This window comes from Lissotriton vulgaris, unplaced genomic scaffold (assembly GCF_964263255.1).
Source record: "Lissotriton vulgaris unplaced genomic scaffold, aLisVul1.2 SCAFFOLD_1034, whole genome shotgun sequence".
NCBI lineage: Eukaryota > Metazoa > Chordata > Amphibia > Caudata > Salamandridae > Lissotriton > Lissotriton vulgaris.
In genome coordinates this window covers 706,228-778,316 of record NW_028251847.1, presented here as the reverse complement: position 1 = coordinate 778,316, position 72,089 = coordinate 706,228, and the positions used below count along the sequence as shown (strand labels likewise).

At 45.7% G+C, this 72,089-nt stretch overlaps 1 protein-coding gene and 1 pseudogene across 1 annotated transcript; one reads left to right on the top strand and one right to left on the bottom strand.

The window, feature by feature from the left end:
* Nucleotides 1–36,076: 36,076 nt before the first annotated feature.
* LOC147662750 (zinc finger BED domain-containing protein 6-like) lies at nt 36,077–37,354 on the bottom strand (annotated as a pseudogene).
* Nucleotides 37,355–58,503: 21,149 nt separating this feature from the next.
* On the top strand, nt 58,504–60,029 carry LOC147662749 (uncharacterized). The gene has a single exon (XM_086950929.1). It carries the CDS (start codon nt 58,685–58,687, stop codon nt 60,026–60,028), a length of 1,344 nt encoding a protein of 447 aa, XP_086807055.1. The 5' UTR covers nt 58,504–58,684; the 3' UTR covers nt 60,029.
* Nucleotides 60,030–72,089: the final 12,060 nt, after the last annotated feature.

Here is a 72,089-nt window from a genome sequence, read left to right as displayed (position 1 = left end):
ACAATCACTCATTGGTAAATTACCTGCAAAAAGGGAACAAATTCCATTCTAGATAGCTCAAAAGATTACTCAAATAGAGGTGGTATTTCCTGATAGTGGAGGAGTGTGGCTCACTGATTAGCGCGGCAGACCCTGATGCAGAGGTCTGGCCCGGGACCAGGGTTCAATTCCCGACACGGCAGGGTCTGAGCTCAAAATGTCCACGGACTCGATAATTCTTGCCTCGGTGCCTATTCTAATCATGGGGTCCCACGCTGCAACTCTGGGCAATAGTTGCTTAATCTCCACTACAAAAACAACAAGTGATGGACTGAATGTGGATCAATGTCACACACTCCCCCAGTCAAAAGATCTGGGCCCAAATCCATTGTTTCTTTGCACTCCACACCACCCTGGGTTATACAATGGCGATATGCAAATCAGCTCTGACCCTGTTGCCCCATGGGAACAGTCCAATCCGAACTACAAAAGCCATGTCCTTCCCAGAACGGAATCAAGCATCCGAGGACCGGACCGGTTTCGAGGTAACACCTCTCATCAGCCCGGCTAGCTTGACTCCAAGTGGTGTGGAGTGCCTGGGACCCACGTCTGGGCATCCCCAGCACACTTAGGGCGGCAATTGCAAAAACAACAAGTGATGGACTGAATGTGGATCAATGTCACACACTCCCCCAGTCAAAAGATCTGGGCCCAAATCCATCGTTTTTTTGCACTCCACACCACCCTGGGTTAGACAATGGCGATATGCAAATCAGCTCTGACCCTGTTGCCCCATGGGAACAGTCCAGTCCGAACTACAAAAGCCATGTCCTTCCCAAAACGGAATCAAGCATCCGAGGACCGGACCGGTTTCGAGGTAACACCTCTCATCAGCCCGGCTAGCTTGACTCCAAGTGGTGTGGAGTGCCTGGGACCCACGTCTGGGAATCCCCAGCGCACTTAGGGCGGCAATTGCAAAAACAACAATTGATGGACTGAATGTGGATCAATGTCACACACTCCCCCAGTCAAAAGATCTGGGCCCAAATCCATCGTTTTTTTTGCACTCCACACCACCCTGGGTTAGACAATGGCGATATGCAAATCAGCTCTGACAATGATCTACATTCTGTCCATCAAATTGTTTTTTGTAATTTTCTCCCTGAGTGTACTGGGGTAGCTCAGACGTGGGTCCCAGAGCCTCCACACCACTGGAGTCAAGCTAGCCGGGCTGATGAGAGGTGTTACCTCGAAACCGGTCCGGTCCTCGGATGCTTGATTCCGGTCTGGGAAAGATATGGCTGTGTAGTTCGGACTGGACGGTTCCCATGGGGCACAGGGTCAGAGCTGATTTGCATAAAGCCATTATCTGACCCAGGGTGGTGTGGAGTGCAAAAAACGATGGATTTAGGCCCAGATCATTGTACTGGGGTGAATGTAAGACATTGATCTACATTCTGTCCATCAAATTGTTTTTTGTAATAATCTCCACTACGGCGGCCCACCCGCTGCGGGATGCCTGGCTTTCACCCTGGGGATGCCCAGTAGGGGTTATCTCACAGGGAAAAGCCAGGACGGGTTCTCAAGGCAAGCGCCTTGATGCCTTCGGGTGATACGTGCGCTATATAAGTCGCAATGCATACATACATACATACATAGTACACCTCATGAGAAACACAGAATTCTAACAATATGTTTACCAATGGGGATCGCACCACACCTGGAGGACTGTGACACTTGGGGTACAGTCTTTGCTGCAATCTACACTAAACAAATGGTGTTTCCGTCTATGGCGGTAATACCAGACGTCCTGAAACAGAATCAAAATGAATACGGGACAGACCCTGCTTTAAATTTAGGTATGAAATTACCCAAAGATTTCAAACAGGTCTCAACAATAATATTAGCTAATATTAAAGCTGAAGCAGCATCCGTGGCAATCCGCCAAAAGTTAAGGGAATTTGATGTAAAAGAGCAACCACAAGAACTGGCCAGAATAATTGAAAAATCCTATGAAGAACTAGGTAGAGACAGTTTGGGTGGTAAACCAGTGAAACCCCAACTGACAAAGTCCTGGAAAGCATGGGCGAATTTTGCGAATCTGGCGTTCGCGAATTTGCGTATTCGCGAATTCGCAATCCGCAAAATCCGCGAACTCTCGTGAATTTGCGGATTTTTTTTTGTGTTCGCAAGGGTTTCTGCCAGTTCGCAAGGGTTTTGTACCAGTTCACAATTGCGAACTTACTTGTCAGCTAGCATCGGTCGCGACTATGTTGTTTCTATGTCTGGTTCATCATCACAGGTTCACAGCAGCACCCTCTGTTTCACCAGTGCCACCCTCTGGTTCACCCATGATGCCACCCTCTGGTACATCACTGCCACCTGTAGAATATGGGGGGGGGAAAGCAAGCACGCCTGCCCTGCTTCAACTGACATGAATTAATTTGGGGTTGATTTATTAATGTGTCACTGAATTTAAACTTCCAGTCTGGCACCTGCTTCCTTATCTGTAATTTGCTTTCTGTTACAGTGCAATTTTTTTCCCCAGGACCTTTGTGGCCTACTTTTAGCTATTCTATGAGCCTGCTGTGAGGGTCAGAGCAGGGTCATAGAATAGTTGCAAGTAGGCAACTGAACTCTGACCCTCACAGCAGGCTCATAGAATAGCTATTCGTGCGAATAAGCGCTTTGTTTTTTTGTGGCATGTTAGTTCGCAAGGTTTTGTGCGTTTTAGCGAGCCGCTTGTAGCGCAACGGTGCAAAGTTACCCTCATGGTCGTTCACGGGCGCGGCCATCTTGTTTGCATGACTTATTTCCGTTTCCGAGCGCGATGTGTAATTTCGCAAAGTGTGCGGCTCGCTAGTACAATTTCGCGTGTGATCGTGAGGAAAATCTCGCGCGAACTTACCCACGTGGTCGTGAACGGGCGCGGCCATCTTGTTTCTCATTCATTGCTATGGTTCTGGGCATGCTTTCTGTATCCTCTATGAATCTCTGCCATCCTTTGCTTGTTTGAAGTTTTTTTTAATCTATTTTACTTATTATCTATCCCTCTATTTTTCTAGCTCTATATTTTTGTGTTTTCTGCTACTTTTGGTTAATTTTAAACTACTTTTTTAAACTCTTTTCTTTTCTTCTTCCCTATTCTATTTCTTCTTTATTATTTAGCTTCATTTCTGCCCAGACCATGGTAAAGGGAGCCGGGAAGCATCCTGAGAAGGGGAAGGGTCTCGCACCCCGTGCCCGCACCCCGTGCCCGCACCCCGTGCGGGCGTTTGAGGGGGGAGCAGGTCACAGCCCGGGAGACATTCAGCGTGGAGAAGGTGGCCGCACTAGTTTTTTATGTTCAGCGCCGCCTCCCCAGGACCATCATGGCAGGCGGCAAGATCGCTAGCGGGTACGGGATCCGGGAGCGGCGGAAGCGGTGGGAGAAGGTGTGCTGGGCCATGTACCAACACTCTCGGGTCCGGCGCACCTACAACCAGGCCACCCACCGTTGGACGGATCTCCTGGACGAGGAACGCGATCTGCTCGACCTGCTCGGCCTTGAGATCCCCGGGCTTGGTGAGTAGTAGTAGCTATTTCTTTACTACGCTGTTTTCTCCTGCTCAGTGTGTTATTATCTTGCAAATTTTTGTTTTTTACCCAGAGCAATAATGCTGCTGATTACATTGTAGGTAAATTATATTTCAAAATCTTCTGTGCATTTCAGGTGCACTGCTCTCCTTCTCAGTAGCGCTGCTACTATGCTTATTTGTTTTCGATTTTGTGTTCATTTCATTGGCCTGTGAAATTATGCATGAGTGTAGTTTAAAGAACTGCGTAATGCTAGACAGTAGGGGTCAGATTTTTTAATTACCGGCGCATCCCTGCAAAGTAGCTCACTTTGCCACTGGATTCAAGCAAGCTGGGCTGAAGACGGCTGTAATGCCAGAAACCGGTCCTTGGAAGCTTGTTTCCGGTCCAGGGAAGGCATGGCTTGGCAGTTTGGGCTGGACTGTTCCCATGAGGCACAGGGTCAGACTGATTTGCATATAGCCATGTCTGAACTGGGGTGGCAGAGTGGGCTAAAGAACGGTGATGGATCAAACCCAGATCTTTTGACTGGGTGTGAGTGTGTAGGAAGGTGGATATCTGACTATGGTTACCCCCAAACTTTTTGCCTGGTGTTTAGCTGGTTTTTGACTTAGTTGGCCTGGGATCCTGCTATTCAGGGCCCCAGGCTGATTGCTCTCTCCTTAAAATGGACTCCATGTACCTTAGGTGCATAACACAATTGGAATTGGTTCACCTTATAGGCCCCTGTAACAGTGTACCATAGGTGCCCAGGGCATAGGTGTATCCAAGGCCTACCAGGGGCTGCAGCACGTATTGTGCCACCCCTGGCCTGGCCTCCATCTTTGACACAACTGGCTGATCACTCAGCTGGGGTAAGTCGGTGTAACCACCTCTTACTTAGGTACAGTATGTCTGTGCCTAACCCTAAACTGGACACATATGTTCCTATCAGCCACTCCTATGGAAGGCCTCATCAATCCTGGAGGCAGAGTGCTTGGAAATATGTGAGATGGTGCTCTGGCATGAGCTGAGCCTGTCTGCAGCTGTCGGGAACAACTCCCTAAGCTGTTCCGGGATATTGCCATACCATATACTCTTAAGTGGATTATAATCCTCGCGGTTAAATGCTATCTTTGGTTTGGCTTTATCAAAACATGTCGAGTAAGGTGTCATACGAATTGGAATACTATCCCCTCGCCAATTCTGGCGACGGGGATAGCATTCCACCCTTCTAGAGGGACACGACATGTGTGTAGCCTTAACCCCGGTTAAAGTTAAACAGAGCCTCAGCTTCACAAAATGGACGCTGCCACCACAGACACAAGTCTGGCCTCCTGCTGCTGACCGAAACTCGGCAGATGGTGGCCTGGACAAAGGGTTTCCTGCCTTGGGAGGTGCGAGCACCACCCCAGACAGGATTTTGTGTATTAGGTAGGACAGGGCTGAAAAGAATCAGACATGCCCGGGGCACACAAGGTGTCCCCGTGCATAGGCCAGTCCAAACCGGTTCTGGGGCCTTCCAGCCCCAGTCCTGGCGCGGAGCTGGACAAAGGAAAGGGGGTGTAACCGCCCCCCTTCCTGGTTCCTCCCAGAGGAGGGACCTAGTAGGTGATCCACCCCCAGTTTGGGAATAAGAGGGGGAGCAGTGCCATTGCACAGCAGATCATCCCGAAATCAACTTAAAACTAAGAAGAAGACTGGACTTCGACATTCTGCTGCACAGAAGACTGAAGAAGAATCTCCCTTGTGGCCAAGGAGTGACCACCCTGTGAACACAGGTACCAACCAGCGACTCGACGCCTGCTTTGCCGCCGCCTCCCGCCGGAGACCGAGCCCAGAGCCCGACAAGAACCAGACTCCCAGACCTCTCAGAGCCCGATCCACAGTCCCTGCGAAGAAGGGACCCGTGGAGGCACCGAGTGACGTGGGACCGGACCTCTTGGAAGACACTCGACAAGCTGACTGCGCAGCTTCTGAGGTATCCTCGACGTTGTGCTTTGGGGATTGAGAACCCCCACCACCGAGCAGCCCTTGCACCGAAGATCAGCCCTCCAGCATCTCCACGATCTGCGTGGGGCCCTTTTGCATTGTGCCACTCGACGCGCCATCCCGGCCACTAGCCACGCGGCCAGCGGCCATCTTGGCGACGAACCCGAAGATTTAAACAGCTGGTCTGGTTGCTCCAGACCTACCCAAGCTCCTGTGAAAAGGAGCACCCGCTCTGACCTTGCTGGTCCGAGTGAACAGCATCTTTCAACTTCTGCGTGGCTTGCATTTGCCAAGGCCTGTTTGCTCCGATCAGGTCGCCGACACCGCCAACAGCGAGAAGCCTACGTGGGACAGCTCGTGACCGACTCCTGGACGTCCTCGACCCCGGGTATCCACGTGGCTGCAGAAAGAAGCTACCCGACAACGCCTGTTTGCACCCGACATCGCCTGGTTCCAATCTGGTTCCACGGTAGTCACTGGCTAGTGACTTTGAACACTGTCCCCTCTGCTTTCAGGTCTTCAACTCTTCTGATCCACCCTTGGATCCACCGGAACTCTTCTCATCGAGCCGCCTGCAGCATCTTCAGCTCCAAGCACCATCGACCAGCGTGACGAAACCCGACACATCTTCGACCCTGTGCACCCGCTTCCTGTGGGTGAGGTAACTCAGCTCCGCCGGTGCTCCTGCACTGGTACACATCCCAAGGGCCTGTGTTTTAAGTTTCAGCTCCGTAGGTCACTCGGAAGGTTCCTAACTTTCTAACTTTGTGCTTTTTACGCACCATAGACTTTGTATTGAGAAGTGCGTGCACTTTGAACACTGCACCCGAGTCCCGTGGGCCTTTCCCGACTTAGTTAACGCCAGTCTCGAATAGCTCCAGCGATTCCCAAGGCCCTAGGCCTCTTCACTTTCCTCTAGGTATCTCTTATACCACTTTCTTAGTATATGGTTTAGGTGACCCCTAGGGCTCATCCATATTGTGCAACTTTTGTGTATTTTAAACTGTCTTGTGATTTAACGCTTGTGCTTCTGTGCTCATAAAGAGTCCAGGGGATTTTAATAGTTAATAAATCAATATATATTTTCAATATATATCTGTGTGGTGTCCCTTTCATTTGGTATTCAAGGGGGTTGTGTATGGTATAACAGCTGGCTTCACATGCCTTTCAGAGTTTAGCCTAAGACTGCTTTGTCCACGTTACCACTAGGATAACTGGTCTACAAGGTTGAATTACAACCATCATCATAAGGGTTGCTTGGCATGGTACAAAGTGATCACTAGAATTAGTGAGCATTATATACCAGGCCAACTTCTCACATTGGTGAGCAGCGGATTGGGATCTGAGCTTGCTGTTGTTTTACCATTACAATCTTTGAGATTATCATTTGAAAGATCATACAGGTACCTGCTAGGTACATATAAAACAAGACTAGTATACATAAGTTCTACTGAACTTAGTTGTTGTAGAGCAAAGGGAGTAGCACACCCTAGCTACAACTACTAGATAGGTTTAGTAGGTAAACACCAGTGTAGGTAGATTGCAACACATCCACCCACACTAGAGCAATGTCTGGAGCAGAGGGGTCCAGTGGACTTACTCCTGTTGAGAGTGACCCTCCAAGGGCACCATCCAAATTTGCTATTTTTCCCTTTAAGGAATTAAGACAGCTTTGTGTCTTAAGGGGTCTGAAGACAGGGCCTTCCCCTACTACAGACCACCTAAGAGAGCTCTTGGATCAGTCTGAGGCTCTAAAGACCTCTAAAGCAAACCCCACAGGGGATGCTGAAGGAGGCCATCCTTCAGAGGATGACACTGTAGACACCCCTGCCCCTATCATCCTGGTAGATGAGGAAGCCTCCACCACTGGAGCTCCTCAGGTAGATGTAGAGGAAGAAGAAGAGGAGAAGGAGGTGGAAAGCAGTGAGTCAGATGATGACAGAGATAGTCAGGTGCTGGTCAGTAGACTGAACCAGGCTAACTTAAGTCAACTTGGGAATGAATCAGGTAACAACCCATTCAGACCCCCAGGTGGACTTAACCAGGGCCATAGGAGGAGGAGGCATCACTCAGGTGAATCCAATACCTCCCATGTCTCTAGAGGCTCTCATGGTCACTCCAGAAAGGAGATGACTAGCCCTCAGAGAAGGGAACATGAGGCCAAGATGAGAGAGGCTGAGCTTAGGATCCAGAGGCAAGAGTTAGAGGTTGCCCTGGCCAAGGAGAAACTTGCTAGAGCAAGACAGCCTAGAGAGAGTGGATTAGGATCCACTGGTGGCAGCAATATCCAGAAGGATAAAGACAGGTCCTTTGATACAAGAAACCTGAGTAAGATTGTGCCCCCCTACAAAGCTGGGGATGATATCCACAAATGGATGACTGCACTTGAGAGAGCCTGCATGGTACAGCAGATCCCTCAGGAGCAGTGGGCAGCAATCTTGTGGCTCTCCTTTGAAGGTAGAGGCAGAGACAGACTCCTCACAGTTAGTGATGAGGATTCTAGAAACTACATGGTCCTGAAGAGTGCTCTGATTGATGGGTTAGGCTTAACCACTGAACAGTACAGGTTAATGTTCAGAGATACCCAGAAGACACAGACTCAGGACTGGTCTGAATTTGTTGAGTGTGCCACTAAGGCTCTGGAGGGCTGGTTGCTGGGAAGTAAGGTTACTGACTATACAGGATTGTATAATTTAATTATGAGAGAGCAAATCTTAAGTAATTGTCAAAATCAGCTTCTACATCAGCACCTGGTTGACTCTGATCTGACCTCCCCACAAGAATTGGGTAGGAGGGCAGACAAATGGGTCAGAACCAGGATCAGGCCTAAGAACCAGGGTGGTGACCAAAAGAAAGAGACTACCAAGCCTCAAGAGAAGGGTGGGGATAAAAGTAAGGAAAAGACTTCCCCAGGGCCCCAAAACTCCAAGAATGGGGGTGGGTCCCAAGACACTTCTACATCCCAGAAAAAGCCTTATTGTCATACCTGTAAACAGGTGGGGCATTACAAAACAGATAGCTGTTGTCCCAAGAATGGCAATAAGGAGAATATACCTCCTGGTAAGGCTCCAACACCTCCTGTCACTGTTAGCAGTGGTCCCCCAGGTGGTGGGAGCACCCCCAAGAATTTGGGTGGGTTTACTTTTGGAGGACAGGTGGACTCTGGCCTATCCAGGTCCCCTAACTCAGATACTCTTGTCTATGAGACTGGCATGGGGTTTGCCAATTTCACAGCTTGCCCAAACACTTTGAGCAAGTATAGACAGGAGCCCCTCATCAATGGTTTGAAAGTTGAGGCCTTCAGAGACACAGGGGCTAGCATCACCATGGTGGCTGAATGTCTAGTCCCCTCAAGGCAACTTTTACCTGATGCCAGATATCAGGTGACAAACATTGATGGCATAGAAACCAATCATCCCATGGCAGTAGTCAATCTTAGCTGGGGAGGTGTCACTGGCCCAAAGAGAGTGGCAGTGTCAGCAAACTTGCCTGTAGATTGCCTACTGGGTAATGATTTGGAAATCTCAGCCTGGGCTGAGGTTGAACAGCAAACCCATTCTAGAATGGTAAATCTCCATGGAAAGGTTAGTGGGGCTGTAATGGCTACAGCCCCAATTCAAGATGTCCTTCCTGAAAAGGTTGGGAGGGCTGAGCAAACCTCAGCCCCATCTTTAGATAACTTCCCTCCTGGAAAGAGTAGCAGGGCTGTACTGGTAACAGCCCATACCCAAACTGAGTCTCCTCCTGAAAAGGTTGGAGGGGCTGTGATGGCCACAGCCCAAACTCAAACAGATACATGGGTAGTGAAGCCTGAAATGATGGATCACTCCACCCAAACAGAGAGCATGGAGGAGGAAGAGAAATCTCCCCCTCACCAGACTTTAGGAAAGGATCAGCCTCCTCAGGGAACTGATCTTACCCCTGATGAAGGAACTGTCCCAGAGGTTGTTAGGCCTGGCCTGACAGAACCTCTGATGGCAGTGGACCCTTCTCAGGAGGGACTCAGTCTGGAGCAGGTAACCTGCCCCTCTCTACCTTGCCTTACTCAGCCCAGGGCTGCAGAGGACAAGAAGGACAGTGAGACCCAAAGGGCCCCCTGTCAAATAAAGCACCCCCATCAACAGATTAGGGGCACCGAAACTAGTAGCCCTAGTGAGGTGAAAACTTTAAAAACTCCTGAGGGATCCCCCTTAAAAGTAGTTAGGGACCTCCCCCAGATGGATATTGTTGGGCACAGCCAAACCTGGGACCAAAAGGCCCCAAACCTGACCTGTCCCTCCAGTAAGCCAAACAGAGGGACCCAGCCTCCAGCTTTAGGTAGCCAGAGGTTGACCCTGAGAGCACAGTGCAACTCAGTCAGAGAAAGAAAGGCACACATGGTGGAGAGTGATTGGAGGAAGCTGAGCCCTACAGAGGAAACTCACTTCAGTACTCCATCCCAACACCAGCCTTTGACTTTGCAAAGACACACCACAGGTAGAGATTCCCTATGGTGGAGACCCTCAGATGCCCTTAGGGTGAGGGATTGCTTAGTGGACCATGAGACAGGGGGTTACCAAGCCAGAGCTGGTACTTCCTTATATGGCCACTTAGGCAATATAGGCTTACCTGGTCAAGGATAGCCTTATCTCCTTTCGTTTGGGGGGGGGTTATGTAGGAAGGTGGATATCTGACTATGGTTACCCCCAAACTTTTTGCCTGGTGTTTAGCTGGTTTTTGACTTAGTTGGCCTGGGATCCTGCTATTCAGGGCCCCAGGCTGATTGCTCTCTCCTTAAAATGGACTCCATGTACCTTAGGTGCATAACACAATTGGAATTGGTTCACCTTATAGGCCCCTGTAACAGTGTACCATAGGTGCCCAGGGCATAGGTGTATCCAAGGCCTACCAGGGGCTGCAGCACGTATTGTGCCACCCCTGGCCTGGCCTCCATCTTTGACACAACTGGCTGATCACTCAGCTGGGGTAAGTCGGTGTAACCACCTCTTACTTAGGTACAGTATGTCTGTGCCTAACCCTAAACTGGACACATATGTTCCTATCAGCCACTCCTATGGAAGGCCTCATCAATCCTGGAGGCAGAGTGCTTGGAAATATGTGAGATGGTGCTCTGGCATGAGCTGAGCCTGTCTGCAGCTGTCGGGAACAACTCCCTAAGCTGTTCCGGGATATTGCCATACCATATACTCTTAAGTGGATTATAATCCTCGCGGTTAAATGCTATCTTTGGTTTGGCTTTATCAAAACATGTCGAGTAAGGTGTCATACGAATTGGAATACTATCCCCTCGCCAATTCTGGCGACGGGGATAGCATTCCACCCTTCTAGAGGGACACGACATGTGTGTAGCCTTAACCCCGGTTAAAGTTAAACAGAGCCTCAGCTTCACAAAATGGACGCTGCCACCACAGACACAAGTCTGGCCTCCTGCTGCTGACCGAAACTCGGCAGATGGTGGCCTGGACAAAGGGTTTCCTGCCTTGGGAGGTGCGAGCACCACCCCAGACAGGATTTTGTGTATTAGGTAGGACAGGGCTGAAAAGAATCAGACATGCCCGGGGCACACAAGGTGTCCCCGTGCATAGGCCAGTCCAAACCGGTTCTGGGGCCTTCCAGCCCCAGTCCTGGCGCGGAGCTGGACAAAGGAAAGGGGGTGTAACCGCCCCCCTTCCTGGTTCCTCCCAGAGGAGGGACCTAGTAGGTGATCCACCCCCAGTTTGGGAATAAGAGGGGGAGCAGTGCCATTGCACAGCAGATCATCCCGAAATCAACTTAAAACTAAGAAGAAGACTGGACTTCGACATTCTGCTGCACAGAAGACTGAAGAAGAATCTCCCTTGTGGCCAAGGAGTGACCACCCTGTGAACACAGGTACCAACCAGCGACTCGACGCCTGCTTTGCCGCCGCCTCCCGCCGGAGACCGAGCCCAGAGCCCGACAAGAACCAGACTCCCAGACCTCTCAGAGCCCGATCCACAGTCCCTGCGAAGAAGGGACCCGTGGAGGCACCGAGTGACGTGGGACCGGACCTCTTGGAAGACACTCGACAAGCTGACTGCGCAGCTTCTGAGGTATCCTCGACGTTGTGCTTTGGGGATTGAGAACCCCCACCACCGAGCAGCCCTTGCACCGAAGATCAGCCCTCCAGCATCTCCACGATCTGCGTGGGGCCCTTTTGCATTGTGCCACTCGACGCGCCATCCCGGCCACTAGCCACGCGGCCAGCGGCCATCTTGGCGACGAACCCGAAGATTTAAACAGCTGGTCTGGTTGCTCCAGACCTACCCAAGCTCCTGTGAAAAGGAGCACCCGCTCTGACCTTGCTGGTCCGAGTGAACAGCATCTTTCAACTTCTGCGTGGCTTGCATTTGCCAAGGCCTGTTTGCTCCGATCAGGTCGCCGACACCGCCAACAGCGAGAAGCCTACGTGGGACAGCTCGTGACCGACTCCTGGACGTCCTCGACCCCGGGTATCCACGTGGCTGCAGAAAGAAGCTACCCGACAACGCCTGTTTGCACCCGACATCGCCTGGTTCCAATCTGGTTCCACGGTAGTCACTGGCTAGTGACTTTGAACACTGTCCCCTCTGCTTTCAGGTCTTCAACTCTTCTGATCCACCCTTGGATCCACCGGAACTCTTCTCATCGAGCCGCCTGCAGCATCTTCAGCTCCAAGCACCATCGACCAGCGTGACGAAACCCGACACATCTTCGACCCTGTGCACCCGCTTCCTGTGGGTGAGGTAACTCAGCTCCGCCGGTGCTCCTGCACTGGTACACATCCCAAGGGCCTGTGTTTTAAGTTTCAGCTCCGTAGGTCACTCGGAAGGTTCCTAACTTTCTAACTTTGTGCTTTTTACGCACCATAGACTTTGTATTGAGAAGTGCGTGCACTTTGAACACTGCACCCGAGTCCCGTGGGCCTTTCCCGACTTAGTTAACGCCAGTCTCGAATAGCTCCAGCGATTCCCAAGGCCCTAGGCCTCTTCACTTTCCTCTAGGTATCTCTTATACCACTTTCTTAGTATATGGTTTAGGTGACCCCTAGGGCTCATCCATATTGTGCAACTTTTGTGTATTTTAAACTGTCTTGTGATTTAACGCTTGTGCTTCTGTGCTCATAAAGAGTCCAGGGGATTTTAATAGTTAATAAATCAATATATATTTTCAATATATATCTGTGTGGTGTCCCTTTCATTTGGTATTCAAGGGGGTTGTGTATGGTATAACAGCTGGCTTCACATGCCTTTCAGAGTTTAGCCTAAGACTGCTTTGTCCACGTTACCACTAGGATAACTGGTCTACAAGGTTGAATTACAACCATCATCATAAGGGTTGCTTGGCATGGTACAAAGTGATCACTAGAATTAGTGAGCATTATATACCAGGCCAACTTCTCACAGAGTGTTTGATTGGTTCAGATGCTCTGTCCATCACCACCCCCTTTTGTACCGCTTTTGGCCACCATAAGTGTGGCAGGGTATGCTCAGACGTGAGTCCCTTGCTCACTTTGATACTGGATTCAAGCAAGCTGGGCTGAAGACGGCTGTAATGCCAGAAACCGGTCCTTGGAAGCTTGTTTCCGGTCCAGGGAAGGCATGGCTTGGCAGTTCGGGCTGGACTGTTCCCATGAGGCACATGGTCAGACTGATTTGCATATAGACATGTCCGAGCTGGGGTGGCAGAGTGGGCTAAAGAACGGTGATGAATCAAACCCAGATCTTTTGACTGGGTGTGAGTGTTCGATTGGTTCAGATGCTCCGTCTATCACCACCCCCTTTTGTACCGCTTTTGGCCACCATAAGTGTGGCAGGGTATGCTCAGACGTGAGTCCCTTACTCACTTTGCCACTGGATTCAAGCAAGCTGGGCTGAAGACGGCTGTAATGCCAGAAACCGGTCCTTGGAAGCTTGTTTCCGGTCCAGGGAAAGCATGGCTTGGCAGTTCGGGCTGGACTGTTCCCATGAGGCACAGGGTCAGACTGATTTGCATATAGTCATGTCTGAACTGGGGTGGCAGAGTGGGCTAAAGAACGGTGATGGATCAAACCCAGATCTTTTGACTGGGTGTGAGTGTTTGATTGGTTCAGATGCTCCGTCCATCACCACCCCCTTTTGTACAGCTTTTGGCCACCATAAGTGTGGCAGGGTATGCTCAGACGTGAGTCCCTTGCTCACTTTGCCACTGGATTCAAGCAAGCTGGGCTGAAGACGGCTGTAATGCCAGAAACCGGTCCTTGGAAGCTTGTTTCCGGTCCAGGGAAGGCATGGCTTGGCAGTTCGGGCTGGACTGTTCCTATGAGGCAGAGGGTCACTGATTTGCATATAGCCATGTCTGAACTGGGGTGGCAGAGTGGGCTAAAGAACGGTGATGGATCAAACCCAGATCTTTTGACTGGGTGTGAGTGTTTGATTGGTTCAGATGCTCCGTCCATCACCACCCCCTTTTGTACCGCTTTTGGCCACCATAAGTGTGGCAGGGTATGCTCAGACGTGAGTCCCTTGCTCACTTTGCCACTGGATTCAAGCATGCTGGGCTGAAGACGGCTATAATGCCAGAAACCGGTCCTTGGAAGCTTGTTTCCGGTCCAGGGAAGGCATGGCTTGGCAGTTCGGGCTAGACTGTTCCCATGAGGCACAGGGTCAGACTGATTTGCATATAGCCATGTCTGAACTGGGGTGGCAGAGTGGGATAAAGAACGGTGATGGATCAAACCCAGATCTTTTGACTGGGTGTGAGTGTTTGATTGGTTCAGATGCTCCGTCCATCACCACCCCCTTTTGTACCGCTTTTGGCCACCATAAGTGTGGCAGGGTATGCTCAGACGTGAGTCCCTTGCTCACTTTGTTACTGGATTCAAGCAAGCTGGGCTGAAGACAGCTGTAATGCCAGAAACCGGTCCTTGGAAGCTTGTTTCCGGTCCAGGGAAGGCATGGCTTGGCAGTTCGGGCTGGACTGTTCCCATGAGGCACAGGGTCAGACTGATTTGCATATAGCCATGTCTGAACTGGGGTGGCAGAGTGGGCTAAAGAACGGTGATGGATCAAACCCAGATCTTTTGACTGGGTGTGAGTGTTTGATTGGTTCAGATGCTCCGTCCATCACCACCCCCTTTCGTACTGCTTTTGGCCACTATAAGTGTGGCAGGGTATGCTCAGACATGAGTCCCTTGCTCACTTTGCCACTGGATTCAAGCAAGCTGGGCTGAAGACGGCTGTAATGACAGAAACCGGTCCTTGGAAGCTTGTTTCCGGTCCAGGGAAGGCATGGCTTGGCAATTCGGGCTGGACTGTTCCCATGAGGCACAGGGTCAGACTGATTTGCATATAGCCATGTCTGAACTGGGGTGGCAGAGTGGGCTAAAGAACGGTGATGGATCAAACCCAGATCTTTTGACTGGGTGTGAGTGTTTGATTGGTTTAGATGCTCCGTCCATCACCACCCCCTTTTGTACCGCTTTTGGCCACCATAAGTATGGCTTGGTATGCTCAGACGTGAGTCCCTTGCTCACTTTGCCACTGGATTCAAGCAAGCTGGGCTGAAGTTGGCTTTAATGCCAGAAACCGGTCCTTGGAATCTTGCTTCCGGTCCAGGGAAGGCATGGCTTGGCAGTTCGGGCTGGACTGTTGGAGTTCTGGACTTTTTGGTTCCGTCCAGAGGTGTCAGGGAACAACACCCGAAGACCCCGGAGTTCCACCTGTCTTGGTGCACAAATAAACAGAAACACGGGCTTCTCGATGGTGGCGTCAAAGACCAAAGGTTTATTACTGCAGGGACACAGAAGTCACAGAAACTACGCATGGGCAGTATCTAGGAGCCTGTTCGATTTGTACAAAGAGGGCTGCTCCTTATATACTGAAAATTGGGCTTCGGGCAAATTCTTCACATGTTACTACATTCCCAAACCTTTGTGTCCTAAACAATAAATATTTGGCGTTGCACAGGAATCGTCGACAATATCTGATGACACAACATTACGAATGAGAGGTTCCCACTTTTCCATCATAATCTCATGTCAACTTTTCATTCAGGACCCGGACCGCCTCATCGTAAATTTCGTTACCTCCCCCTAATAAAGGCCCAGAAGGAAAGGAGCAGAGCCAGGTGCAGAAGATAGAAAAGCAGGATAAGAGATGTTTGTGGGTTGTAAATGGGCAAGGCTACCAGCTTCGGCCGCCTAATCGTGATCAGGCCAACGGACACGAGAACCAGTTCAGCAGGGCTGGCCTCGGGCAGAGGAGGCAGCCTTTGTCGAGTCATGCAGCTACAGCGTGTTCTGGTCTAAGGTGCACGTGTCACTAGAGAGGTGAATCTCCGGCTAAGGCTACGTGTCCTTAATTGAAATGAAGTGATCAGAGGTTATTGCGTATGTGAGGGCAAGAAACACAAAATGGCTGCCATGATCTAAGATGGATGCCATGGGTAGATCAGAAATGTGTCTGTTACAGGAGTACTCTTGCTCGTAGCGTAGCGAAAACACCAGGATATGCTAAATGGATCATTTGCGGTTCGCTGATACCAATATTATGTATTTCCGACAATATTGAAAACACGGGTTCAAATCGTCACGGAACCTCAGACCCTCCTTTTGCCCTTACATAGGCAATTACTCAGTCTATGTCAGAGTCTAATTCTATGCTCATCAGGTCAGTGACATGTTGTTGTATCATCATCCTTTCTCGCGCCTTTTCTCCAAACGCAGTTGGTTTTCTAAAACAGGTTGCAGCACAGAGACTACACAAAGCAGGACCACACTGGATAATCAGGCAGCATGAGAATAGGAATACTAAGATGACACCAATGACCATCAGAACCTTCCATCCCCACGCTGAGATCAGAGTCCAAAACCACTCCATGAAGGACCAGTTTCCCTTGTCTACGTGTATAGAGTCGGAAATCTTGTGTAGCTTAGAGATCGCCTCATAGACTGTTGGAGCATTATTGGGAATAAAGACACAGCAGCTCGATTGGATCATTCTGCATACCCCACCTCGATCTGCAAGTATTACGTCTAGAACCATACGGTTCTGCAACGTCATGAGTCTATCCGCCTGAAGCTCAGCTGTCAAATTGTTAAGGGCACCAGCAGTTTCGGTAATAGTAGATTCAACTACCCGTGTTAGCTGACGTATGTTTCTACTATTGGCCATAGGCCCCCAGAACGGAAGGAAACCTTTGAAGAAGTCTCCAGCTTCCTGACCAGCGGTATCTTCCTTGCTGAAGACACCTCTTGCTACTCTGGTCTTGTGATAATCAGATGAAGCAGTGTATGTTGGAGTTAATAATCGAGCAATATAACATGATCCTGAAAAGTCAGCAGGCAACCATGTATATGCCCTGTCTCGACAGATGAAGTAGGTACCCCTAGCAGTAAGAAAAGCAGGGGAAGAGTTAGACGGAAACACGTAAGTCTCTACGCACTCACTCCTCCCTAGCTGAGCTCTCGGATTTCTCCCATTTCCTTGCAAACAGACCTGACCCTGGTGAGGTACGACCCAGATTGGAGTTGAGCTTTTACGCTTGCTTTCTCCCAAACTAAGGCGATACTCTGAAGAATTCCAACTCAAATATACTCGCAATTCGTCTCTAGGGTAGGATGGTGTATTATTGACGTCCTTGATCATGTCAATAATTCCCTGGACTAAAGCTTTGTTGGCAGAGTTATATTTAGTGGAACGTGGTGGACGTGGAGGATAGGTTTCAAGGGCATAAGCAAAGATGGTTTGAAGGGACTGAAATGATCCATTATAGCTGAAAGGCAAAACCAGATAAGGAATACCTTTATCCATAGTGTGGGGTATCAAGCCACACACCCAGCAGTCTGTAGTGTTAACTACTAGTTGGTGTTGGTGTAAGAGCTGTACAAAAGTGTTATTGATGAATTCAGAGCGTCGAGCTTGCTCATGTTCAGGAAACGAGTGAAAAGAGTGTATGGAAGAAACAGTAGAAGTAGCAGGATCAAGGGGAGGTACTGTAGTTACTGGTACAAAAATCAAACCCATACCAAAGACGATTCCACCCACCAACGTTATCAAAACAATCAAAAATGTAATGGCACATTGTATCAAAAAGCATTTGCTGTGAAGAATTCTGTAAAGTCTGTTTCTGCGAACATAAATCACATTTTCTCGTTGCAGCGCAGGAAGCTCCATCTTCTACAATCCGCTCGCGACCACTGATGATGTGTGCGTAGATGAAAATGCCTCTATCAGCCCTGGGAGTTCCCAGAACCAACAGAAAGATCGACCTTGTGTCAGACCCCCGCAGATTCAACTAGGCACACAGCCACGACCCTACGGCTACCCAGACGGCAAGGCAATTTTAAAAAACAATAAAACAATAGCAAACTTCCTGGCTGAAGGCAAAAGTTCAAAATTTCAAAATATCACAATAGGCAGTTGCCTGCTTTATTTGTCCATATTAAGAGGTCGTAGGTTGTATCTTTGTTTTGCAGGAACTGTTTGATCGGCAAATAACGTATCACTAGTAGCTGTTGCAGTGTTCAGGTTCGCAGATGGCAGAGTTTTTTCTGATGCAGAGGACAAATGTTCAGAGTTCAAAGGAGTCTTTTCAGGAGGAGAGTCAGAGTTCGGAGTGTCGGTAATCAATTCGGCATCGCTGAAAGGGATGAACTTTGGCGTTTGTTCAAATTCGGAGGCACCAATTCACTTCTTCACCCAGTCGTCGTAAGGAAGTGGCAAAGGTACACGTTTGACATGAGACGCATGTACCCAGTGCTTGCGACCAGCTAGACGAACAGCGGTTCTTGTCGCAAGCAACACTTGGAAGGGGCCAACGAATCTTTGTTGAAGGTTCTTCGTCCTCGCGAAGTTTCTGACCACAACGTGGTCGCCGGGTTTCAGCTGATGCCCTGGACTCTCCGGAGGCTTTGGCAATGCATCGAAAACCTGTTGGTGAATAAGACTCAATTTAGCAGTCAAGTCGTAAAGGTAATCGATCAACATAGGATATTCCAGAGAACAAAACTCCTTTGGCCTAGGCACACCCCAAACATTTGCCGGGCGGCCAAAAACAATTTCGTAGGGACTAAGCCCTACTCTAGAATGTACAGTTGCTCTTGTTGATAACAAAGCCAAGGGTAGTGCGTCTGGCCAGGATAAACCCGTGGATGCCTGTATTTTAGCTAGTTTTAATTTGAGGGTGCCATTGTAACCCTCAACTAAACCAGCAGACTGGGGATGGTTTGCACTGTGGAACTTCTGTTTAATGCCCAAACCGACACACACACTCTGCATAACTTTCCCTATAAACTCACTTCCGTTATCTGACCATACAATCCGCGGCATTCCAAACCTAGGGAAATATTCTTTGAGAAGAATTTTGGCAGTTGATAGGGCAGTATTGTCCTTTAGTGGATATGCTTCGATCCATCTGGAAAATGCACAGACTACCACCAGGACGTATTTTAAATTATTACAGCGATCCATGTGTATGAAATCTAACTGAATCACTTCAAAGGGGCAGGAAGGAGGAGCGAAGTGACCAGCAGGAGTTGGGGTTCCCTTGCCAGGATTATGCATCAGGCATACCATACAATTTTTCACCACTCTCTCTGCACATTTACTGATCCCATCATTCTTCCAGACCGGAGCCAACATCTTACAGATTCCTTTAGTACTTATATGCGCTACTCCATGCACCATTGTCACCACTGCAAGCACATACGCATCAGGCAACATCCAACGCTGTTGCTCTGACAAATCAATCCAACACCCACTCGAATCCAACTTGCCCGTACTTTCTTTCCATGCGCGTTTTTCCTCTTCAGTTGCCTCTTTCTGAATCTCTTTCACACTTTCCACTGTATCCTCACACATTCCAGACTCGGAAATCCATCTTGCAGACGTAGCAACATACATTCTACTCATCATGTCTCTAGCTGTTTGTTTAGCGGTCTCATCAGCAAAAGCATTCCCACGACCAACATCATCCGTGATTGCTTTATGAGCACTGCACTTCACAATCGCAACTTCAGTCGGCAAGGTTAGAGATTCCAACAAGTCATTAACTAGCTGACCATGTTGAATCTTAGTCCCATGGGACGTAATGAAACCTCTTTCTTTCCACAAACGGCCAAAACTATGGGCCACACCAAACGCGTACTGACTATCTGTAAACACATTCACTCTCTTTCCCTTAGCTAAAACACACGCTCTTGTTAGAGCTATTAATTCTGCAGCTTGGGCAGAATTCTGACTCACTCTTGCAGTCTCCACAATCGTACTCAAAGTCGTTACCGCATAGGCAGCAGTCACATCACCATTCTCCAATTTAAAGCATGACCCATCAACATACAACGTGCCATCTAGATCTGACAACGGAGTGTCTTTTAAATCAATTCGTCCTTTTGTCTCTTCCTCGGTTCTAAAACAACAATCATGGGGCTCGGAATCACTCGACTCTTGATTAGTCGGCAACAATGTTGCTGGATTCAATACATTGCATCTTTTAATCTGAATATGACTTGCTAGCAGTGTCAGCTCGTAGCCAGATAATCTCGCACTGGTAAGGTGTTGTGTCTTGGTTCGGTTCATGAGTGTATCCACTGCATGAGGAACCATGACCTCTAGCATGTTGTTCATCACCAATCCAGCAGATTGTCGGATGGAAGCCGCAGCTGCCGCTGTAGCTCTCAAACAACTAGGTAATGCTCTGGCTACCGGATCTAATGTTGATGAAAAATACGCGCAAGGGCGTTGTTTATCACCAAATTTCTGTGTCAGAACACTCAACGCGCAACCTTCTCTCCCGTGAACATAGAGCGTGAATGGCTTACTGTAATCAGGTGTGCCCAATACAGGAGCTGAACACAATGCTTTTCGTAACTCAGAAAAACTCTCCTGACATTCATCAGACCATGGCACCGTACTCGGAACATTTTTCCCAGTCAACGCTACCAACGGTTTTGCTAAAAGAGAAAAATTTGGGATCCACTGCCTACAGTAAGAGGTAATACCTAAAAAGGCACGCACTTCTCTCTGCGTGCGAGGAACACTCATCTGCGTAATTGCTTTTATTCTCTCTGGGGTCAACTTCCTTCCCTCCTTTGACAAGAGATGACCTAGGTAGGTCACTTCTTGGCAGCAGTATTGCATTTTCGAAGGTGACACCTTATGATTCAAATTGGACAAATGATGCAATAACGAAATCGTAGTTGCTTTGCAAGTTTCCTTGTCATCGGCAGCCACTAGAAGATCGTCTACATACTGCACTAGAGCCGAACCTTGAGGAAGTACAAAAGAATCTAACTGACTTTTTAATGCCTGACTGTATATAGATGGACTCTCACAATAGCCTTGTGGAGCGCGTTTGAACCTGAAGCTTCGACCTCCTAGACAGAAGCCGAAAATATCTCTGCTTTCTTCGGCTATCGGAATGCTGAAAAAGGCATTCTTCAAGTCGATGACTGAAAACCATGTGGCTGTAGCAGGAATCAATGTTAACAAGGCAGTAATGTCTGGAACCACAGGAAACTCCGGGACCACAATCTTATTAACTTCTCTTAGGTCAATGACAAACTTATACACTGGAGGCTTTGTAGGATCAGTTTGTTTCAAAATCGGTAATACAGGACTGTTACAGACATTTCCTCTAGTTTCTTCAACTACACCCTTCTTAATCAAATCTTGTACAATCAATAAAAGTGCACGTTCACCTTCACTAGATATTTTGTATTGAGGAATTCGTGGAAATTTTACATTTGCTTTCAAAGTGACTACATATGGTGGTATTTCCAAAAGGCCTACATCATTAGGACCAGTCGCCCAAAGAGTATCAGGGAGTGAACGCAGCTCTGGCGGGAGTGCATCCATTGACAAGTACATCGGAGAGGTGATTCTTTTGCCCAATGTAAGCTGTACTCCTTCCGGAGAACAGTACAGTGTCGCATATAGTCGTTTTAACAAGTCTAAACCAAGCAGATTTTCATTACAACCTGTAGTCAAAATCAGGGGTGCTTTCAATTGACACGGTCCAACAGAAATAGACAAAGGACCAGATATGGGGTTGTAAACAGGGGCGCCTGAAAAACCTACAGAAACATTTGTTGAGCCGGACAAAGGTGCACCAGGGAGTTTCGCATGAATGATAGAACTTTTTGCTGCACCAGTATCCAACAGAAACGGTTCGACTACACCTGATGTTGCTACTGCGACATAAGGCCCACTCTGATCCACTGGAACTGATACTACTCCCTCTCTCTGTCCATGGCTGTCCTCGTACCCATTTTGCTGAAATCCCTCATCCACTTCACAATAGTCTTCAACATGATACTGTTGAGATCTATTTTGCTGGGCAGACTGTCCATTTCGTTGATCAAAGTGATTGGAAGGGCGATCATTCGTCCGTGGAGGCATAGCACCTCGTCCTCGACCTCTAGAATTCTGCACAAAACCACCACGACCTCTCTGAGCTGCTGCTGCATTATTTTGCGCTAAAACTGGACACTCATTCTTGTAGTGACCCTCTTTCTTACAGTACGCACACTGGTTCCACTGATATTGAGGTCTCGGTGAACTATAATCTGTCCTTTGATATGACCCTTGTTGCGTATTAGTCTGATTCATGCGAGGCGGATACGCCTGTTGCAAGAGAACTTTAGTCTTTAAATCTTTCGTTTTCTTATCTGATTTCTCTTTCTCCTCTTTATCCCTACTTTCATAATACTGTGCAGTTGCAAGTATTTGCGCAGTTGTAGAGACAGCCCACGCACTCTCGGAATCCTTTAATTTATTGCATAACTCAGGTAACAAATTATGTACAAATTTATCGACAAACAGTCTCTGTCCTCCTTCTGTGCTCATATCCTGACCACTATGATCTACAAAAGTCTCTTCGAACCTCGTGAAAAAGTCGGAGACACTTTCGTCTTTCTTCTGTCTGCATGCGGACAACTTGTCCCAATTAACACGCAATGCGGGCATCAGAGTCTTCATTAAGTCAATTATCCTACTTGGAAGATTAGCAATTAGAGGTTCGGGTTTGGAACCACCTATTTGCTGACCATCCGCTGCAATAATAGCTGCCCAATCACCACCTAGGGCAACTGGATGATTCTCTTTACGAATTTTAGCCCAAATTGGTTGCGGAACTACATTCCCGAATAACATGTCGATGTCCGCTAAGTTCATTACACAGGCCTCAACTGTTTGCGCTAGTTCCTTATAGTACCCAGCAGGATTTTTACGCAGATCTGGCAAGGCCTGCTTCACTGCTAACACTTTGGCTCGCTTCCACGGAATGTGTATCCACACTCTTTGGAATTGGGCCGGAGCGGCAAGAATACCATTCGGCACATCAGCTTGCACAGCTTCGCGCCAAATTGGAGGAACCTCCCTCATTGGATATTGGCGAGTCCGCTTCGTACTACCTTTCTCTAAGTCTCTCGGTGAACGAAGTGATGGATCATTTCTGTAACTTAAAATCAGTTCCATTGCTTCTTTTATATTTTGACCTACTATCATTCCTGCAGCAAACTCTTTCTGAACCTTAATTAAGTCTTCTAAATTCGATTCAGAGTCATCTTCTTCTAACTCATCACGTAAAAGAGAGCACATCTCATCAAAAACATATCGTTGCGTTGGTTCATTCCACTGCATAAATGTATCTAGTACATCTCTCGTGCTATATCTCCTAATCTTCGAAATCCATCTGAGAGCCGTGGAATCTAATATTCCCCGTTCCTCAGTACTCGGAAGCTGACTACGTCTTTGTACAGAGTCAGAAGTAGGAGTCTTAATTAAAGTTTTATAGAGGGGAGACAGAATGCTAGAGACAGAATCAGTGATTCTTCGACGAACAGAGAGCGGAGTCAACATACTGGCAGATGCAGAGAACACAGTAGCAGTTGGAATAGATAGCGGAACAGTAGGAGTATCGAGGAAGATAGCTTGTGGAACAGTAGGTGTAAGCTATACAGGTACAGGTATAGAAGTCGGCAACCCAGGAAGAGGAGGTGCCGTAGGAACATTCACATTGACCACAGGGGGTACAGGAGCTTGATTCTGAGGGGCAGGAGCAGGAATACCAGGTTGTCCAGCAACCGGCAATTGAACATTCGGTATAGGTGGAGCCGTAGCACCTTGTGCATACGGTGGAGGTGACCGTAACAAGTAAGACAACAGAGGATCGTTTTCGGGGTCCTCCAGTATCTTAGTTGTTTTCGATGGCAAGGCAGGATAGCACTTGTCAATCGCTAAATTATGCTCCCTAATGGCCACCTCTATGGCCTTCTCAGACTCATTAACTTGCAGCTGTTTAGCCGCTTGTTCTAAAGTCAACTCTTCTTGCTCTTTCTGTTCTTTCTTCAATCTTTTAATTTCTCTCTGTTTAGATTCTTTTCGCCAGTAACGGAAAGAATCAAACATTGCCGGCCGGGCTTTCTTCCTAAACAATTTTGCTTCTAAATTATCAAGGATTTCGGGTTCAAAACTACCATGTAGTGGCCAACTAAGGACACCATCCTTTTCCGTATAGCGGACCCACACCTCATTATAAGATATCGGACCCACACCATGCTTACAGTACAAATCATATAACGGAGTCCCAATCGGTGGAACCAGACATGAGTCCTCCAATCGTGAATCACTGTTGCAACCAAAACAAGACAACATACAATTTCTCCGACTTACCATTTTGCAATCCGGAACACAGAACAAACCAAACAAAAAAACAGATATGTGCACCTGAACCAAGAACTTAGGCCTACCAAAAACGAACTGATGTATCGATACCCAAACTAAACCAAATAGATTATCGTAACCAGAACAACCAGTGATAATCTTACGAAACCAAACCAAACCAAGAACCAAAAAGGATTTTAACAACCCTTACGAAGTAACCAGCTAGCAACCACTAAATACTTAACTGAGGCACTGAAGACGTCAACAAGGAGAAACCCGTCTCGTTTCGCCGTACTAAGGACTGCACCTCGGGTCCAAGACAGGGCGACGGTCAAGGCAACGGACCACTGCAGCCGTCCTGAACGGGAACCCTCGTGGAAGAGAACTTCGGGCCACTTTTGCGATATGCCGGGATCGATGAAGTGGGGCGCCTCCCTCAGGAATCTTCACACGAAGCTTCTCGAACTCTTCAGGCTTTTGGACCGGTACCGAATGACGTCGCCCCACGTTGGGCGCCAATTGGAGTTCTGGACTTTTTGGTTCCGTCCAGAGGTGTCAGAGAACAACACCCGAAGACCCCGGAGTTCCACCTGTCTTGGTGCACAAATAAACAGAAACACGGGCTTCTCGATGGTGGCGTCAAAGACCAAAGGTTTATTACTGCAGGGACACAGAAGTCACAGAAACTATGCATGGGCAGTATCTAGGAGCCTGTTCGATTTGTACAAAGAGGGCTGCTCCTTATATACTGAAAATTGGGCTTCGGGCAAATTCTTCACATGTTACTACATTCCCAAACCTTTGTGTCCTAAACAATAAATATTTGGCGTTGCACAGGAATCGTCGACAATATCTGATGACACAACATTACGAATGAGAGGTTCCCACTTTTCCATCATAATCTCATGTCAACTTTTCATTCAGGACCCGGACCGCCTCATCGTAAATTTCGTTACCTCCCCCTAATAAAGGCCCAGAAGGAAAGGAGCAGAGCCAGGTGCAGAAGATAGAAAAGCAGGATAAGAGATGTTTGTGGGTTGTAAATGGGCAAGGCTACCAGCTTCGGCCGCCTAATCGTGATCAGGCCAACGGACACGAGAACCAGTTCAGCAGGGCTGGCCTCGGGCAGAGCAGGCAGCCTTTGTCGAGTCATGCAGCTACAGCGTGTTCTGGTCTAAGGTGCACGTGTCACTAGAGAGGTGAATCTCCGGCTAAGGCTACGTTTCCTTAATTGAAATGAAGTGATCAGAGGTTATTGCGTATGTGAGGGCAAGAAACACAAAATGGCTGCCATGATCTAAGATGGATGCCATGGGTAGATCAGAAATGTGTCTGTTACAGGAGTACTCTTGCTCGTAGCGTAGCGAAAACACCAGGATATGCTAAATGGATCATTTGCGGTTCGCTGATACCAATATTATGTATTTCCGACAATATTGAAAACACGGGTTCAAATCGTCACGGAACCTCACTGTTCCCATGAGGCACAGGGTCAGACTGATTTGCATATAGCCATGTCTGAACTGGGGTGGCAGAGTAGGCTAAAGAACAGTGATGGATCAAACCCAGATCTTTTGACTGGGTGTGAGTGTTTGATTGGTTCAGATGCTCCGTCCATCACCATCCCCTTTTGTACCGCTTTTGGCCACCATAAGTGTGGCAGGGTATGCTCAGACGTGAGTCCCTTGCTCACTTTGCCACTGGATTCAAGCAAGCTGGGCTGAAGACGGCTGTAATGCCAGAAACCGGTCCTTGGAAGCTTGTTTCCGGTCCAGGGAAGGCATGGCTTCGCAGTTCGGGCTGGACTGTTCCCATGAGGCACAGGGTCAGACTGATTTGCATATAGCCATGTCTGAACTGGGGTGGCAGAGTGGGCTAAAGAACGGTGATGGATCAAACCCAGATCTTTTGACTGGGTGTGAGTGTTTGATTGGTTCAGATGCTCCGTCCATCACCACCCCCTTTTGTACCGCTTTTGGCCACCATAAGTGTGGCAGGGTATGCTCAGACGTGAGTCCCTTGCTCACTTTGCCACTGGATTCAAGCAAGCTGGGCTGAAGACGGCTGTAATGCCAGAAACCGGTCCTTGGAAGCTTGTTTCCGGTCCAGGGAAGGCATGGCTTAGCAGTTCGGGCTGGACTGTTCCCATGAGGCACAGGGTCAGACTGATTTGCATATAGCCATGTCTGAACTGGGGTGGTAGAGTGGGCTAAAGAACGGTGATGGATCAAACCCAGATCATTTGACTGGGTGTGAGTGTTTGATTAGTTCAGATGCTCCATCCATCACCACCCCCTTTTGTACCGCTTTTGGCCACCATAAGTGTGGCAGGGTATGCTCAGACGTGAGTCCCTTGCTCACTTTGCCACTGGATTCAAGCAAGCTGGGCTGAAGACGGCTGTAATGCCAGAAACCGGTCCTTGGAAGCTTGTTTCCGGTCCAGGGAAGGCATGGCTTCGCAGTTCGGGCTGGACTGTTCCCATGAGGCACAGGGTCAGACTGATTTGCATATAGCCATGTCTGAACTGGGGTGGCAGAGTGGGCTAAAGAACGGTGATGGATCAAACCCAGATCTTTTGACTGGGTGTGAGTGTTTGATTGGTTCAGATGCTCCGTCCATCACCACCCCCTTTTGTACCGCTTTTGGCCACCATAAGTGTGGCAGGGTATGCTCAGACGTGAGTCCCTTGCTCACTTTGCCACTGGATTCAAGCAAGCTGGGCTGAAGACGGCTGTAATGCCAGAAACCGGTCCTTGGAAGCTTGTTTCCGGTCCAGGGAAGGCATGGCTTAGCAGTTCGGGCTGGACTGTTCCCATGAGGCACAGGGTCAGACTGATTTGCATATAGCCATGTCTGAACTGGGGTGGTAGAGTTGGCTAAAGAACGGTGATGGATCAAACCCAGATCTTTTGACTGGGTGTGAGTGTTTGATTAGTTCAGATGCTCCATCCATCACCACCCCCTTTTGTACCGCTTTTGGCCACCATAAGTGTGGCAGGGTATGCTCAGACGTGAGTCCCTTGCTCACTTTGCCACTAGATTCAAGCAAGCTGGGCTGAAGACGGCTGTAATGCCAGAAACCGGTCCTTGGAAGCTTGTTTCCGGTCCAGGGAACGCATGGCTTGACAGTTCGGGTTGGACGGTTCCCATGAGGCACAGGGTCAGACTGATTTGCATATAGCCATGTCTGAACTGGGGTGGCAGAGTGGGCTAAAGAACGGTGATGGATCAAACCCAGATCTTTTGACTGGGTATGAGTGTTTGATTGGTTCAGATGCTCTGTCCATCACCACCCCCCTTTTGTACCGCTTTTGGCCACCATAAGTGTGGCAGGGTATGCTCAGACGTGAGTACCTTGCTCACTTTGCCACTGGATTCAAGCAAGCTGGGCTGAAGACGGCTGTAATGCCAGAAACCGGTCCTTGGAAGCTTGTTTCCGGTCCAAGGAAGGCATGGCTTGGCAGTTCGGGCTGGACTGTTCCCATGAGGCACAGGGTCAGACTGATTTGCATATAGCCATGTCTGAACTGGGGTGGCAGAGTGGGCTAAAGAATGGTGATGGATCAAACCCAGATCTTTTGACTGGGTGTGAGTGTTTGATTGGTTCAGATGCTCCGTCCATCACCACCCCCTTTTGTACCGTATTTACAATGCGGCGCACCATGGGCCCAAAACGTCACCGAAGCGTTACGCTTCTATGCCGTAAAGGCGGCGCATTGCTGGAGTTGCGTCGCACGATGGCGCAGCTCCAGCAATGCTGTGGGGTGCCCTATCTCCCCAATGCTGCGTCAAGCCGTACGTCAACTTCAAGCAGGCACAGGGTTTGAGTCACGCATCATTGTCCTCAAAGTGACTGATTGAAATCTTGTAGATTTCCCTCAGCCACTTTTAGGATGCGTTCCTGCGCAGGAACGCCCTCCCTTGCGCCGGAACGCCCCCTGATGGCGCAGGGCTTTACAACGTGATGCATCTCCCATATGTGTCACGTTGTTAATATACGCCGCACCATGGCGCCTCTTTTGTTCTGCCGCTGCGTCACAAAAGTCAGGCAACAATGGAGCAAAAGAGCCGCAAGGGGCTTTTAAATCAGCCCCTACAGACTCAAGTCCAGTCCTTCCTTTGTACACCTGGCAATAAGAAGAAATAGTGGTGGTGGATTGATAGTTTGAGTATTTTAATGACTGGTTAATGTAGTAGGAAACTTTTTAGTGCTGTCGCTGATCTGCAATCACGAGGGACTTTGTCTGTCACTTCGCGTGCTGCGGCTATCTGCCTGCCAGTCCTAGGCGAACCTTTTTAGTAGTTTGTTTAGTGAGTTACATAACTTTCCAAGTCCACGGTCCGCAAATCAAGCAATACTAATATCGTAGTAGACCACATGAGATAGGTCAATATATCCTGTGGAATACTTGTCCATTTGCTATTTCGCCAAAATATTTTGTTATTGTTCTTTTGAAATGTTTGATTTGGTTGACAAATATCATCCATGTTTTCTGGTCTTTCTTTCTTTCCTGTTGTACATCATCTCCCCCCAGGGGCAAGAGGGCATTGGAGGAGGCTGCTGCTGCTGCTGAACAAGGCCAGGATCGGTCAGGCGAGGGCTCCTTTGCTGGCCCCGGTAAGTTTTAATTTTAATATAGAGTACCTATTTTTTCCTAGCGTTCCTCATTCGATTTTTTCTAAATCGTCTTTGATCTTCTTGTAGACTGTATCTAAATTCTTATCCTGCCTCAACTATGACTCCCTGTGGTATTACTACTAGATTATTCTTATTAGTCTGTCTGTGTAGCTAACTAAGATTGCACATTTGGCAAAAGGTGTAAAACGACACTCCCATTCTAGTCAGCAATAGCTCTATGCACTGAGTGCAGTCCTCTGGGATTGTCCTTAATGTGTTTTCAAGTCTTCTAAATGTTTATGCTTTGACAATTCCCAACAATAAACTGTCAATGACCACCAAGAAATAATAAGATACTACTTTACTTTTGGTTTGGATCGGAGGACAATCCATTCTACTACTGTTGCAGGGACAAATCTGCACAAACAGAACTATGGACACTAAATAGTGCATTGTTTATCAATTATAATAGGCGCAGGTAGACTTTCTTTCCACATACCTCAGTGATATCAGACTTTGTAGAACCCCCAATCTCCTTACTGACTAGATAGTGTGGCAGAGTCATTTAGCTCCCGAATTCATCGATGATTGATCCCCAATGATGATTATCCAACGCAGGACAAGAGTACGGAGTCAGAGTCCAGAAGTGTCCGAGGCACGGACTCATGCTTGCAAATTGCAAAACCTTTTGCTCATTCACTCATGACCAAAAACCACAGAGTCTATTTAAGTTTTAAAGCTTTATTAAAAGTAAAAATATTTATTAAAATCAAGCTTGTCATAAAACATAAACGGTTCATTAAAAATGGAAAAGAGCTTAGTCATTTTTTATTTCACACATTTATTGTGGGCGAGCCGAGCCCTCACCTGGTTTGAACTTTCATTTTTCTTTTTGGTGCTGAATCATTGGTCCCTTCGTCCTAATGATTTGTTCTTAGAAGTGAAGCTTCTGTCTGTTATGAGGAAAATGGTGCGTGTTAAAAAGCAAGCATTCATCAGTTGTGCCAAAAAATGCAGCAAGACAACACCCTTCCCTGGAAAAAGGGACATTTTTACTTTAGAGTAGACAGTCGCAAATTATTACATTGGTTTCTGTATTCACATTTCTTCATTCCTAGACAAAATACTAGTGAGTGGTGTATGTCTATGACATCTAACATTCTTAAATGTACTTTGTAGGTGGAACATCTGGTACTGGGCCCAGCGCGGAGGTGGAGGAGGAAAGCTCTGGGGAGGAGGCGGTGCAAGTGCCGGACCAAACTGCTGTGCGGGTTGCCACGGTAGTGGCGGGCAGTGGTAATCTCTTATATTCCTTACTTATTGAGATTGCAGACTGCATAGTGTGCTGCTCCCCGTGAGAAAACGTAAGGTTTGTCCAGATGAGAGACATGAAGAAGAATGATTGACATTTAGGGGCCTATTATGATGGGGGACGGACCTGAGTCCGTCCGCCACCATAGAGTAGGAGGGACCATCCGCAGGGGCAGCGGCGGTCCCTCCGTGTTAATTAGGATGTGACCGCCACCCTTGTGGTCACATCCAGTATTTTTATCATTGCGACGGGTGCTGCTTGAAGCAGCACCCGCCGCAATGATAAAAATGTAAGTTGTGCATTTGCCTGCACAAAGCGGCAGGCACCGCGCGGTGCCTGCCGCTTTGTGCAGGCAAATGCAGGGGGGTACCCCCCATGTGCACCCCCACCCCCCTTCACCTCTGGGGGCCCGCAACGGGCACCCAAACAAAAATCCGTATGCCTTTGCACGTCAGAAATGCTGCCGTGTATAGGCATGTTCCTCCAGACATCCTAATATGGCTGGCGGTGTCTGATAGACACCGCCAGCCATGTTAGTGCTTTTCCGCGCGGACGGGAGGCGACCGCGGCGGAAAAGCTGCAGACTGAAAAACGATCCCCCAGCCATCCTAATCTGGCGGAGAGTCTTTTTCAGTCCGCTGCGGATTTCTCGCATCCTCCGGGCCGGCCGTGGATTCCGCCGGCCCGGAGGATGCGAGAAATCCGCAATCCTAATCTGCCCCATAGTTTGAATGGATGGATGCCTGGATCATGGTACTATCTGACTCTTAGATAGCATATGTGTATCTAGAGAGAGTAGACGGTCACTGGATGAACTAATTGTTACTTTGAAGAGCATGTAACACCGCACCCGCACGTCAGCCCCAGTGTAGGAAAGGCAAGGAAAAGAAGCTGTAATTTTGTCCGAATACTACCATGAATAGTAGCAGTAGTTTGTATTGCAAGCACAGCATATATCCGGCTATTACGATGGCCACTCACTACCTCTGTTAATAAGTTTAGTAGAACTCGGTCATTCATGTGTGGAAGTATCACTGTTCACTCAATAAAAAGCAAAGCACCTAAAGTCATCCCATATGTAAGCAAATACATACCATGTGCAGTGATAGATAATCAGATTATTTATCTTCTTCATTTTCCTTTTCTAGTATTCATTGGCACTGTAGGGTGAAAGTTAAATTAATTAAGCAGTATCCCTTGTAATAGAGTATTCTCAGTGCCACCCGTAATAGAAAAGTAAGAGCATCACCACCTGCATGTACTGGACTGGTACAGTAACGCAAGTCTGTCTCACTCATCATGGCGGGCGTCTGTTTTTCTCGGGTGGAAGTTGACTGCGCTGGCATTATGCCGGCTTGCAGAAGTTAACGTACCAATTTTGCTAAACAAGAGAGAAGAAGAAGAATAAGACTGGTGTACTGTCATAGTCGACTCTAATGGAGTGAGTCCATAGTGCTCGTAGAATTGATTCCTTAAACTCCCACTAATGTTAGAACAAGGATGAAGAAGTGGGAGGTTAGATAGATACTGGCCACAATAGTTATGTACTGCGCTTGCAAGTTGCTAGTTCTACTGTGACACAACTTTCTGCTGAATCATTTTGTGTTAATCTTAAAGAGCATTGGTTACAGACTATGTCTTTCTTTCTTCATATAGCTGCTCCTTCCAAACCAACCCGGAAGGAGCTGGCTAGACGGGCCCGGCAACGGAGGCTGGAGGCCACTGTGGCTGAATATCGGCGGCTGGTGGCCCAGGAGGAGGGGTCACGCAGTCTACAACAACATCTACCGACACAGCTGCATCCTCCTCCGCGCTCCCTGGGTCACCCAGTCAGCGCAGAAGGTCTCCAGCGGTACGGAGCCGGAGTACCGCTGCCGCAGCCACCCGCCACCGCCGAGCAGCAAAGAAATCAGCTGCCCCCCACAGCAGTTGCAGAAAACGGATGCACCGCCTTTCCCTGAGGGTTTCCTACCTCGAGCAGGAGCTGCTCAACACAAAAACCCTGCTCGAGACACTCCGCAAGGAGCATTCCGACCTGGCCCGGAAAGTCAACAGCAGCAGCCAGCAGTAGGAGGAGAGACTGTCCCTTGCCCCTTTTTTAAAGACTACTGGGTGGTGGGAATTGGGAGTTGGGTTTTTTCACTTTTTTGGACTTTTCACGGACATTCGTTGGGGTTAGGGAGTGGGGGTGGGTTGGGTCTTGTGGGAGATTTTTTTTGTCAGGGATATAAATATACTTTAAACTTTATCTTAGCATATGTGTTTTTTTTTACTGCTTTTGAGGCTGGTGGGAGGGGGTTTAACAGTAATTTTGTTTTCCTGTAACTTAAGTGGCATCTTGATTCAAGTTGTGTAATTAATTGCCCAAATGTTTTCAAAACTAAGTGCCTCTCACAGAGTAAGTGAACTGAATTCAAACAATAGTCCTAGGACTTTACTAGTACTAGCGTCAGTCTCTCGTCTCTCCTAATACTCCATTATACTTCCTCCCCCCAAACGCTTATCTTACCTGTAATTTGTGTTTGGAAATAGGGCTAGGCACAGGGCTGGCTGCACGGCAAATGGTGATTAAGGTTGGCAATCCTGGGCGGATGAAATGTCATCATTGCGGTGGTACTAGTGGTGTTACACAGTGGCAGTTGCAGCATCTGAAAAAAAAGAAAATGAAACCTTGTTTGTCCTTACCGTAGCATTAGAACGGTACAATAGAGAATATAGCAGCTGACAGTACACTAGAACAGTGCCACAATGTAGCCTAACAAATGGTAAAGTATTGTAAGTATAACTAGTACTTGCGTTGAATTTCTTTGACATTGGCTACTACTACAAGAAATAGTACCGAAGGTGAAGGACACAGCAGCGTAATAATTTGCCACGTCTAGGAGGAGCATGTTCTTGATGACTAATCAAGTTGATTTCGCACATGAAAATCTGCTTTCATTTGCCAATAGTGACTGAGTGTCAATCTGAGTAAGAATAGAATATATCCTCGGATTCCTTCACCAGCCTGTTGCTATGACCTTATCCTCCCAAGCAAGTATGTGGAATTATTGCTGTCATTTAGTCACACATCAATCAAAACCACACAGCCCGGGGGAAGAGGGTTAGGGTTTGGAAAATGGATGGGAATGGGGGATTTGGGGAACGTTTTGTTGAGAGAAGACAAAAAAAGCACAGCACGGACAAACAATAATTGAAGATAAAGAAATCTTTGAGTACAAAGCTAACCATAAATCTTTTAAGTGACATAAAGGAAGTGCATGCACTACTGCATGCATGGTTACTGAAAACTAAGTAGTACTTTCGACAACCATGAATGACAGAATGCGACAGTACAGGGCTGCAGCGTTTTCACTTGCCTATCTCTGCACTCAGAGAAACACTTCTTACATTAAATTAGGTTTAAAAAATAGCAGAAGTAAAACCTATAGAATGGCTGTACGGATGAATTTAAAAGCAAAGATCCAAGAAATGCAGACTCACACTCATAGACGTTCACAGCAATAACACATTACTTTAAAGATAATTAGAAAAGAACGGATACTGTATCTGTATGTTGTTGTAGTTGTCCTGTTGAATTTGGTAAGTTGCATGCATCAAACCATTCCTCTTATTAGCGGGACTCCTCCATTCCATTTGACGCTCCGTCCATCAATGTTGGTGACCAGAAGACACCCTGTCCACTGCCTATCTGGCGGATGCTGAATTGCGGCTCGCTAATGTGAAGCCTGACTTCATCCTTTTTTCCCATTGCACAGACTGAAACCCGACCTGTAATTATTGATGGAAAAACAGGAAGTGATATCAGAACACCACCGACAAATAAATATAAAGTATGTACGCTGTGTAGTGTAAAAAGTCACACTTTGAGTTTCCTAATAGACAGTACAATATTTTTTAAAGTGCGTACTCTGTCTGAGTCTCCTTTTGAAGGATAAATAAGTATGGGCAAATTAATTTAGCGGATCTTTCCCCTCAAGCTAGGTGTACTGTAAACTGTGTTTTAGAACAAAATTAGACCTTCCCAGCAGTGCTCCCACCCAGACCCTTACTAAAGCCAGTCGCAAAAATGTAGAAGACCCCCAATCAGATCTCAAAAAACGAGGCCTAGTAGAAAACTGGTGACAAAACGTACTTTGAAAGTAAAAGTAGGCCCTTACCACAGTGGATAGTATTCAAACCACTTGCAAGCAAGCAAAAGTATCCATACCCAGCATCGCTCCAAGACTTGCAAACCCCCCCACAAACAGCCCCCCGCCCAAACACATGCAATACAAAAACTGCTAACCCTAACGAGCCCTAAGTTACAAAAAGTGCCACAAGGCTTTTCCGCATGGATTTTTTTCCAAACCAGTTTTATCCAGTATTAGACCTTCCCAGCAATGCCCCAAGACCCGCCAACCCACCCGCAAAAAAGCACAACACCCCCAAACAGCCAAAAAGCAAAAATGGGAAATCTCATGCTTACAATATTTTTCGGCCTTCTGTCCAAACTCCAAACGCGCTGTGCAGCTATGCCATAACTCCCGTTTTCCACCATGGATTTCCTGAAAAGCAAATGCAATCAAAATTAGACTGTGCCAGCAGTGCTCCCAGACCCCGAAACCCACCCACAAACACCAGGAACCCCCCCAAAGAGCACCTCTAAGACAAGCAAGTCAGCAAAAACGCAAAATAAAATTCGCCTCCCGATTTGGTCCAAACCAGTTTTATCCGGTATTAGAGCTTCCCAGCAATGGCCCCAGAGCCGTCAACCCAGGCGAAAACAAGTAGAAGACCCCCAAACAGCCAAAAAGCAAAAGTACAAAAATGGGCACTTAGTCATTTTCTGTGCAATTTCCAAAATCACTCCGCGCGCGCTCTGCAGCTAAGCCCTAACCTCACATGCTGAGTGTAACAAAAAAAAGTTGTACATGTTTATTTGGATAAAACTACGAAAAAAGGAACTTCGAACAATTGAGTAAAAGGACAAAAGGTGAAAATTAAACAGACTGCTAATTGCGGTATTTCGCTGTGCCACTGGTTTGGGACACCGAGTTGTTCCATGTAGGATGTTGCCTAACTCCCCTCTGCCACCATGGATTTTTTTCAAACCTCTTGCTATCAAAACTATCCATACCCAGCAGTGCTCCCAGACCCCGAAACCCACCCACAAACACCAGGAAGTCCCCCAAACAGGCCCCCGAAAATGCTAAAGTGACCGAAATGTCAGAAAAAGCAAAAACTTTTTCCTCATGGATTTGGTCCAAACCAGTTTTATTCGGTATTAGAGCTTCCCAGCAATGGCCCAAGACCCGGCAACCCACCCGCAAAAAAGCACAACACCCCCAAACAGCCAAAAAGCAAAAATGGGAAATCTCATGCTTACAATATTTTTCGGCCTTATGTCCAAACGCGCTGTGCAGCTAAGCCATAACTCCCGTTTTCCACCATGGATTTCCTGAAAAGCAAATGCAAACAAAATTAGACTGTGCCAGCAGTGCTCCCAGACCCCGAAACCCACCCACAAACACCAGGAACCCCCCCAAAGAGCACCTCAAAGACAAGCAAGTCAGCAAAAACACAAAAAAGTTTTCGCCTCCAAATTGGTCCAAACCAGTTTTATCCGGTATTAGACCTTCCCAGCAATGGCCCCAGAGCTGTCAACTCAACCGCAAAGAAGTAGAACACCCCCACAAGTGCAGAGTCTTTCTTCATTGGGCGTAATCCAGCCCTCTGCTTTGAGGGAAATAGGAGTCTGGAGGAGGAGGATAGAGGAGCATGTTCTTGTGAACTTGTGAACCTGAGGAATGCAGACTGTGGCACCTTCAAATCAATAAGCAAATAAGTGAAGACAGTTCTGCTGATTGGCTTGTTTTTGTGATTAAGTGATTAAAGTTTTTATTTATATTGACTTTGCAAAACAAAAGAAAGACATACACACAGGAATAAAAGTGAATAAGGACGAAAAAGAAAGTTATTGACTCATTGGCTCATTTTCAGGGCTCGGTGTCAGGGAAGCAGAGTTCGTCCTCATACTCTGCGAATTCAGGCGGGGGTAGGTCACCTAACAGAGAAGAAATTCCCTCATCTAAGTTGGTGTCCTTCTCGTCTTCTTCCGGCGTGTATTCTTGTACTTTGTAATCTGGTGGTATGAGGTGCTGATTCATCTTGATCATTGTTAACCTCTCCACATTTTCGGGCGAGAGGCGGGTCCTTTTGCAAGTTACAATGCCGCCAGCAGCACTAAAAACACGTTCAGAAGACATGCTTGCGAGTGGGCAAGACAAGTAATTTATAGCCAGGTCGGTGAGCTCTGGCCACAATTCTCTTTTCCCATGCCAATACGCCAATGGGTCATCATCAACATAGACCTCTGTTGAGTCATTCAGATAGTCCTGCACCATCGACTCAAGGTTCTGCTGGGTTCCTCCACTTTGCTTACTTTTTGCTGGGCCCTTTTCAGAAGCAAACCCAAGCTGAGTTAGCCAATCGTCTTCTTCACACAATGTTACTGTTGTGTCTGGTGCAGATGATCCGGTTGCTGGTGTCTTTAACGGCTGAGAGGTCTCTTCTGCCACAGCTACAGGTGCAGAAGTGGATTCTTTGGACTGCCGATGGCCTGCTGATGCTGATGTACTGCCTTTTCCTTCAATTTGCTGCCGTTCTCTTTCAAACCTCATGGCTGACAGAGCTAGCCAACGTTTGTACTTTGAAACTTCTTCGTCACCAAAAGCAAACAATACTCTGCCTGCCAGTGCCTTTTTGTAGCGTGGATACAGAATAGTAGCACAAATGTAATGCTGTTCTGTGTGGATCTTTTGAAGACGTTCATTGCAAAGTAGGCGCTGTAATAATTTCTCAGCCAAATCAAAAGCTTCTTGCTTTTCTTCATCTTTTCGAAACGTAGAAGACACAGCCTTCAGTTGGTGCTATAGCATGCTCAACAATGGGAAAGCTTTTCCCAAACTACAGTCCTCCCTGCTGACTGCACGCGTGAAGACCTCAAAAGGATGAAGCATGTCTGTCAGGCTTTTAACTAGCTCCCATTGCTCCTACCTCAGGTCCTTCACAGCTGTACCCAGTGTAAGGAAATACTGATCGAGTACCGTATACTGCTCATACAGACGCTTAAGCACGTAGAAGGTTGAGTTCCAATGTGTTGCCACCTCCTGGATGAGTGCTTTCACTGGCAGTCGACGTTCACGTAGCAGGCGCCTCAGATGCTTCCGGGCCTTAAAAGAATGGCTGAAATGTGTGCACATTCTTCGGCAGGTGGTCAGTAACTCGCACGCTGGACTTTCTTCAGTCAAGAATTTTTTAACAACCAGGTTTATACAGTGTGCCAAACACGGCACTCTGAAATAGTCACCCTTATCCATGGCCTTTACTACATTGGCGCCATTATCCGTGGAAACATAACCAATCTTGCGTGTTTTGGGGGACAGCCATTGAAAGACCTTTGTGTTAAACTCCTGCAAAATGTTTTCTGCTGTATGACTTGGCTCCATGCCAAACATGGCTAGTGTGGCATGTTTCCGAGCAGCTTTAAAAACGTTGTCCGTGTCAACACCTGCCCTTAGCTTTGCTGTAACTCCTGAAAAAGAGACCCAGTGTGCAGTGATGCACATGTAATCAGTGCCTGCGCCACTGGTCCACACGTCTGTTGTCAGATGTATAGTGTGAACAGCACTCTTCTTCAAAGCTGCCCCAATCACCTCCAGCACATCTGCATGTAGTGCTGGAACCGCAACTCTGGCAAAGTAGAACCGGTTAGGAACCTTCCATTTAGGGCAGAGCGTTGCCACTAATTCAAGAAAACCAACCCCTTCCACAAAAGAAAAAGGGAGAAGGTCCAGAGCTAGCATTTTAGCCAGCTTAGTGTTATACAGACGCGCCAGTGGGTGGTTGCGTTCAAATGGAGCTTCTGAAAACAACATGGTTCTAATGTTGGCCTGGACCATTTTACGGGATGATGATGACTTCTTCGACCCAGTTACGCTCGGTGATGATGAAATTTTTCGCATTGGCGTCTCACTCTCTCCCACCCTCTTAGTGCGGCTCACAGGGGTTGTGCTGCTGACAGGGGTACTGGGTGTAAGTGAAGTGTTTGACACTTCTTCCTCCTCGTCATCATCAGATGAAACATCAACGTTTACAGTTTGTTGACTTCCAATTCGGGCTTCCTTGATCTCCTTTAGGTGCGCAAACCATTGGACAATGTGCTGTCTCTCAAGATGACCTCTCTGGCCTCCGGTACCATAGTTGGTATCTAACTTACCACGACTAACTGCAAGCTTACAAATGCTACAAATGGCTATGTTTTCCTTTTTTGGACAAACACTAAAGAAGTCCCAAACTGCAGACTTGAAATATCTGTGGGGGCCGGAGGAGGCGATACTGGTGGTGGTCATGCTGCTAATGCCAGATGAAGGGGAGGATGTGTGTTGCCGAACTTTACTACGTTGTGCACTTGCACCACCACTAATTGAGGTCGAGGTGGATGGAGGTCCCTTCTGGCGAGAAAGAAATATGGAAGCGGTAGGTGGTGTACTAGTTAACTCCAATGATGGTGGTGTTTCCATTGCCTCCTCGTCGACAACATCATCACGCTCAGCAGCTTTTCGGGCTAGGGTCAAAATGTCTGTTTGCTGCATGCCCGCTGAGGCTGGAGTGACGTGTATGATGACTGCGTCGTCGTCGTGAGAGTCTTCATCAGCAGGAGTATACGCCACTTCTTGTTGAGCGTCATCGCACTCCATAACTTTGAGACTTTCGGGGACCTTCCTTTTACGCTTAGCTAACTTTGTCAGATCATGGTGTGCCTCACTCTTAGACGGCAGTGGTTCCCAAGTTTGATCCATATCATCAGAAGGAGGTGGGCTTGAAGAAGATGTAGACACCATCCTTGATCTTTTCCTTGCTAGGGATGTAGAAGACAATGAATGATCAGGAGTGACTTCCTCAAATGGTACCTCGGCTTGAATGTCGATTTCCTGATTTGCCCCTACTTCGGGAGGAACAACTATTGTGGTTGTGGGCACTTGTGCCCCTCCATGCACCTCTGCTTGCGCATCTCCTTGCGCTGCCTCTCCTTCCACATGTACTTGGGCTTGTACTTGCACATGTGGTTGTTGTTGCAGCTGTGGTTGTTCAACACTCGTCAGATGAGTTACAACAACCTGTGTTGATTGAGGGACATTGCTGCTACTTTCTTGCGATGAGCCAACATCACTGGTCGATGGTGATTGAAGAAGTAGACTGGCTGCCTCTGCAGCACTCAAGGGCTTGGACTTAAGTTGGCGTGGTGGTGGTGGCACTGAGCCCAATGGAGCGGGGGTGCTACTCCCAGCTTGGTCCCCAGCAGATCCCGCTGCTGCAGGCGTACTTTTTTTGTATTCCCAAAAAATGTGGCGGGCGGCACACCAGTCTCCTTGGTAACTTGCTTCTTCTGCTCCTTACTGGCAACTTTCTTGCTAGAGGAGCTACGGGGAACTTTTTTTGGGGCCATCTTCTTCTGAGGTCAGAACAGCAGGCCGCAGTTGCACGAGTTGCAGAGTTGTCTGTGGCCAGACATGAAGTCGCGTGATGTTATGCTGCACACACACACCGCTGCAGGACTTCTTCCTGGCACTGGTGGTTCTCTTGAGTCTTGTGCACCTAAAAGCAATGGAAGACAGAGGAACATCAGTTCAGTTATACAACCCAAAAAATCGAAAAACACACAGAAATCAGCACAATCCCATGCCATCCATGCCCTCCATGATGTTTAAATTCAAGACACCCCACAGAAAGACTAGGCCCATGCAACACTCACTACCCCTGGGCAAAAGGCCCCAATAGCAGCCAAAAAAATCGAAAAACACACAAAAATCAGCACAATCCTGTGGTAAATATTTAATTACCGTCCTAATTTCTATGCAGGTAAGTACTAAAAATAAAATAACTCAATCGGAAAGAAAGACGCAGAGTCCGTGGTGTTAGAGTTCTTTAGGGGTTTTATTCCTTAAAAAGGAATGGTTCTTGAACCGGATATCGGGTTCCTGACACCACTGGGGTTCAGGAAGGGATAGAGCAATGCTTTATTGACAATACATAACTTTTATACTCAAATCATATAATGGAAACCAATACAGTAGGCGTAACAGCTGAGAGAAACAAGATAAGAGCACACACGTGTTAGCAATACGTAATCAGAAGGCGTGAACTAGGCGTGATCACAGAGGTGTGTGCTAGAAACGTCACATGAAAGTGTCACAAGTGGGTGGGTACATAGCAGAATCTTGCAATGTCAGCAGAAATCTGAGATCTGGATGCGCGCGCAGCTGCATGACGTGTGATTGACGTGAAGCTGGAGGGTGCAGGGGACTTGACATTTACACTAGAGGAAAGAGACAGAAGTCTGGCATGTCAGATCAACTCGTTCCTATATCATATCTGATATCTGATGTTTGGGAACCATATTATCTAGAGGGAAAGGTCTCTTGGGCAGAGGCTATTCTATACTGACTGTGAGTGCGTGTATAAGCGTCTACGTGTCTGCATGAGATGCGAGGGGGCATGGGCCTACCATGGTAACAGAAACTATGAATTACATGCACGGAGACAGTGAGGCCGGGCCCTTTGCTCTGCAGCTGGAAGGATGTTTACTTGAACTAGTAGGCAGGAATGTATTTTTGAGGAGCGGAGCAGATAATTCGAAGGTTGAATACAGTCTTGGCAGGCAACAGGCTGAGCTAAGCGCCGTTAGCCGCGCAGGGAGTAAGGCAGAGGTCACGGGTACAGAGGCAGGCCCAGGCTGAGGCATTCAGAGTCAGAAGGCAGGAAAAGGCTCGATGGCAGAATTCAGGGCCTACTTCGCCTGGGCTGAAAAACGTGTAAAGTACACCACATAAAGACGTTGGCAAAGCATACTTAGGAACGGAATATTCAACCCGTTCAGGGTGGATCTGAAAGAGGACATGTTAACGTTGGACGCAAATGTATGTGCGTCTTCATAGCTGGCACAGGAGGGAAGTTACATGCACTTTAAGCTCGTACATGGAGACGGTGGGGTACACGTTAGGGAACATTTCTTGACCATAAAATGTATATTTCCTCAATCCCATGCCCTCCATGATGTTTAAATTCAAGACACCCCATAGAAAGACTAGGCCCATGCACCACTCACTACCCCTGGGCAAAAGGCCCCAATAGCAGCCAAACAAATAAAAAAACACACAGAAATCAGCACAATCCCATGCCCTCCATGATGTTTAAATTCAAGACACCCCACAGAAAGACTAGGCCCATGCACCACTCACTACCCCTGGGCATAATGGATGAAAGGTAGGCAAAATGGGTGCAGGCCTGAACACTGCCTGCATTCAAAATGGCCCCTTGCCTCCCAGCACATGGCCAGGGCCTGCCTGTACCAGCACTCAAAATGGCCCCCACCCACATGGCCTGTCCCCATGAACACCCCAAAAAAATCGAAAAACACACAAAAATCAGCACAATCCCATGCCATCCATGCCCTCCATGATGTTTAAATTCAAGACACCCCACAGAAAGACTAGGCCCATGCACCACTCACTACCCCTGGGCATAATGGATGAAAGCTAGGCAAAATGGGTGCAGGCCTGAGAACACTGCCTGCATTCAAAATGGCCCCTTGCCTCCCAGCACATGGCCAGGGCCTGCCTGTACCAGCACTCAAAATGGCCCCCACCCACATGGCCTGTCCCCATGAACACCCCAAAAATTCGAAAAACACACAGAAATCAGCACAATCCCATGCCATCCATGCCCTCCTTGATGTTTACATTAAAGACACCCCACAGAAAGACTCAGTCCATGCACCACTGGGTACCCCTGGGCAAAAGGCCCCAACAGCAGCCCAAAAAATCGAAAAACACAGAAAAATCAGCACAATCCCATGCCATCCATGATGTTTACATTAAAGAGACCCACAGAAAGACTCAGTCCATGCACCACTCACTACCCATGGGCAAAAGGCCCCAACAACACCCCAAAAATCGAAAATTCCAAAATTGTAGTTGCAGCAACTGTAATGCCCCAAACAAACTTACTTGTGAAATTTCTAATCCAAAAGTGATCCAAAGAAAGTCAAAAAGGCCTCAAATCCAAATATCCAGCAGCATCCACAAAAAGGAATCCTTCCAGGTCAAGATCCGAATGAAAGTGACCAGCACATGAAGAAAGCACTGGGAGGAGCCTGCTGGACAGGAACAGGAAGTTGGAGACTGTGGGGCACTTCCTTCTGAAAAAATGGACTCCTTGCAAAAAAAAGTGCAGGCAAATGTCAACCTGAGGAGTTATTCAGATAAAAATCATCATTTTCAGAAGGTTTATGCTGCTTGCTGGTGGATTTCTTGTGCAGAATTGCTAATTTTGTAATTTCGCGAGTGCGAGATTGTTGCAGCCCGCCGCATCTACGTGTTCGCAATTGCGAACTCCCGCGATACGTGATCACGGCGTACTAGGGATAATTTGAGAAACCCTGATAGATAGCAAGATACTGATACACTTTCCTATCGTACCTTTCAGACTTCATCACAGAAATTCGAAAGAAGAGTTTGGTCAGAACAAAAGGAAGAACACGTGAAGTCCAAAGACGATCAACATTTTCAGAAAAATAAGAAAACTCAATTCACCAAAAAGAAGGTTGCAGGTCTAAAAATCAGACATGCAGAGAATCTTGAGGACACAACTCAAGAACGGGGAATGGACTCAAACGATGTTGGACAGCGCAGCAGAAGTCACCATAGCTCGCAAGATCTTGAAGGATCATCTGGAGATAGTGGACTTGATTGAGTCTATCAAGTTGAAACTGCCGTTACCAGGGCTAGTATCCCACACAAGTTATATGAAGTAACTGTTGTGCTCTCACCTTGTTGTCTCAGGAGTGTCACGGAGTCAGACGTTAGTTCCACAACTTCCCCCTATCACCAATCCACGCCAGACTAAAGACTGACACATATTCTGGTGATCTGGGGGAAAGAGGGAAAACAAAACAAGGTTAGAAAGGGAAACAAGTATTCTTCTTTCTTCAAGGAGGTAAGGATGTCTGTACTTCAGGGAGTAGGTTCTCTGCACAAAGAAAAGAATAGACAATTAACATCCAACCCTACCTATCTATGTTCTATATGATATTCTCTGGATTATATATATATACCTTCTGTAATTAGTGTCTCTCCTCCTTCATAGATAACATGTGTTTACTCAATGAATACTTGATGTGAGGAAGTGAAACTTCTATAAAAGAGAATGTGAGAATTAAATCTAATCCTCTCTAGTAAAGGAGAATGGCTATACTGAAGTTAAATCACATGCTCACCATGTTAATAAAAATTAAAGAGTCCAAAGGTAATCAGGAATTCAATTAGCGTATCTTAATAATACTTGTCGTCAGTATACCAAGACTGCTCTTCTGAAAACTATACATCCATTATCTAAATCCCAAACTAAAGAGGGAAATAGTATCTCCAAGCTGTCTCGTTAAAAGTACTAAGTACAAAGTAACAGCCAAACCACTAGTAGTCCCAAAGAAAAATATCTCCTAACCTCGGAGCGAGCTTAGTGTAACAGAAAGGAATGTTCCCAGACTAATCAGAATAGGAACTCAAAGTTTAGCGCGTTCCTCACGCTCTTATTCCTAAATGTGGAACGAGTCTAAGTTTAACAGGCAAAAAATCCCCAGAACTACTGGGAGAAATCAGGGCAAGACTGCTTTTAGGCAAAGCGCGGTACTCACGATACCGTCGTAATAGATCAAGCTTTAGCGCATTACACAACTCATTCGTCTCTCCTCGGACGCCACCACCATGACCCGGAAGTGGAAACAGGAACCTCTACGAACGCAAAGCGCTTCCGGAAAGTCGAGATTTTGCCAACCATTGCCGCTGTTGTCTGGCGCATGCGCATTTCCCTCTATTTCGGAGTTTTGCCAACCACGTTTACGTGTGCAGGCATGACAGCAACACTCCGGATGGAGGGGGACATAACTAAAAAAATAAGAGCACTCTTTTGGGAGAAGCTCTCTCAGGGTTATGGCATTCTTCTAGCTGAACAAGACTGGCCACCTGAATTTGTCAGGGAGTGTCCACATGGCGAAGAAATAATTATGCCAGCCTTCTCCAACCATATTCCAATTCATAAAAAATATATATATGCCAGAAAATGGGAAGTGGCCCAGGCTCTAGCATTATACAAAAATCACGTAGGATGTGATGAGGATTCTTCTCACCATAAAATTCAATTGAAAAATCAACCAACTGCACAAAGGCAGTATCCAGTTAAGCAAGAAGCTAAAAAAATGGTCAGGGAGATCTTAGATCAACTTGAATACCAAGGGGTGATTTAAACATGCACCTCGTCAATGAACAATCCTTTGTTTCCTGTCTCCAAACCAGACAATACATATCTTCTAGTTTTGGATTACAGACATTTAAACTCTTGCTGTAAAACTTTTGCAGTATAAAATGCACACAGTGCAGCGCTACTGAATAACATTGTGCGTAAAAAATATAAAACCACATTAGATATTTCAAACGGTTTCTTCTGTCAAAACATTGCACCAGAAAGTAGGTACTTGACCGCTTTCTCAATTATGGGGACACAGAGTCACTTCTGTCGTCTTCCACAGGGATTCAAAAATAGTTCAGGGTTATTTTCAGTCAGAGTAACAGTTTTACTACAAACATATGATGACGAAGCTCTATCATATGTCAATGACATCTATCTTACAGACGATGACTTGGACAGGCAATTGAAAAGGGTGAACACCATAATATTGGGCTGCGCCTCTGAAGGGTACAAATTAAATTTCAAGACATTGAGAATTGCCCCCTTAAACCTCCTTTTTCTAGGATATGAGTTATCAAGTGAAGGCAAAAGCCTGGCAGCAAACTTTCTAGAGAAATGTGTGCTGCTCCAACCTCCAAAAACGCTGAAAAACTTACAGTCGATTCTAGGTTTCCTAAATTTCGGAATAACTTACATTCTAAATAACGCAGAAAGGGTTAAACCTCTCTACGAATTAATCAAACCTGATTTTAAAACAATTAAGTGGACTAAAAAGCACACAGAAATGTTGCATTCAGTCCAAATGGACATGTTGGCAATAACACACGTACAAACTCGCGTAAACGCACGGAACTTTGAAGGAGAAAAAGTACCAATAGCTTATAAATCACATCTGTACACACAAGCAGAAATGAAATTCACTTCTACAGAAAATATTCTGACAGCGGTTCAAACTGCAGTAGCAAAAGAGAGAGCCCTCGCACAGGGTAAGCGCATAATGGTCGTTACTCCTGTACCTGCCTTAGAGGCAGTAACAAAGGCGAGCATTCCAAATGCTAAAGCCTTATATCCAAGATGGATACAATGGGTTAATTCTCTTGCTGCAACAGACGTTGAATACGTTTTAAACCCCTATTTAAAAACACAAGAATTTCTACAATATGAACAAGAATGCCCTCTGCCTACTGATATTCTGCCTCTAGAACAGTATGAATGTATCATTTATACTGACGGATCAGCACAGCCCGCTATTGGGGGTAAACAAGTTTATAGTGCTGCATGCACGATCATTAAAGGTCGCTGGCGAGATGGCAAATTCCGACCTATGGACACTAAAACTCAATCTCTTGGAGATTGTACAGCTCAGCTAGCTGACCTACAAGCATTCAAGATGTTGCTTGAAAATACTGATCGCGAATTCCCCACACTCATAGTGTGCAATTTCTATTACTGCGTCCAATCTTATAATGAATACTTGCAGAACTGGGTTCAAAACGGTTTCAAAGATGCAAAAGGTGGCACAATTAAGCATGAGTTGGTTTGGGAACAGGTAGTTCAGTTACGACAAGAACTACAAAAGACTCACGTGATACATACACTGAGTCATCAACGTGATGTTGTTCACGTTGCAGGGAATTCATTAGCTGATGAAGCCGCAAAGGCAGCTGTGCATACGGCTTCCGTAGCTGCAATCACTTGTTCAAAAACTAAAATAGACTGCAAAATAATGCTAGCTGTCAATGCCAAAAGCAAAGGCAATGGTGCAGTGTTACCTCAAAACTATCCACTCCAATACTCATACATGATTGATGCAAACTCCGTTCCTTTTGCTTGAATTCCTGGAGTGGGGGATAGAGTAATTCCAAACAAGAAACATAGAGTAGCTTTTATTTTTTTTATTTTTTTTAAGGTTTTATATAGCGCGAACAAGACTCTTGCGAGTATCAGAGTGCTTTACATGACAAGTAGAAATATATACAGCATATATTACGATATAGTGAACCACGAAATAAGTAAGTAATACATACATCTAGATCAAGAGAAGGCAGTGCGAGGCTAGTGCAAAACAGCAAAGATAAACAGGACGAATATAAGCGAAGAGAAGCAAGTAATATAGTATAGTGAATAGAACATAGAGTTCACATGGATTGAGCCATGAGGATAGCTTTCACTTCTCTTTTGAAGGAAGCAGAGGAAGGGTTCATTCTAGTTTCACTGGTGCTGAGCGTTCCATATCCTTGAAGCCATACCGGAAAAGGACCGGTTATACGTTTTTTTCTTGGCAAATCGTTGAGGTTGTATGAGAAGAGTCTTGGCACTCCTGGAAGCTCTGCTGCCCGCTGAGAGCACCAGTTTCTGAGCTAGGTATTGTGGGGCATAGTGGTAGAGAGCCTTGTGTGTCATACAAGTGATTTTTAAATGAATTCTGGCTTCAAACGGTAGCCAGTTTAGGACTCTCAGGTCTGGGGATATGTGGGCGTTTCTCTCTGAACCTGTGATGAGTCTCGCAGCAGAGTTGATCATGGCTCTTAGCGGGGCTGTCGGTGACCTTGGGAGTCCGTATAAGGTTACTGCTCCATATTCCAAGCGGGGGATAACTAAGGCTTGAACTTCTGTTTTGAAATCGAAGGCGGGCAGATAGGGCTTTAGTTTTCACTGGGTCTTTAGGTGGAAGTTGGCTCCCTTTGTTGAGGCGCTTATGTGTTTCAGCATCTTGAGGTTATTGACCAGCGTTACCCCTAGAGATTTTGCTGAGTCGACTATGAGCTGTTAGGTGCTCCATCCAGTCTGTGATAGTTTGAGTTTTTTTGGGGGGAGCGATTATTAGGAATTCTGTTTTGAGGGAGTTAAGTTTCAACTGGTTTTCGGACAGCCAGATTTGGGTTTTTTGTAGTGTGGAGTTGAGTGATTTGATGTCTTCCAGAGAGTGAATTTTGATGTAAATTTGGGTTCGTCAGCATTCATGTGGAAGTGTATCTTGGAGAGGCTTGAGAAGATCAGTGAGGGGTTCCATGAAAAGGTTGAATAGGGTGGGAGAGAGGGAGGAGCCTTGAGCAACTCCCAGAGTGATAGACGAGGGGAAGGACAGGGATTGGTTGACCTTGAATCTTTGGGATCTGTTTTGGAGGAAAAAGACGAACCAGTTAAATACACTTCCAGACAAACCCATTCTGTGTTTCAAGAGATTCAGCAGGTTGTCGTGTTACACAAAGCACATTTGGGAGAGGGTCTGATACATCAGGGGATCTTTGAATCTATACTAGAATTAAAAGAGAAGTACTGGTGGCCAGGGATGAATGGTCATATTCACACGTTTGTAATTAACTGCCAAAACTGCAACAGAGATCGCAGCAGAGATCGCCGCCAGATACCTGACAACAGTGTAGCCAGCCCAGTACAGACACCATTGTTAGACAGCATTAGACTATCTACATGCAGACTTCCCAATGGGCAAATGCGGTCCCACAACTATTAGGACAGATTCATTTGGATGTGGTCTCAGCGCTCGGCTGACACTCAATCTGTTATGAAAGATTTGAGAGTCTTTATTGGCACATACGCAGTCGGCACGCTACATTCTGACCAGGGTTCTGCCTTTAGCTCAAAAGTTTACAAGGAGGCCATGGCCAATCTGGGCGTTGCATTGCTGTATTCTAGTCCATTCCACCCTGAGGGAATTTTGGTAGTGGAAAGAAAAAACCGGGACATAAAGCAATCTATAACAGCTAGGGTATTAGGCTAGGGTGACGGTGGGTCAAACATCTAATAGGTGTCCGACGTAGTCTTAACAATCTGTCAAGAAGTTCTCTAGGGGGAATCACTCCATATGAAATCCCTTTTGGAACTAGAATGATTGTTGAGGACGTCGATTGTCACACTTCAGTGGTAGAACAAAAACCCTTGAATATCAAAGATCGTTTAGCGGTTTTGCAGGACTTAAATGAAATAAGGAAAAGCCAAAGCAACGTGTTACTGAAGCCAACGGCCACTGAAGAGAAACCACCCATCCCAGTAAGGCTGGCTTGGATTCCAAAGATTGGGGATCTAGTCAGAGAAAAAATCACAGACAAGAAGGAATTTGGGCCTTCTTACAGACAACCAGTACCTGTCTTAGCAGTCCACGGATCAAGAACAGTTTTACTAACGCCCCTTGCTGTTAAAAAGGAGAACAGGTTTGTGTCCATCAACCTGGGCAAACCACATCATGTGGCCGATCATAAGTAGTAGGCCATGTGGACTCCAAAGATGTAGCAGATGCCCGAATCTGGCCACTATCCAAGAGGTTCAAACTGAGAGACTCATCACCTTTGAGTAATCCGCAGAGCGAAAAAAATGACTATGCAATAAAGCAATGGAACTTTTACCTCTTGAGACCCAAATAACAGTTTGTCAAGAAACACCTGTCTACAATGAAATAGCATCTGACTATACAAATATGACAAGTGAGCAAGGGGTTCCAGCAATTTCCACGAATACTGATGCAATTCCGAAAATTGACAGAACTGCCTCTGGCTATTTCATTAACTTTGATACGTTTTCCGACGTTCCCAGTGAACCTGAAACAACGCCAGTAAAGAGAACTTTTAAAGAACGAGCAACAGACCTTTTGCATCAATTGGAAAAGACTTCTCTGGTTTCACCATGGATTGAACTTTGGATTGTGTTGGGTGTACTGTTTCTTCTACATTGTTTGACTCTTGTATTTACCTTGGGAATAGTAATAACTGGAAGATATGTTAAAAAGTACACAGTAAGTAAGAACATCCACTTACTCCTCAAACCACACAAATCATCTCATCGTGAACAAAGAGACTTGTCATTAGTGATCATCACAGCCGTTCCTATACCAGGTGGTATAGCTTGGGACAGAACTGATTATGACATGCTTGGTCCTGCAGAGCTGTTGAAGATTCTACACCAATTCAAGGTTTCCTTGAGTGACTTTGTTTCATCTAGTACCTTTTCTGATGATTGGGACTTTGAGACTGTTAATAATATGATGTCAGACTTTGAAATGTCTGCAAAATTTACGAATCATGAATACTTAGAAGGTTCATCGGATTACAAACAAATGTATTGTAATAATCACTCTGGTCATCATTTCTTACATAAATCTGCAAATCCTAGAAATGTATTAACTTATAACCAATGGGAACATTGTCCTACGCCACCAAAGAGTAGCTCAAAGACATTTTATAACAAATGTCCGTACTTTTCAGGTTTTAAAGTTTCAAATCCAGAAACATTTTACTTTAAAAATGTTAATAAGACAGGAATGAAAAGTATGCTGACTAATACTCAGCAAATAATGTTTTGAATGACACTGTTCAACAGACATATTGTCTTGGGGTAGCCAAGATAAAAGATTTAAACAATCCGTCCATACCTACACCGACACCTGATAGTAATTAGTAAAAACACTACAGAAGGGGGGGTCGACGTACAAACTATTTGTCTTCAAAACAGAACAGATCCTACTTGGAAAAAAATGGTTAATCTGGCCCACAAACAAAAACAACTATCAAGATAGATTCCTGAAAAAGACACAAGGGTTCACATTCACTAGGCCAGATCCAAGATATATCCAGAGACAACATCCAGGGATAGTAACATCATACAGTGTGGGGAAACTGCGCCTTGAGTGGCTACAGAAATCTACACTAAAGGAAGTAAAACAACACTTATCTTTACTTAAAGATGGCGTTGAAATAAGGGACTTCTTACAAGGACCTACTAAACTGCATCATAAACATTTCATATACGCCGGTATCTATGCTGCCTATAATGTAGCATGGAAGATTACGCAAGCAGAGACAGCAGAACGTATATGAGAAATTGATCGTATTATCTCAGAGAAATTTCTCTCTGTAGTTGACAATGGGTTAATGAGTCTGTCATCCAGTTTATATTATTTGGACTGCATACTATCCTTTGCCATAGACATAATGGAACAGGACTTGGTCATGTTGCAACATGGTCAATCACAATTGTGTTCTATCATGCTTTTGGGCTGGACATTGCAAAACCTTCGTTCAGGCTATATGCCTTGGAGTCTAATCAACACCACGTCATTGTTTTCTGAATTTGACCTTACGGATAAATAAATCACACTGGCACAGAGGGGAGCAGAGTATACGGTGCTGAGCATTGAAAAACTGGAAAGATTGCCATTAACTGTTTCTGAGAAACCAGCGACTGAATGGATAAAACATGGTACAATCACTCTGCCTATGACGATTTTCCATTTTCAGTATTGCTTAAAACATATACCAGCAGGCCTATATGTAAGGTTGAGTAAAGAATACATCAAGACATCCTGGGATTTACCTTATACACACAGATGTTGAAGTGGGGGGAAAGTAGTGTTTCTTAGTGATACAAATTGAGAAAATGCACTAAGTGGTTCACTCATGTGTCGGGATATTAATTTACACAGGGCCTGCGATGGTTCCACAAATAACTTATCCTGCCTCCTGCAAGGTTCACCAGCTGCGGTGATTGATCCAATTTTTAAGCAACTGTCTAATGGAAGTTATATTGTGTTGAATGATCACAGCTGCTGCGGCATGTTGCCAGGAATAGCCTATCTCGTAACTGTGTCAGCCAGGGTCACTTGCTGTATGGAAGTATTGTTTCCTAAAACAAAGACAGACTGGGAGTCGCCATTATGGCCTTCACTGAACATCTCTTCTAAACGAATTGATACTTTAAGCAGACTGAAAGGCATTCTTTTACAGAAAACGGTGCTACTGACCTCTGCCAAAAAGATGTATAATCTGCAAGTTGCAAGGACTTCTGCAGAGATACATGCCCTTTTAACAACGAACTGCCCTAAACATTTCTCGGAAATGTTAGGTCATATCTTAAACATGTCTGATATGAGTGGTATTGTACATGTATTTAAGACCGTTTTTTCGGGACTGTTAGCACCTTTTCAAGCAGTCCTAGGTATATTTCCAAACTTCGTGCACTCGGTGTTTGGCAGACTGCCTCTCGTTTTGGGGCTCGCAGCAGGGATACTATTTTTGCTCCTTCTGCTCCGATATGGCAAGCCAACTCACCAACGACGCCCAGATCACCTTGGAGAACACTCTTCTGGCGATGAGGTGTCATGAGCGCATAATCTAAATTTTGAGATTAACTTGTTTAAGAGAATTGAATACCACATGGTTTCTAGCATTCTAGCATTCAGACCAATATGGCAAGATTGCATCTAACCTGTTCTATGATGCCTGCTATGTGGAGAGGAATGCGTGCTAGACATCTGTCTGACACTCCCATCAGTCATGCCAATGGAAGTTGATACTTTGCTTGGACCAGTAACGGCTCATGTACTGTGTTGTCTCCAGCGGCTACCAATCCTGATGACGGCATTCATTGAGATCTCACAGATGCAACATGCTAATGGTGAGGTACGAGGAACAACAGACGCACATCTACTTTGAAAATTGCTGACGGTGATGGTTCACATCTATGTGCGGTAATCCAACTTTCACCTACGATGGTAGACAAATTCTTTACAGACTTAGAAGACTTGATGTTTTCTCCAAGCCCTAACACTGACTTTTGATTTGGCATGCAGTGTTCTGAGAGACTCTGAATTCGACCTTCATTTTTCAAACAAAGTTCTAACTTTGGGACTCTATTTTTCCTATGATTAATTTTTGGTTTTCCAAATTCATATTTTTTAAATTTTGGGCACCAAGTAATCTGCTTAAAGTAGAACTATTCATAGAGAACTAGATTTCTTTGATAGACTTCCAAGAGACAATAATTGACCTTGTCCTCATACAAACAGTTCATATAACCTGCTCGACTTTTTTTCTGTATTGAAGAGCCATTTCATAAATGTATATTCGTGATTCATTCGGATAGCATTTTCAAATGTCAAAAATATATGCTTTTGAATGAAACATTGCTTTGAAATGCATACAGCACAAATGCTCTTTTTCATGTACAGCCAATGCATTTTTATGTATTTTGGGTGGGTTTTAACGCATCATGTGTAGATATGTTTTTATGTGATTATAACTTAGTAATGTCATACATAATAAAGTGGAGTGGGTGTTGTGTGACGTTTTAGGCTCCAAGTGAATTTTCCTGATTCATGCACTTATATAGGTACAATTCACATTGCCCTTATATAGGCATAGAAATCAAGTCCTTATTTAGACATACCCCATGCAGACCAAATACATTCATGGCTACTTCTACCCATACCAAACATCACAACGATTTCTTCGAAAATTGGCTTAAGCAGTTAGGGAACTTCCCCTTTTCGAATATTGATTTGTTGAAGAACTCATGTACTTTGCAAAGAACAACTATTCCCTAGGGGTTCTTTCCTGACGTTAATATGCCCAACTTATGTCAAACTATGGCATTCCTAGACACCTTCAAAGTGTAAATATACCTCCACTTGCTCTAGCGAGACACAGTGGTTCGGAGCAGTTTGACTATCTACTTGCCCGACGGAGCTCGCTACAGCAAGTGCCGACGGAGGCCGACCCTCCAGCTGACGCACTGATCAGGAAGCTATCTCTTCTCCTGCTGAGAATCCAGCTCCAGTGTTTCCAAGCTCCCCTTGCGAGGTGTAGGGTAATCGATCCCCGAGACAGAGATACCAGACCTCCTTCATTTTAACTAAGGTATGGAGCTGATTAGAACCTAGAGAAATCTTGGATAGATTCTTGGCAAAGAAAACAAAACCTATGCTACACAATACTTACTTCTTCCCTCGTACTAGACTTAGGTTAGGTACATCGAAGTAGGCGTATTTGAGAAGCACCAGTTGAGTATTTAAGCCTGTGTATTTATGTATGTATTTTTAAATGGCTTCGAAACCATACAATGCTCTTACAGTATTATTTTATAATACTATTCTCACTGTACGCATTATACTTTGCAGTCTGCTTAACATTATTAGCAGTTCACTTCTCTTGTATGAGAAAGAAGACTGTTCAAAAAACCTTTTTATTGAAAATGCCCGTCTTTCTATTTCTCTACAAACTCTGTTGAAACGAAGCATGCACGATTGACTGAATGAAATATGTATCTATTGTTTCCGCCAATCTAGAGATATGTTTCTTATTCTTAGAAAACAAAGTTGTCATGTTTATGCGGTTGTCAGAAACTAATCCCTTCTTGTGAATTCGAGAAAGTTTCTAGTGACCTCTGAGCTAGCTGGCACTCAGTATTAAGTTTAGTATATTCGATAGAGACCTAGTCGACCTCAGTCCTATGTCTATTGTATAGGACATATTATTCCAATGCACAGTGCCTATAGGGAATATAGGAACTACGCTACAGCAGTAGCAATCTACTTCCCATTTATGAAGCAACAGACAGCACAGCATGTCTGCCAGAGATGTTGTAGGGTCAGAAACAGTACATAGGTAAGTAGGTATGATGGAAAACTAACTGATGAGTAAGATTTTAAATGAAGGAGCTGCTGTGATAGCCGGCAAAACATCCATGTCAAAACATCAGCAGTAGGACAATGGGTCATGGAATGATAATGGTAGATTTATATACACGTCTGTGCAGTGCGTGTCACTTAATGTTCTTTTCTCCCACTCTCATGAGATGGTTTTACAAGGCAACTCTGAGCTCACTGGGTGTGGAGCTTCCACGAATCCCAGAGACAGGCCGTTCCAAAGACGGTAACAGAGAAGGTTGAAAGATCTGAGTTTTGATCCTGGCAGATTGACTGGTGATCCCTGAGGGGGTGTAGTTGGTCTGTGTGTGTTGCCACGGCTGTCCAGTGGGTGTAAGAAAATGTCAGCAATTTGTGGAGGACCCTCTTGTGGGTGAGAACCACCCAGCTTCATGCACTACGGACTAGAGGGTTTGGGTCTGCGCAGGATACGTTACATTCTGATAGCAAAATGGAGGACCTTGTCCATAGCGGATAGATGTTACCAAGGATTAACATCTTCAGTTACGACAGAAAGAGAAAGTCCATTTACGTGGAGGTGCTTGAAAAGCTTTCTGCACTCTGCTGGTGCAGGCAGGATGTTTATTCTCTAGTTGGAATTTGCCAGGGGATGTTCAGATACAGTGGGTGAATCAAACCTTGGAGCAGCACTGGTAGCGTTGACTCTTGGAGTCTTGTAGTGTGTGCTGGATGCGGTAGAACTGTCTCAATGCTCTACGGAGCTCAGAAAATCCAGACTCTCCTTCATCTCAGAGATCGACCTCTGTGGCTTGACCAGTTGAACTGCAATAAAGAAGATGACCTGGACCAGTTCTACCTCTCCTGACCTTTGAACTGCTCATTAAGGAACGAAGCCCTGCCTGGAAGGAAGATCTGCACAAGGCACAGCTGACATAAGTCCCACCTGGAAGGAATATCTGCACAAGGCACAGCTGACAGAAGTCCACCCTGGAAGGAAGATCTGCACATTGCACAGCTGTCAGAAGCCCTGCCTGGAAGGAAGATCTGCACAGGGTGTAGCTGACAGAAGTCCCTGCCTGGAAGGAAGATCTGCACAAGGCACAGCTGACAGAAGCCCCCGTCTGGAAGGAAAATCTGTAAAAGGTGCAGCTGATAGAAGCCCCCGTCTGGAATGATAGTCTGCACAGGGCACAGCTGACAGAAGTCCTGCCTGGAAGAAAGATTTGCACAAGGGACAGCTGACTGACGTCCTGTCTAGAAGCAAGATCTGCACAGGGCACATCTGACAGAAGTCCTGTCTAGAAAGGAAGATCTGCACAAGGCACAGTTGACAGAAGCCCCCGCCTGGAAGGAAGATCTGCACAGGGCACAGCTGGCAGAGGTCCCGCCTTGAAGGAAGATCCGCCCAAGGTGCAGCTGACAGAGGTCCTGCCTGGAAGAAAGATCCGCTCAAGGCGCAGCTGACAGAAGTCCTGCCTGGAAGGAAGATCTGCACAGGGCACCGCTGATAGAAGTCCAGCCTGGAATGAAGATCTGCACAGGGCACAGAAGAGAGAACACCTGTCAAGAAAGGAAGATCCGTACAAGGCGCAGCTGACGGAATTCCTGCCTGGAAGGAAGATCTGCACAGGGCACAGTTGACGGAAGGTCTGCCTGGTGGTGACCTCAAAGTAGTGAGAGACCCACAAACCACAAGATCCTTGAAGCCCAGCTAGCCAGACTGGACGCAATGTACACCAGAGGCCTGATTTAGATTTCAGTGGATTGTTTATTCCATCACAAATGTGACAGGTATCCTGCCCGACCCATTAAAAATGCATTACATCCTGTGGCAATTATAATAAGGCAGACAGGATATCTGTCACGCTTTGATAATGCCTTGGTCTAGTTTGCAAAGTTTTACTCAGCGGAACTCCACAAAGTGCCAGGGAAACTCCACCGCATTCTGCAGACTTCTGCTAGTGGCAGAGTTTGTTAAATTGCACTGCTCTCACAGATTTTTAATGCCAGGAGTTTAACCCCCACTGTAAAATCATCAAGAACAGCACTACGCGTCGTTTCAAAGGGCGATGCTGCTTTCTGCCGCTCTAATTGATATTCTAATCGAAAGGCAGCTTCATCAACGAGAATGGCAGATTTTAACACTTGAGTGGTCGCGACCTGCCGTGACCTCCCGCAATGAGAAATCTCGCCAGGAGGAGGTCTATTGTGTTATATTTTCTTACCGGTGGCGAACTGCTTGAGAAAATAATTCTGTTCTGCATGGAGTTTTTTGGACCAACTCCGCACTCTTGGGCAAAACTTTGCGAGGTCTGCCGGCAGAGCTGAATTCTTCACCCACCCCTAGTCTTGAGGCAATAATCTGTTGGACAAACTCCTAACTAGGCCCTTTGTCTGCAATAAGTGCTGTAGAAGAAGTGAAATCCATGGCCTTGTGAGTATGAGGCAGTTATCTGTCTTCTGATGAACCCCACAGAGTGAGTGTACAGCCAGAGAGCAGTAGGGGGGCCGAAGGACAGGAAATTAGGTAAACTTGAATATGAGAAATATGGAAAGGTATAAATGCAGCATCACCTGTGGATAACTGACACCTCCTCTCACTCTTCAAAATGCCCATCCGGTCACAAATGGCATCCTGGGCCCCAAAAGGACAACATCATGCCAGATGCCATGTAATGTTGGAAAAGGGGGTAAAAAGAGTAATAGGCACACATCTGCTGTGGTGATATGTCAGGTAAATTATTGGTTGTGATGGATTCTCTACAAGTAGTAAATGACTGATATCGTTGAATATTAAAGTATATGACTCAACGTTTGTTTGCCTTATCTGCGCTTATAATGTAAAGGACGGGCCTTACAGTGAACACCTCGCTCTGTTTTACACAAAAACCCCAGAAGGAGCTGCATCTTACAGAACTTTATCTAACTTAGGAAGAGCTAAAGACTTGCTTTTTAAAGTTGTCTTTCAGGGCCAGAAACGGGTGCTGTAAGCTACACTAGTTTCAGGGAGATGGACAGATGTTATGGCGATAGGAAACACCCCTCAACTCACAATAATGTTCCAATCTTCCATGTTAGTAGAAACCAGAAATGCTTGAACCAAGGGAGCTGTTGAAAGTGTCAAAGGTGACTTATGAACAGCGAGGTAAAGACAGGAGTTGGTATTTGAGATGATCTTAAGTAAATCGGAAAGAATGAGAAAAAGTGTGTAAATGGAGTTACTTTTGTTGTATACTTGGTAAAGAGTTACTGGAAATTTTACAGCCCAGCCTGATCCATCTCTTTTTCTATACTCTACTGTTGTTTAAATGAATTCTTGACCATATGCGTCTATCTTAAGCTATACCTCAAGCACTTGGGTGCTACGTGAGCGCCCTTACTTTGCTCAGTTACTCTGTAAACATTGGTAAATCACCTCTTTTCCAGACATTAATAAAATGTCACCTGATCAACAGAACATTTAGTTAAATATCTGTGTATGATGAAATATTCCTTGCAAAGTTTCAAAAGCGATAAAGAAGAAGGGGGAGCTTTACTAAGATTTTGCACTGTGTTTGCGTCACAAAAGAGGCACAAAATGGCGCAAAATCTTATTTTCCTAATTTACTTTCCAGCGCTAAACTTGTTTAGCACTGGAAATAACGTTAAAGTAATGTGACACTGCGCACAGCATTGTTTGGCATTACTTTGTGCCATCGGGGCCTGCCAAGGTTGGTGCATGGGTGTTCTCGTGCAACCACAAAACTAGGTGCAAGGAAGGAGAAATGCTTTTATTTCTTCTTCCTTTTCTGACTTTGCATGTGTGCTGCACTGTGCAACACGTATGCAAAATGGTAAAAGCTTTCCCTCGTGTCGAGGCATAGTAATTTGTACAGGAAGGGTGTCCTTCCTGTACAAAACTCATGCTGGACTCACAGACTCACACACCCTAGTGCTCTGGTGCTAAGGTGTGTGCATGGCGCAGGCCCTCTGTAATCAGTGCTGGCGCAAGGGAAAGGAAAGGAGAGAGCCATATCTCTGAAAATATGGTGCTCTCCTGTTCCCTTCCTGTCGCGCCACGCAGCGTAGCCTAGCGTGGGAGGGCTGCGCTGCATTGTGTGGAGTGTCTTTTACAAATAGTTAAACATTGTGAATTCTCATTCCATTATGTTTCCATTTAGTAATTTTAAATATCTTTACATCCAACAGAAAACAAGCCTTGAATGTGTGAAATGGCCATCAAAAATGAAGCGAAGGCTGTAACTCTTCAATAATAGCAGAAATAATGAGGTCCAGTATTCAGGAAAACATCAGCGCAGTCGGGGACAGAGGAACCTGCACACAAACTGACAGATCCCGGATGAAGCATCAAGGGCAGTTCAGCGATTGTAAGAGTCTGAGCTTTGCACCTCCACGCCACAAGACGAAGAAATGACCTTATTAAAATTAAGGCAACAACAATATTAAACCGCCTCCTGTATAAACAAGTGTCCAACACCAGCTTTGATCATGGGAGCGGTATGATGTGATTACCGCAGTGCTCTGTTTTCTAAAATGATTATAAGCCATCATTCCGTGCTCTAGGTGAATTCTAAACTCTTTCCGGCCGAACCACAGTAACCAGAGAAGAGCACAACAGAACGGAGCCAGACAACTGACAAATAAAGGAAAGAGGAGTTCTTATATCTACAATACAACAGACTGTCCCGATTTGCACCGGCCAGAAGGAAGATACATCTTTACCCGCAAGCGTGCATTGCCATAATCCAATCTAAAGGCACAATCGCCTACAAAGATACCTTCTACATATTAGGAGTGTGGCAAATATTTGGTGGCTATCGTATTTTATTGTTAAAACAGAAATCAAACGTGGAAAATACTGCACACATAAGTGTGTGAGAAAAAGCCAAGTGCTTTATCAGACATGTCGGCCCATCAGGAAATGCAGTCATGGGATATAGACAAATATATACCCGACCCACAGACACTAACCAAGAAAGAGGAATCATACACATACAAAAAGAGCTTTAGTTTGTCATCACTATGCAAGCTTCATCAGCAAACCTACACAGGAGAAAAAACATTCAAGTGCAGTGAATGTGTAAAGAGCTTTGGTCAGTTATCAGTCCTACAGATACATCAGCGTACACACACGGGGGAAAAGCCATATCATTGCAGTGAATGTGCAAAGTGCTTTAGTCACTTATCAAACCTCCAACAACATCAGCGAATACACACGGGGGAAAAACCATTCAAGTGCAGTGAATGTGCAAAGTGCTTTAATCACTTATCATACCTTCAAACACATCAGCGAATACACACAGGGGAAAACCCATTCAAGTGCAGTAAATGTACAAAGTGCTTTAGTCAGTTATCAAAACTTAAAAGACATCAGCTAATACACACAGGGGAAAAACCATTCAAGTGCAGTGAATGTGCAAAGTGCTTTAGTCTGTTATCATACCTTCAAACACATCAACGAACACACACGGGGGAAAAACAGTTCAAGTGCAGTGAATGTGCAAAGTGCTTTAGTCAGTTATCACACCTTCAAAACCATCAGCGAATACACACAGGGGAAAAACCATTCAAATGCAATGAATGTGGGAAGAGCTTTAGTCAGGTGTCAGACCGAAAACGTCATCAGCGAACACACACAGGGGAAAAACCTTATCATTGTAGTGAATGTGACAGTAGTTTTCGCAACTCTTCAGCATTAAGGGTTCATCAGCGAACACACACAGGGGAAAAACCATTCAAGTGCAGTGAATGTGCAAAGTGCTTTAGTCAATTATCAAACCTTCAAAAACATCAGCGAATACACACAGGGGTAAAACCATTCAAGTGCAATGAATGTGGGAAGACCTTTAGTCAAATATCAGAACGAAAAAGTCATAATCGAATACACACGGGGGAAAAACCATTCAAGTGCAGTGAATGTGGGAAGAGCTTTAGCCAGATATCAGCCCGAAGAAGTCATCAGCGAACACACACGGGGGAAAAACCTTATCATTGTAGTGAATGTGGCAGTAGTTTTCGCGAATCTTCATCATTAAGGTCTCATCAGCGAACACACACAGGGGAAAAACCATTCAAGTGCAGTGAATGTGCAAAGTGCTTTAGTTACTTATCAAACCTTCAAGATCATCAGCGAATACACACAGGGGAAAAACCATTCAAGTGTAATGAATGCGGGAAGAGCTTTAGTCGGATATCAGACCGAAAACGTCATCAGCGAACACACACGGGGGAAAAACCTTATAATTGAAGTGAATGTGACAGTAGTTTTCACGACTCTTCAGCATTAAGGTATCATCAGGGAACACACACAGGGAAAAAAACATTCAAGTGCAGTAAATGTGCAAAGTGCTTTAGTCAGTTATCACACCTTGAAAGACATCAGCGAACACACACGGGGGAAAAACCGTTCAAGTGCAGTGAATGTGCAAAGTGCTTTAGTCTGTTATCACACCTTCAAACACATCAACGAACACACACGGGGGGAAAACCGTTCAAGTGCAGTGAATGTGCAAAGTGCTTTAGTCAGTTATCACACCTTCAAAAACATCAGCGAACACACACAGGGGAAAAACCATTCAAGTGCAGTAAATGTGCAAAGTGCTTTAGTCTGTTATCACACCTTCAATGTCATAATCGACCACACACGGGGGAAAAACCATTCAAGTGCAGTGAATGTGCAAAGTGCTTTAGTCGGTTATCACAACTTCAAAGACATAAGCGAACACATACAGGGGAAAAACCATTCAAGTGCAGTGAATGTGCAAAGTGCTTTAGTCACTTATCAAACCTCCAAAATTATCAGCGAATACAAATAGGGGAAAAACCATTCACGTGCAATGAATGTGGGAAGAGCTTTAGTCAGATATCAGACCGGAAACGTCATCAGCGAACACACACGGGGGGAAAAACCTTATCATTGTAGTGAATGTGACAGTAGTTTTCGCGACTCTTCAACATTAAGGTATCATCAGCGAACACACACATGGGAAAAACCATTCAAGTGGAGTGAATGTGCAAAGTGCTTTACTCCCTTATCAAAGCTTCAAAAACATCAGCGAATACACACAGGGGAAAAACCATTCAAGTGCAATGAATGTGGGAAAAGCTTTAGTCAGATATCAGACCGAAAACGTCATAATCGAACACACATGGGGGGAAAAACCATTCAAGTGCAGTGAATGTGGGAAGAGCTTTAGTCAGATATCAGCCCAAAAAAATCATCAGCGAACACACACGGGGGTAAAACCTTATCATTGTAGTGAATGTGACAGTAGTTTTCGCGACTCTTCAGCATTAAGGTATCATCAGCGAACACACACAGGGGAAAAACCATTCAAGTGCAGTGAATATGTAAAGTGCTTTACTCACTTATCAAACCTTCAAAAACATCAGCGAATACACACAGGAGAAAAACCATTCAAGTGCAATGAATGCGGGAAGAGCTTTAGTCAGATATCAGACCAAAAACGTCATCAGAAAACACACACGGGGGAAAAACCTTATTATTGTAGTGAATGTGACAGTAGTTTTCACAACTCTTCAGCATTAAGGTATCATCAGGGAACACACACAGGGAAAAAACCATTCAAGTGCAGTGAATGTGCAAAGTGCTTTAGTCAGTTATCACACCTTCAAAGACATCAGCGAACACACGGTTGAAAAACTTGTCTAAATTTGCGATTTTTCCTTTGGATTATGTCCTCTTCATATTCATCCAAGATTTTGTTCAGGATATCATAGTTTTTCATTGTAATATCACCCCAATTTGCTTCCTCAATTCGTTTGGATAAAGTATCAACCTCTGATTTGTTTTTTTCAAATTCTTCTTGCGCTATATCTATTAGCTGTCTTAGCATGTTATTGGAGACTGCGTAGATTTTCTTCCCAAAGTAGTAATTTTTCAGGAGGAAAGATAAGAACTCGTAATCCACGAGGGATAAGATTGTGTTCCAGATATTTTTTGAGTGATGCTCCTTCCCACCATTTGGAGGTTTCTTTTTTGGCTACTTTCTCCAATGCTTGAAATGTACTTTTAGCTGATAATAAATTAGTTGAGCTCGATGTTTTGCTAATGCCAGCGCCCGAGGGGTCAAATGCTTCTTCTAATCTATTGTTTCGTCTTTCGCGTCGATTTGTATAGGTGGACATTTTGGATTAGGATCTTTTTATGCACCAATGCTTTGTTTTCTGGCAAATGTCGATTTATTGATCTAGGCTAATCATTTGATATCTTATGATATGGTCCTGGATAATCCGTAATTTAAATTTTCAACAAAAACAATAGGTCCAAGGATTCCAGGCCTATATCTGTTTTCACAATTTTTATAGAGGCAAGCAAATCGTACTGAAAGCTCTGGATCCTATGAGCTTCAAAATTGCAAAGTTTTGAGGAAAGTATGAGTATGTCTTCCGGTTCTGTAGATGTTTTCATTTGAGGCTTTATCCTTTTTCCTTGGGTGCACAGTGCCGTTCAGACGTAAAAAATTCATTCCATTTTCATTAAAGTTTTTCCAAACAAGTCCTTTATTGATTCAAGATTGAACACAAACAGCCGACACGTGTTTCGCCCTGTGTGGAGAGTGGTGCCAGGGCTTTCTCAAGGCTGTAAATAAAAATAAAGTGTATTTTATCAAAAGATTTCTCTGTAGTTTGAGTGACCCCAAGAGAGCAGAAGTAAAGAAACCAAAGAGTGCAGAGGAATAAGTGGCGCAAGGGGAGTCTTCAAATTGCAGATTTTTAAAGAACATTTTTTCATTTTTTGATTGGATTCAAATACCAAGGCAGAGCTTCTAAACTAAGTTCAGAGGTTCCTTAGAGAAGAATATAACTAAGTAACATATGTGTATATGTCAGAAAAGGTAGGGGGCTAGGGGTGATAAGGAAGAAGAAAAAGAAGAAGAGTGAACTTTCCAATATAAAAAGTGGTATTTACATGTAGTAGTTAGTAATCAGATATTATAGATCATGGAGACAATTGCATCATTTTGAACTATTATACCACATTCCAGGTGATGCATGCAATCTGATATAAGGGACCCTAGTTTGCCTTACAAGAATAGATAGAAGTGAGATTTTAGAAAAGGGAATATGAAAACACCCACAGTGTCTGTGCAAGGGATAGCATTGAACTTTTACAGAAACAGTAACAATACCTATTTCAATTTCATTTGAAAATTCTGTGTGTTTCTTCAGTTTTCATCTTTTTGTATAATTAAACAAAAGATGGTTTCCCAAACTTAATTATGTAGATAAAATAACTCATTGATTGCTGGGAATATTTGAAGAGCTTTAGTCAGTTTTTAACTCATGAAAACATCAACAAACACACACAGGAGGAAAGCCACTCAAATGCAAAGTCATCACACCTACAAAATCATCAGTGAACACAGGGGAAAAAACCATTCAACTGCAGTAATTTATTTATTTTATTTATTTTAATTTCTTTTATAGCGCTGGAATCAATCCCGTAAGGGTATCTCCGCGCTGAGCCAGCTATAGAGTTCTCAGTCAGTGCATCTAGGGGAATTAAGTGGACAGGAATGCTTCTTGATAAAGAAGGGTTTTCAATGTTTTCCTAAAAGATAAGTAGCTAGTAATTGATCTAACATCAGGTGGCAAATTGTTCCATAAGGCAGGTCCAACCGATGAAAAGGCACGGTCTCCTTGTCTGGATTTCTTTGTGACCGGAGGTTTTAAGAGCGTTTGGTTGCTTGAGCGAAGAAACCTGCTCGGCTGATATAACACCAGAGATTGAGACAGGTATTTAGGACCTACACCATAAATGCACCTATGGACCGTGCAGCAGATCTTAAAATCAATGCGCTGTCGTATGGGAAGCCAATGTAATTCCTTCAGCAGGGGTTTGGAGGGGGTTCTAGCTGGTGCGCCCATGACCAGTCTTGCTGCCGTGTTCTGGACCACCTGCAAGCGACCTATTGCATCAGCATTTGCTAGTGTCAGCAGGCCGTTGCAGTAGTCCAGACGACTGGTCACTAAAGCCTGCACAAGTGTCTTTCTGTAGGTGGCAGGGAGATACGGGAAGACACGTCTAAGTAGACCAATAGTATAAAAGCACAATCCTGCAATGTAGTTGGTGTGCTCCTTCAGGGTTAACTTTTGATCCAACTTCACCCGAGATTCTTTACATGATGTTTAGATGTGGGTGCAGGGCCAAGATCTACCGGCCACCAGTCAGGGGACCAGAGAATGCTTGCTTTACCAAAGAGCATGACCTCAGTTTTTGTGACATTGCATTGGAGGCAGTTCGTCGCCATCCAATGTGACACCGCCCTCATACCCTCAGCAAAATTCTCTTTGACTCTAGAGTCAAGGGAATTAAAAGGGTAGAGGAGCTGGGTGTCGTCAGCGTAGGAGATCGGTGTGAACCCATACTTCCGCACAATCTCAGCAAGGGGGGCCACGTATACATTAAACAATGTTGGGCTAAGACACGAGCCCTGTGGCACCCCCTTTGTGAGCCCCCTAGAGGTGGAGCGGAAGGGGCCCAGGCTGACAGATTGTGACCTCCCGGAAAGGAAACTCTCCAACCAAGATAGTGCAGGGCCTCCGATTCCTACTCCTTGCAAACGGCTGAGAAGGATGCTATGATCCACGGTATCGAAGGCTGCTGACAGGTCCAACAGCACTAGAATCATAGAGCCACCTCTATCCTGTGACATTTTGATCTGATCAGTCACGGAAAGAAGGGCTGATTCAGTGCTGTGGTTGGGCCTGAACCCAGATTGTGATTGGTCCAGGCCCCCTGTCGCTTCGATAAAACTGGAAAGAATGGTATTTACATGCTTCTCTGCCAGTTTGCTGATGTAAGGAAGGAGAGAAATCGGACGAAGGTTGGAGAGTTCAGACCAGGGCAAGATGGAATTTTTGCGTATGGGGTTCACCACCGCTTCCTTCCAGGCTGATGGAAGCAAGCCCTCAGTGTAAGAGAGATTAAGTAATTTCTGGATGGAAGGTCCTACTATGTCAATAAGAGGGGAAATGAGTTTGGCAGGTAGCAAATCAGTGGGGGAGCCAGTCTTTACTTGATGAATGAGTGTGGTCAGGCCCTCAAAAGTTATTGCTGGGATTACCCGAAGGGTCGTTACAGGGGTCAGTATAGGGGACATTACAGGGACCTCGTTGGCCAAAGGATCTGAGACTGCAGTGATTTTTTTGTATATCCCTTCTATTTTGTCCTCAAAGAACTGAGATATATCATCACACAAGGCCTGGGTGAAAGTGTCTGGGCTCTCACACACCTCAGGATTAGTGAAAGTCTGGATGATTTTAAAAAGCTCTCTTGTGGAGTTACCTGCCTCTTCAATTTGGGCTGTAAGGCCTACTTTCCTGGCCTTTTTGATATTTTTATAGTAGGAGGTCATTGCTTCCAGATAACGGGTTTTATCTTCCTCCTTGCCTGTTCGTCTCCAAATTTTCTCTAGTTTTCTGCATCCCTGCTTTTCAGTTTTTAGGGCCTCGGTGTACCAAGCTTCCCTTTTGGCCATGGTAGGTTTCTTTACGTTTTTCTGAGGGGCAAGAATGTCAATAGCCATCGTCAGGGTGGAATTAAACTTACAGAGAGCAGTATTGATGTTGTCAGAGTTGGAGAATGTTGGCTGTTCCCATGTTTGCATGAGTTTAGCAGAAGTTATTTTATGCCAGGGTCTGCGCTTAATGTGCTGGGAATGTGAGCGAATCATAGGATTAGTAAGGTGGGTGAAGGAGAAATTAATCAGTTTGTGGTCAGACCAAAAAATGTATTTAGGGGAAGAACAGTGAACATTCGGATGCGAAGTGAAAATCAGGTCCAAAATATGGCCACCTGAGTGAGTGGGTTCACTGTTTCTAAGATGGAGACCTAAAAAAATCATGCGCAACACGCTGTTTTTAGAAGAAAGTAAAGTAAAGCGGACTGAGCGTCCAAGCCGGCCAGCGGGTCCGGGAAACACTCACACTGTCCCCCCTGCCGCAGCGCGGAAAATGAAGGCTCAGCCTAAATAGCCCCGTCAGCCTGTCCGCTAGAGCGCTAACCGCTCAGCAAACCCGGAAGTGGTCTTCTCCTCCCCGATACACAATCACGGGGAGGCGGGGAAGCGAGCGAGTGCTCAGGTAATGCTGTGTTATCAGCGTGTATGTGTGCAAGTGTGTGCACTATTTTAATCTAGTGTCACAGATGGGAAAAATTCATAAAATCAATTCTGACAATTCTTTTAAAATCTCACAGATTAAATCATGCGCAACACGCTGTTTTTAGAAGAAAGTAAAGTAAAGCGGACTGAGCGTCCAAGCCGGCCAGCGGGTCCGGGAAACACTCACACTGTCCCCCCTGCCGCAGCGCGGAAAATGAAGGCTCAGCCTAAATAGCCCCGTCAGCCTGTCCGCTAGAGCGCTAACCGCTCAGCAAACCCGGAAGTGGTCTTCTCCTCCCCGATACACAATCACGGGGAGGCGGGGAAGCGAGCGAGTGCTCAGGTAATGCTGTGTTATCAGCGTGTATGTGTGCAAGTGTGTGCACTATTTTAATCTAGTGTCACAGATGGGAAAAATTCATAAAATCAATTCTGTGTGAAGAGCTTTAGTCGATTATCAAACCTCCAAACAACTCAGCGGACACACAGGGGAGAAAACCCCTATCATTGCGGTGAATGTGACAGCAGTTTTCGCTTCTCTTCAGTATTAAGGTATCATCAGCGAACTCACACTGGAGAAAAACCATTCAAGTGCAATGAATGTGGGAAGAGCTTTAGTCAATTATCAGACCTACGAACACATTAACGAATACACACAGGTTAAAAACTATATGATTGCTGTGAATGTTTGAAGAGCTTTAGTCAGTTATCAATGCTACGAAAACATCAACAAACACACACAGGCGGAAAGCCACTCAAGTGCAATGAATGTGGGAAGAACTTTTGTCGACGATTAGAGCTACAAAGTCATCAGTGAACACACAGGGGGAAAACATAGAAGGGCACTGAAAGTGAGAAGGGCTTTTGTCAATTTTCGATCCCACACAGCCCTCAGTGAATACACTCCTTCATTTAAATCACATGGAAATATTCCTAGAGATGCAGAGATTCCGGAAAGAACTTAAGAACATCAAAAATAATATTGACCCTTCTGAAGACATAGAAAAGAGCAAAACAGTGCAGTTATTGTGAGAGGAATGAATTATGGAAAAAGATAAAATTCAAATTATGTAGGACATTGAAATACCAGATGATAAAAGACCCGAAGAGCAGTAAAGAAGAAAATCAGATAACAGTATTTGCAGAATTATAAAAGTGTTTGTTTCCAGTGGTTGTTCACTTTCGTACACATAGCAAAGTGACATTATGTACCAGGATACACAGTGGAAGACAAGCACAATGTGGATTAAAAGAAAAGAAACTGTTGATTTTTATTTGGAGAAGAAGAGATACAAAGGAAAATATTCAATCGCCCCTGACCACACTACCTGTAAAAGCAACACTGAACAATACTGGGACTAACAGTGGTATTTTCAGCTAACTTGTCGGATTAGTGATAAAACCTATAAACCCAACACACCCAGAGTGGACATGTTGTCAGGGCTCTGGAGATGGAAGCTTCATTGGTAAAATGCATGTACTACTATTAACAAATGCAACTGCAGTATATGTAATGAAATAAAGCGAAGCACAGGTGTTCAAGAAAAAAACTATTTTTAGATATAAAAGAGCATATACCTTGTTTTTAAGTAGCGTTTGCTGCATCTTTTACACACTGTTAGCAGTTGATGGATCAGCTCGTGCCTTGCGCCTGCTTACTAAGTGGGACCCGTGGCTCCTCCCCGACTTGGCTCTCCCTATTCATTTTGAGACTTGCCAAACTCTACTTTGTACCAGAATTGAGCCATTGTATGCAGTAGACTCTGAAGAATGTGGTGAAATAGCGAAATCCCACATCAAAAGCATATATGTGCCAGGACAATCCGTTGCACTCCCAGCAACTCATCTTCCACAATTGATTGTCCCTTGTCCTCAAATGTTCTGAAGGATTTGTCGTATGAATACCAGAAGTGGCAGTGACATTCATGAAGCTAAAGCTAACAGGAGTGTGTGGGATATAGAGAGGGGGAGAGATAAAGAGAGTGAGAGAGACAAAGAAAGGGGGAGAAAAAGAGAGAAATGGAAGGAGGGGGAACAGAACGTTATTTGTACTCACCTAAAAATAGAAGAAGCAGCCGAATACATGCCAATATGTGACATCACCAGAGAAATGGGCTGAACACCTATGAGTTTAATGTTTATTTTTAATACCTATAGACCATGTCATGCCAATGAAGAGGGCACAAGTAAGGAAAATAGTGAAGGAGCCCATTATCATATGCAAATCACAGTGACGTCACATGTAGTGACAGCACAAGAAGTGATGTCAGACCCTTATAATAATTTTCACGTGAAAGGTTGACGGCCTGTTTTAAAAACAATAAACAAGAAACATAAAATAATGTAAAAATAAGTTTTTGGTTTCAGTTTTTTACATCATGTGTTTTGCCCACTATTAGTTTGTAACTAAACTCGGAAATGACTGAAAGTGTAAATAAAATGTGCTTTAATTTGCGCTTGTTTCATGACGTTATTCTTTATCCAGCCCCTAAACCCCAAAGTGTTTCACATTTACAATGTATTAAGCAATAGAAGGACTAATTTTGTTAAGTTCTCTGTTCCTCTCTTGCACCACTCACACAAACACTCAGAGGCCTGTGTCTGCAGTGCTGGGGCACAAAGTAACAATTACCAGTTGCAGGCTAAGGAGCTAAGTGGAACTGAGTCCCGTTTCTAGATGATAGTGGGGGGACCCCTTCAAACTGTGGCTACCCTCCGACTTGTGCCCTGCTGATAAAGCAATAGTGAATTTGAATAATTTATGATGAATTGAAATGAGAGAAAGAGAAGAACAGAGCAAGGTGCAGGATATATTAAAGAAAATGAAAAAAAGAGACACAAGACTTTAACCTGTTCTGTGTACTAGCACTTTACGTAAACAAGTTGTGCTGTGCGTTGTGAACAGGCTGTCACGCCTTTGTATGTAAATGAGCTTCTGTGACCAGACACCCCAGGCTCCCATCTCTTCTAGCACGGATGATAATGTGAACACTGTAAGGTAATCACAAACTAGGACTAAATTGTGAAACAATTGGCTTCCAGGTCACACAACTGTTGTTATGTAGTTCTTTATTAATTCTTTTTCATTTACTTTAATTTGCAGCATTCCTCCAGGCTACTTTTTCTCAGTATTACACTTCAGGTCGCTCATTTGTCGGCATGGGTTTTGTCCTCACACTAGTCTAGGACAGGCCTTCTCAAGGTAGAAGGCGCTGTAATAGGAATAATAAATCAGACATATATGAAATTGTATGTAAACAAATGTGTGCCTTTCAGTTATCAGGCACCACCCGACTCACATTTACACTTGTAATTGAGCACCAGACTAAAGTGACTCCTCCCTGTATAAGTATGTGCCATCAGTAATCGGGCTGATGGTTCCGCTGATGGCACAGCAAATACAGTTTCTGGGATTGTGCGCATTGGCCTAAATTTTAATTGCTGAAGTTGCACACAGTTTCGCTGATGCGCACAGTTAATAAGGCTTGTGGATATTGCGCACTGTAAGCAGATCACTGAAGTTCACCCTTAAGTAGTAACTAGGTCAAAACATAGTACGTGGGGCGTAGCCGGGTGCCAGCGAAGATGGCCGCCTGACTCGGGAGCTCCATGGAGCCGAGCCTGTGGAAATTAGCAAAATTAATGTACCTAAGCGGCGTTCATTTGCCCTCTCCCGTCCCCCTCCCTGTAGGCACCACGTATACCCTGAAATGATTGACCGCATCATTCTGCCAATGAAAGCCCGTGCCCATATGTACATGACAGCCATTTTAGGCCATGGCCTCTCTGTCCGTTTTTATAAAATCCCCGGCTTCCCTCCTGCGTGCATTTGAGCACCCCCCTCCCACTCTCACATGCATAGACCATGAAACCCAGCACTCTGCGCGACCCTGCTATGAAAGGCAACCCTCCTGCTTGACCCAGGCACCCCCCCCATTTCCCTCTTGAAGGAGCATCCTTCGCCTCAGCTGACATAGCCCCCCAGCTGTATCTGACTGCCCCTGTTCTCTCATGTACGGGTCATAAGACCTCTCTCTCTCTCTCTCTCTGCGCGACCCCGGCCCTGCACGCACCCTGACCCCCTCTTTCTCCTCACATGAACAAGTCATAGACCCTCTTCTTACGCAAAGCCCTGTCCTTGAGGGTCACGGCCGCGCCTGACCAGCACCTCCTTCCCTTCCATGAATGCCCCTCTGTTGACAAGCCTTCCCTCCGCACTCAATTGTCCACGCGGCATTAATACCACTCCTCTGATGACCCTTTCCCCCCCCCCCCCCCGAGTCCAGCTGACCACACATGTCCGAGGCCATCGCCTGAGCCAGGAGATACCATTTACTGCCCTTATTGTATGAAGTCACTCCTCTTCAAAGGATCCTCTATTGGTCTTAGCCACCCCACCCCTTGGGCTATGATCAGGCGTACACATCCTGCAAAAACACTCAGTTGCGTGATTGCCCTCCCCTCTTATCAGCAGGTCAAGGGTCCCCATTGTGAATGTATATGGGTAGGATCACCACGAGGATTATAGGGATGTCTTTTCTTTTGCGTCACACCGCCCTGATTGTGTTATCCTGTGTTCTGTAAAGTATAAAAAGCCAGAGTCTCAGCTCACTTGTTAGAGCACCTCCCGAAAGACACTGTTTTTCGTGTCCGAAATGACTGGCTCTCCTCATGAGTAATAAACTCTGTTCTTGATTCCTGCTTCCAGCGCCCGTCTCTTTATTTTGGTAATTACTCACCATGGGAACTAAGAGGCGCTTTGCGCCAGCAGCCTGGGCATCGATAGGAATATGGTTGCATTTTCCACAATTGGCGTCCCAACGCGGGGCCCATCAGTGACATAAGGTCCAGTAAGAGAGATCCAGACGATGAGGTGAACATCTAAATGATCGGAGTATACCTGCCTTGAGAGGGCCCTCGTCCGGCTGCCGATTAAATGAACTTCACCGATTCTGAACGGACCTCTCTCGAGTGACCTACTGTCCTGACTGGAATCCCACAGGACTGCTGCGGTAAAATCATGGAGTAAGAGAACGATCGGGCGCTGGAAGGAGGAAGGCGAAGAACTGCCCACACGGTCCGGTCCGGGTAAGGTCGCGTAAATGCGACAAATTGTGAAATGATTGTTTGTTGGATAATACTAGTATTACGCTTTATTGAAACCTCTGGAGATTCACCGTCTGCAAACGGAGAAAACAACAGGCTCTCCCTTTGCAAGCAGTGAAGGATAGGTAACGCAGACTTTTGTCCCCATTGTAATCCGTCGTGTCTATCTTCCTCCCCCACTGTTTCCCGAACTGTCGTTCGTGGATTATTGTCTGGAGATTCTTTGTCTGCAAACAGGGAAAGAACAAGGTCTCTCTTTGCAGGTAGAGAAAGAGTGGGTAGCGATAACTTTTCGTGCCCACTTATTCTCCCCACTGAATTGTTTGATTGGCCGATTATTCGGTATTTGTTCGTTTGAGGTATTCACCGCCGCCAAACAACGGAGAATAGAAATATTCTGCCTAGTCTTTGCCCGCCGTGATAAGATAGGTAATGCAGACTTTTGTCCCCGTTGTAATCCGTCATGCCTATCTTCTCCCCACTGGTTGGTAGCCTGTTTAACCCGGACCGCTTATTAGAGATGAACCATCCAGCTCCACTGGAGGGCACACCTAATAAGGACATGTTCATTAAGTGTGGACTAGTCGCTATAGCTTATAATAGGTTATGGCATAAAAATACAAGAAAAAGAGTCGAGCGAAATCAGTAGGCCACTGATGAAGTCATCAACTTCGCTAAAAATAAAATAAGAAACGATAGAAATAACCCGCAATAAGAAACATAAAAATGACGAAGGAAAACAAGCTTGACACCAAGGCAGCCACGAGGTAGCTAGGTTCCGTTGCCTATTCTTGCCCTAAACATGGCTGCCTCATTGCCCACCACGCCCAAATAACGGTCACATGAAATAGATACAAATCAATAGGTACCTACCCCCATTCCGGAAACTCCCGAAGTGCAACAGGTCCGCAGTTACGCCCATCCGGAAGGCGAGGCCTCGAGGCACGAGGGGCCCGCCTGACCACGGTCGGGAGGAGATGATGTTGGGCAGGCGGTCCAAAGAATGGCAGAGTCCTCTCCTTCTCTCCTCTTCCGCTGCCCTGCAGGCCACGGGGGGGGGCTGTCTTGCCTCAG

Excerpts from the sequence above, each read along its gene's own strand:
- LOC147662749 (XM_086950929.1), top strand. The coding sequence starts at position 58,685 with ATGTCGGCCCATCAGGAAATGCAGTCATGGGATATAGACAAATATATA.